The sequence below is a fragment of the Rutidosis leptorrhynchoides genome, chromosome 6 (assembly GCF_046630445.1).
Source record: "Rutidosis leptorrhynchoides isolate AG116_Rl617_1_P2 chromosome 6, CSIRO_AGI_Rlap_v1, whole genome shotgun sequence".
Classification (NCBI taxonomy): domain Eukaryota; kingdom Viridiplantae; phylum Streptophyta; class Magnoliopsida; order Asterales; family Asteraceae; genus Rutidosis; species Rutidosis leptorrhynchoides.
This window is the reverse complement of record NC_092338.1, coordinates 350,282,631-350,354,719: the sequence shown is the minus strand read 5'-3', so window position 1 is coordinate 350,354,719 and position 72,089 is coordinate 350,282,631. Positions and strand designations below refer to the sequence as shown.

The window sequence follows — 72,089 nt, the reverse complement described above, 5'->3', positions numbered from 1 at the left end:
AACGACAATTTTGGCATCTAATCCTCACATTTGCCACCCACGCACTTGTTAAAAAGAAACTTCTCGCATCTATCACGCAAAGCGTACCCGGAATACTTTTGGTTAACTTTGGCTCGCACAGAGTGAAGGATACCAGAGGCACAACCTTGGAGAAAACTCCTCCCAGGATTTGAACATGCACCTATTTTTTCAAGGATACAGGCCCACAATCAACTGAGGTTTTTTACTACTCAACCAATAGTTCGGTGGTTTTGTTACTACTTTATTACTTTGTAATCATCTCTTTTCATGCATCTGCTTTCCTTTCTACTTGAAAAAAACTCAAAAATGTTTTGTAATCCTTTTTATTCATTGGTTTCCTTTTATTAAAAAAAAAAAACAAAAAAAAAAAAAAAAAGAACTCGAGAATGTGCAGCTAGTTATTTATTGAATAACTTAGAAAATTTAATAAAGTAACTATTATAAAAGGGCGATATTCGTGTATCATTACTTTTCTTGTACATTAATGATATGTTACGATGTACAGGAGTATAAAATCATGCTTCGTACTAATTCTTTCAACTATAAAAGCATTGTTGATACAATAAACTTGTTTTCTTTTCTTTTTCTAAAGAAATATCATGTTGATCCAAAAGGCGTGATACAAGCTAGGACAGAGTCAAACAACTACAGAGAAAGATACGAATAGATCGTGTCTTGTTTGGTGTACAATGTTGCAAAGGGAATAAATGTCTAAAATCCCACATAAAACATAGTATTCCAAATATTATAATAAGTTGATCTCATTAATATATGTACTAATTATTAATTAAAATGACTAACACTTTGTATGTCCACATGAAAAATATTATTAATCATTAATCATGCCACATTACATTAGGAACGTAATATATTTATTACCATGTCACTATTTTTTTTAGCGGAAAAACAACAACCTATATAACTTATATAAAACAAAGAGGATTATCGGAAAAATGAATCATTCTTCAAATATACAACCATGGAATCCAAGCAAAACTAAACGAACCTACCCAAAGCTCGCACAACCAAAAATGAAGAAGAAACGACTAGAAATAAAAAACAAAGAGATGACATTCAATCTAACCGAAAATCAGAAGATTAAGATTCATTCATCTAACCATAAAAATAACAATAATAACGACAAAGAAACGCCAAAAATCTCAAAGCGTCTTTGATAAAATCTCCGAACACCACAAACTCTTCTTCATACGATATTCGCTTTTTAGCTTCCTTTCTCGGCTTTTAAACATGAACCGACTCAGAAGATAATAAACTAGAAAAACGATCGAAATCCCTTTTGTACATCTTCCATATTATTCATAACTTCACTAAAGGCTACAAGATAAACGATCGGAACTCTTTTAACATGTCACCATTGAAACTTTCAAGCATGTTACTACGTAATACAGTAACAAATTAATTAATCTCATGTACTCTATTTTCTTATTATTATTTTTTTTAATTGTATCACTTCCTCCATTTTATATTATGCATTATTAAGTGTTTCACTACTACAAAACCACCTCTCCCGGACGATTTTTTTCTCGAATTCCGGACGACAGGTCGTCCCGAATGGTATTCCCAGACGACAAGTCACAAGTTGTCCCCAAAGAGTCGTCCAGGAACCAAGAATGTTTTCCCAGACGACTGGTGCCTTTTTCCTGGACGATCATGGGCCCCACTTTGACTTTCAAACCTGACGTTCGTGGACGACATTTTCGGACGATACGTGGGGACGACTAGTCGTCCGGAAATAAATAATAACAAAATAATGCTTATTTTTGTTAATAAGTATATAATAAAGTGAAAAATATTCTTGGACGACCGGTCGTCCGGAAATGAATAATAATAAAATAATGCTTATTTTGTCGTCCGGAAAGAAAACCCCGCCAAAATTTTGGAGCCAGATTTTTGGAGCCAATTTTTTCTGACAGTCACCTTTCCGGACGACATGTGGTCCGTGGTCGTTCGGGAAAGTTGGTCAACAATTCTGGAAAAAGCGAGACATAAAAGCAGATTTTTTTTGTCGTGTAGCCGACTTTCATGGACGACACTGATTCGCCGTCGCCGGGGTCGAATCCCGCCGTCGATTATCAGCTTCGGGCCATGGACGATGCAAAAATTGGACCGCTTGACATTGGTAATCGTGTTATCCGTTTGAAATTTGAACGTTTCATTTTTTGTCCCTATAAATACCTCACATTATTCTTTCATCTTTTCACACCATTTTCTACAAATAATTCATTAATCTTCTCCAACTACACATTCTCAAACTACAAAAATCATGTCTTCCACCAAAGTTTCTCTCGACGTACACTACGGGGGCCGAGCGGCGTACGACTGGAATTCGTACGTTGACGGTGAAAAAAAATCGTTTGAAGATGTCGAACTTTCTGAGGTTGAAGATTGGACAAAGTTGACCAAGTTTCTTCAAAAAGAAACATCGTATGTGTTTACGCAAATCGTGTTTTTTTTTCGAAGAAGCGCAAAAGTTGAAGTTTCTGTTTACGGATGAGCAATGGGATGCGCAAAAAGAGAGAGCCCGGACAAGACCGTGTCGAATTGAGTTGTATCTTGTAAACATGGGCGTTTCTCCAGTTAATCCGGAGTACTCTGATTCGAGTAGCCATGAATCAGGTTACGTGAGTCAGGATTCGATTTATTAGGACCTTTTTATTTAAATGTAATCGTATCGTATCCGTTTTATCTATGTGTAATCGTACTATTTTAATAATAATCTTAGTGTGTTTAATTTTGTTTAATTTTAATTTTTTAATTTTAAAAAAAATAAAAAAATTAGACACTGAAAATGGACACTGTGGACATTCTCACCCAACATCCAGTCAGTCAATCTCAGTGTCCAAAATGGACACTGAAAATGAACACTGAAGAGGACCACGGGCACGTCGTGCTCTTAACTTCAATCGTTGATGGATGAACATAAAATATGTTTTACTCGAGAATTTTTTGATTAATATAAGAAAAAAGCTAGAAGAAATTATTATTTTAACCATCTTGAGCAAATATAATCTTGAATCTAATAATATCAATATTTCTATGTATGTCGAGAAAATCTATAATCTATAATCTATAATCTAATGTATACAGTCTCATAGAAAAAGAGGAGAGATGAGAGAGAGAGGTTTCTTTAGAAAGAGAGAGTTCCATAGATAGAGAGGGCGAGCAAGAAGTTATGGCAAACCGAGAAGCACGGCAGCGGCGTACGGAGGCGACAATGGGCAAGACTACAGGTACATCGACTCAAGGGTAAACGGAAAACTCACTACTTCGTTTTTGTTCTTCAACATTCCAGGGAATTGGTCTGTGGAGGATTTATGGAGATTTTTCAAAAGGCAGGGAGAGGTCAATGATATCTATATGGCAAGGAAAACCCTAGCTAGCGGACAAAGATTCGAGTTCGTTAGGTTCGTTGGAGTATCTGATCCAGAACTATTTGCTACAAGGTTAAGCCCAATACCTATTGGGGACACAAATTTGAGAGTTTACAAAGCCAGAGGTAAAGGAGAAAGAAGAATGGAAGAAAGGGAAATGCATCATCAACACAACTTCAGACCATATAACAACCCAGATAGAAGGTTTGTATTCCCATCAAACGAAGCTATGCGCGACGGAAGGAATTTCAATGATGTGGTCACCAACTCTGTAAAAACACCTCACCCAAATCCCAGACAATACACAAATATCCAACCAAAATCACCATACCCAACTAAACAATACCCAAACAATCAACCTAAAATGCACATGAACACACCTGTGAAATCGACAAATAAACCCTACCCCTACCATCAACATAACCCTAATAACCCACCTAACCCACCCAAAACACATAGACAATATGATACAGCTAACAAACCCCCATCCCACCCCAATACCACTCATACTTATCACAACACTAAACCACCCAACCACCACACAAATCCACAACCAAACCATCATGAACCAGGTACCTCATACCCTAACCCTAAAGCAAATCCACACCTCAACACCCCAAACCAAACAAATACAAACGCTCAACCTGACTCTAACTCAAGAACAGGGAGACTCATTCACCTTGAAGACGTCAAGAAATATGAAGAAACTTTCAGTAGATCACTAATTGGAGAAGTCGCTAATATTAATGTCCTGGGGCAAATACAGACTTTATGTGAAGAAGAAGGATTAAACAAGTTTGTAATAAAATATACGGGTGGCTTGGAACTTATGCTGATATTCGAATCACAGGCTACTGCAGATAATATCATGGCTAACGAAAACCACAACATCAAAAGATGGATCACAAACCTCAGGAGATGGGATGATAACCATCTAAATCCGGGAAGATTGGCTTGGGCAAGGTGCTAGTAAAAGTACGGTCTCCAAACCCAATCCAAGAATCGATCAGAGCTAAGGTAAATTCAACAATTATTTTTGTCAGAGGATCTGAAGAGCAAAGAGATGTATTTGAAATTGATTTGGAAGATGATGAGATCGGCAGCGAGTGGCACTCAGAAGATAACTCCGAGAACGAAAACAGCTCCGATGACGAATTGGTACCGGAAACAGAAAATCCGGCCAAAAATGTAGAAGACATACCAGAAGATCAAGGGTCAAAGTGCATGGATACAGGAGACAACTTTTACTGCCCTAATAAAGATGGTCCACTTCCAAAGGACAACTTTTACTGCCCTAATAATGACGGCTCAAGAAATCCAGGTCAGACAAATATTAATGCAGAGAATTCGATGGGGTGGGGGAATGGGACCCAAGACAATTCAAATTCAAACTTTTCACGTGCCAACACAAATCCAAACGGACAATATGATGGGGCCAACAATCTAAACTTAAGCCCACCCATTTGTACTGTCCAAGAAGACATGAGCCCAATAAATAAACCATCAATACAAACACAACAAATTCGTCCAAATGATAATCAGCCTGCAAGCCCAATTGGTACTTTCAAAATTTTTGACCTTGATCCACAGATAAACCCCCACCATAATCAAACACAACACACCTTATCCAACACATTCAATCGTACCAACAACCAAGAAGACTTAAGCCCAATTAGAGCAACACAACTCTTTGACCAATCCCCCACCTTTTCTCCACAACAATCGCAAAACCATGAGCCCAAATATGCAAATAATACCCCAACAATAAATATTACATCTCAACCTTCACCAACATGTAACCACAACCTTCCTTCACAGGCCTAATCTTCCAATACCAAACACCATATTCAGAATGATACTCCACATAAGCAGCCATCTTCTTCCCTTAACCTTCACAGTTCAGAAAAATCACGACCCAACAATTACCCATCCAGACCACATACTTCGAACAACCCCTGCCAAAAGAGCCAAAACTCAATACATAAACAACCCCCCAAACCAAAACCAAAACCCAAACCTAAACTCAACAAAGATCAGGTTTGGAGCACAATGGGTAAATGGAAAGCCTCATCCCGTATCATTCACTTCATGTAAGACCTGGATCCTAATTCGAACAAGCCACGCGCTGCGCCACCTGGTCTCACGTCGCGCCATATGTCGCTGGCAGACTCTCTTGTTATTTTAAGAGTTTTAAAAGGGCATTTTGGTATTTTCGCGTTTTGCGCCAGATTTGAGGACTTAACCTCATCCACCCATTTCATTTCCTTATTTATTTTTCCTTTTCTTTTCATTTTCTCTCTAAAACTCAAACACCCCATTTGATTCTAAGGGATTTTTGGAAAGGAAGAAGCGGGTTTTGATCTTTGGCGTAGTTGACAAGTTTGTTCCCCTCGTTCTTAGCTTCAAGGTGATACTAGTGGTAAGCTCTAACTCCGAATTTCATTTTATGTTCATCATTCAAATTTGGGGCTTTTGATTGTATGATTCATAGATGGAACCCATTTAGTTGTTAATTGAAGATTAACACCAAGGTTCGGGTTTATAAGTGTTAAAGGCGGGTTTTAGGTTGGTTAATGATTTAACCATGTTTAAAACTTGTAAATGGTGTATAATCACTAGTGTTAGTGATTATTGGTGTTTTGGAAACCATTAGGGTTCTTATGGTTGACCAATTTTGACTAGAATCAAAATTAGGGTTTGTTGATGATTATGACTCAATTGCCGATTTAATAAGGTTTATAAACTTAAAATGGATTAAGTTGAAGCATAGAACCGAGTTAAATATGTTTTGGTGTCAAAACTTGCTAATGGCGTGATATTGACTTCTTATGGTTCAAATTAGGGTTTAAGTGTCATTTTGGGCAAGATAGGTGTTTAACACCTATGATTGGGTTTGATTGGCATATTAGGACCATTCTCACTTGTGTTAGTGATTATTGGTTAGTTTGGACGCGGTTTGTGCTTGGAAGTGCATTTGGGTCGAAATTGCACTAGTTGTCAATTTTGGTTGATTTGTATATCCACCCTAATTGTGTTACTAGTTATGTGATAAATGGATTAGGTACATTCCATCTGCGATTTCGGATTATTCGGTAGCATTCTTCAAGGCGACAAGGTGAGTGTTAATATCCTCTATGCATATGTATATGTAGGATGGGTGCGGGTCGGGTGAAGGGGTTCTCGCTTATAGAGCTCGCTTCTCGTATAGGTGGAATTGTTGGACTTGTGTATAGGTCCAATTGGCACGGTTGTGCATTTTGGTTGACCACGTATACGAGGTGCACACTTTGTGTGTACGTTATCACATGGGCGTGTGATGTGGATTTATATAACCCCAATGACGAAGGGTTAATATAGTGAGTGGAATAATTATATGTGTAGGTATATAATGTATCTATTTGTTGTAGCGTGAAATGTGTAGTGTCGAGGTGCTAAGACACCACGTTTCACGTGATGAGTGAAGCATCGAGGTGTTAAGATGCCACTCGGGGTGAAGCATCGAGGTGTTAAGATGCCACCTAGGGGTGTAGTGTCGAGGTGTTAAGACACCACTCCGTAAAATAATGAGTGAAGCATCGAGGTGTTAAGATGCCACTCGGGGTGAAGTGCTGAGGTGTTAAGGTGCCATCCTAGGGGTTAGTGATACGAGGTGTTAAGTACCCTAACGGATGTTATGAACACCGATGGCGTTTTCGCGAGCGCCATTCCCTTGTGCGATTGGTTAACCATGGTTATTGTGTTGTAAGCGTAAGCAAATTATGTTATTCGAGATATATATATATATATATATATATATATATATATATATATATATATATATATATATATTGTATAAATATAATGTTGTATTGTCGTGATGTAGCTAACCCTCCGGGTGTAGCTTATTGGCATTGTTCACATCGTTGTTGGTGAACTTATATTTTGTTGATGTATCTTTAGCTCGTTGCTTAGAGATCGTACGGTATGCTTAGTGTAGTTGCCTTATACATGGATGCTTCGGTATGCGGTATTTGATATTTGTGTGGCGTGTCCATTTTATTCATATATATGTATGTAGTATGTTATCACTCACTAAGCGTTAGCTTACCCTCTCGTTGTTTACCTTTTTATAGATTTGCATGGATGCGGTGGCTCGGGTAAGCGTGGGACTAGTGGACTCGCGTAGTTGCTTTAGAAGGCTTGCTTTTGGATTGATTAGGATTGGGTAGCGTATCCCCAATCGCCATGCTCGGCTTTATTTGGTGTTAAAAATCATGTGGTTGAAAACTTGTATTTTGTACGAAAGTCGTAAAACGGCCGATGTAGGCCCGGTCTCATAAAACTTATTTTATTAATGGAACGTGTTAGTTTTTCATATATGAATATGTAGTGAAAAGCGTTTTGTCTAAATACGTCGGGAAGTGGTCAAACATTTTCGCATTTCATGACTTTTTGGACAGGCCAGTTTGGCGCGCCGCGCCATATGCTGTTCCAGCAAAAAAAAATTATTCCGCGTTATTGGTTGGTTAACGGGTTGGGTTGTTACAAGTGGTATCAGAGCATGGTCTAAGGGATTTATGTAACTTGAGATAGGTGCCTAGACTTAGACTTGTGTGTGTGCTTAATTTGTTGCGGGACTTGTAGGATTACGGGTCGGAATGGGTTATAGTTAGTGCCTTGTTTGTAAGTGGACTAACGTTTATATTAGTAATGCAAATATTATTAATATATTATTGTGTTGTGATAATAATTCTCGCGTGTGTTTTTATCACGTAGAATTTTGTTTGTGTTTGCTTATATCATCGAGCGAGGCGGTCGTTGTACTAACAAGTTGATACAGCGTGTATGCGTAATAAGGACTTGCAAACCTTATTACGGGTGCAAATCGTGTCTAATAAGTGATGTACGATGAGTGTTTAGCAAGATGGGGCGGTGTTGTGCGTGTGGTTTATACGTCCGTGATCTAATCGTTTGCATTCCTTATAATGAAAACGGAAGATGGATGCGGAATGAGTGAGCCTATTCATGAAGAGAAGGATGAGTTAACGTTAAAGATTGAGGCTGTGTTTGAACAATATGTCTCGGTTTTCACCGGCAAAGTTAGAGAGGTAACCAAGGAGTTGGTCGAAGGACAAATGACGAAAATGGTCCGAGACCAAGTGACTAAAGTTGTAAAGGAAGAGTTTGAAAAGAGGTTTCCCAAACCTCGAGGTAGCGATGATGAAGATGTACTTGCAAGGTTAGGATTACATGGTGCTCATGGCAAGAGGGCACGAAGTACGCCTGAAGGCGTCGGGAATGTGAAGAAGAAGAGTAAGAAGGGTTACAAGTTCACGTGCTTTAAGTGTGGGGAACGGGGTCATTTGGCACAAGATTGTACGGTGGTGCCTTTAGGCTCAATCAGGTGTTTCATTTGCCGGATGGAGGGACACCGGAAGTCAGAGTGTTCCGAATTGCATGACGATCGGGTTAGGAGGTTAGAGCGCGATTACATGATGGGTAGTGGAGCACGGAAGCCCAACAGCGCTACATCAGGTACTTTTAGTACGAAATTATATGTTGGTCGTTTGTAATAACATGCAGTATGTGCGTAAGTCTTAGCTAAACATTATTCTCCATTGGAGATAATTCGTAGCAAGCGGGCGGTTTACGTTTATGGTTCCGGTTTGCTCTCAGTAGAGTGTATAAGTGGTGTGTTGTGCTTTGATCCTATGGTGCGAATCCTTGGGTGCTTAAGCATTTTGGTTGGTATCGGGTCGTTAAGTTCGGTTGAGTGAGACCCTTAAAGTCTTAATGGTGTTGTGCATGTTATTGATATGGGTGACGTTCCTAATGGAAGTACCCTATGGTGACGTTTGATTGTCGGGCGAAGGGCGTAAGACTTGGTGCAACCAAGCATTCCTTAGTATTTAGGAAATGTTTCTACCAAACCATGGAAATGGGTTTTGGTGTTCGGTCGTTAAGCGCGTGTTCGCTTTCGTGTTGAAGTTGATGAACCATGAGGTTCGTCGGGTGGATTGAAACTCTTGAAATCGAGTGTTGATCTCGATGTATGTTGGTAAAGGAGTCTACGTGACGCGACATTAGGTGCCTTTTTATACCTACTAGCATGGTGTTCGACTCCGATTGTGTTGTGGTTACATTGTACTTAGGGTACCGAAGTGAAACCCTTAGGTACAAGAGTGATCGGGTGAAATTCGACAAACTAAAGCACTTGAATGATTGCGAGTGTATAGTTCGTGTAATTTGTGGTACACTTTTCGTTCGAAGTGTTTAAGGATAAGTTAGGATCCTTGGTATGCTCAAAGTTGAAGCAAGACATGGTGATGGGCCGTGTGAACCCAATTATTGGTAAAGTCTACCTTTGGTAGCATTGTGCGGGTGTACGAGATGCGGTTATGGAACGTAGTTCCAAGTGGGGGAGTTACACTCCCGCACACGGAGATTTTAGTGTGAGATTTCGGACAATGCTTTTGGTAGATCCAAAATTTGTGTCAGGACCTAGATTTGGTCGATTTGTGGTAGAGTACAATTTCGGTTAAATTGTACCTATGATTTTGAATTTGAATTATCACCAAGGTGGTAATGTGGTAAATCTCGTTGAGAGATAATGGACGGGTATGGCTAGCAAGGTGAAATCCCTCGGTTAAGGGATGTGCGTATCAGATCCTATTTTAGAGAATTAATGTTTTGTGCCTATGTTTGATATAGGTGGTTCTTGCTCGATTGTGTGAATGGTTAGTGGTATCCGTTAGGATTCACTATGACGTAGCAGATCGCGATGTTACGCTACTCGTCGTTCGAGGCCAAAAGGGCGTTGATTGATGAAGCATGACCTTCGGGGTCCGCTGACTTCATCATGGTATTGGTGATTGATGAAGCATGACCTTCAGGGTCCGCTGACTTCATCATGGGATCGTTGATTGGTGGAGCATGACCTTCGGGGTTCGCTGACTTCATCATGAGATCGTTGATTGGTGAAGCATGACCTTCGGGGTCCGCTGACTTCATCATGGCTGTAGTGTTATATCGGTGAAGCATGACCGTTGACAGGGTCCGCTGACTTCATCCGGTGTTGAGATTTGGGAAGTAGGTCGCATGTAGTTTTCTGCCAGCCTTCATGTTGTTGGATGTGTGATCTATTGGTTGTTTTATACGCCAATGGTGGGGTCGTAAGGACCACGTTGTGTGAACTAACGGCGGTTTTATACGCCGATGGTGGGGTCGTGAGGACCATGTCGTGGGATTAGTGAGGCGATAGCCGTGTTTCGCTCACATGTTGTTACGGGTGTAACAATAGTCGATTTTTGTGCACCTTGAGTTTAGCGTTGCGATAGTCGTTTTGGACGCTATCGGTCTTAGCCGTTACTTATGATGTTAGGTTAGTGGCGTATTGGTTGTATTGCGCGCTATAAAGGATGTTTAGTGGTAAGTGTAATCCGTAAGGATTTTTGTGGTTCGATCTTCAACGTTCGGATTGTTGAATTTAGGTTGAGACTTGGTCGCTTTTAGCGTTGTCCTGGTAAAGGTACGCTAAGGAATTGATATCTCGGTACCAGATTGGTTGAGTTTCTCCCGATATGGGGAAAAGAGCAGGTTTTTAGTGCTCGGATGGTGATTTTGTTAAATCGCGGGTGACGGTTTAGTTGTTAAAGGTGATTCATTGGGAAGAATTGTCTAGGAAAGTTCGGATTGAGACTTATGATTGAGGACCGTTGAGTGGGTCCGGAGTGGTTAAGTGGTGAAGATCACGAGGACGTGATCGATTTTAAGTGGGGGAGAGTTGTAAGACCTGGATCCTGATTCTGGCAAGCCGCGTGTAACATCCTGCCTTTTTTTCCATTTACTTTTACGTTATACTAATTTAAACTCCGTTATATGTTTATAACATCTCCCGTTGATACGCGTTTTAAATTATCTCGTTTAGGTAATTCACGCACCCGAACGAAAGTTGAGGGACTAAACTTGACAAGGGATCAAACCCTTGACTAGGTCAAATGGTCAAACCCCTTTCACCCATTCATTATCATCTCCATCTCTCTCTCTTTCTCTCTAGCAAGAACACACACCCAATTTCCAAATTCATTCAATCATCATCTAAATTCAATCTAGGAGGCTTACAACAAAATAAATTACATATTCGTGATCCTCTCTTCATCCTCTTCATGTTGGTACCAACTTCATCTCGTTTGGGTAACATTTCTAAAACTCTAGATTTCTCTAAATTCGTGTTTTTGACTTGAAATGGTGTTAGTTAGTGTCTATGGCTCATTGTGATATCGTGTATGTAATTTGTATGCTCGATCTCGTTGTTTTAGTATAACTAGCATGAACTTGAATTTTGGTGTGTTGTTCTTGAATTTTGGATGATCATATGTTGTTAGATGTTAAAAGTTCATGTTTTAATTGTGTTCCTAGTATCACTAGCTTCAATTTGATGTGTAGGTTGCTTGAGAAAACTCCATAAACTTGATTAGTAATTTTTGGTGGAATTGAGCTAGGGTTTAATGAACTTGAAATGATTATTTGATGCATTGGTTGCCATGATTTGTTGTTAGTAAGTTGTTAGTTGTATTGTATGCTCAATTACCTACAAAATGGCATGTCATATGTATGCATTGAATGCCTAAATCATTAAATGTGCATTGGTGAGTTTGAAGCATTAATGTGTGCATTGAATGATCACTTGGTTTGAAAACTCGGTTGTTACAAATGAGGTTTTTGATTGATGAATTGTGTTTAGTTGCATTCTATGTCAAAAGAGCTTTCCAACGATATAAGGTGCGAGTCCTAAGTGTTAGCGGTTTGTGTTTTATGCACAAAAAGGTTTGGGATTGGGACTTGAACATTTAGGACTGGCCAGGCACCAGCACCCGGCCTTTGTCGCGGCGCGACACCTCTGGCCGCGGCGCGGCATATGCCGTGGTCAGGTTCTGACCTCCATGTCCAAAATACGAAAAATGTTTGGCATACTACGGACCTCCGATTCACATGAAACTTGTTCTAACATGCTCATATATGATTAAAAACCTCAGAAAAATAGTTCGGGACCCGACTCGAACATGTTGACTTTTTCGTTGACTTTGACCCGACCAAGTTGACTTTTAATCAAACTTAACCAATTGTTTGTGCAATCGTTCTAACATGCTTTTATACTTGTACCTTGCATGAAACATGACAATTTGATTCACATGCTATTATGATCGAGTCTTAACGAGCCATAGGACTAATTGAACATCTTTGAACTATCGTGTTTACCGTTATTGATACAACCTATTGTTTAGGTCAAGACTAGCATTGTTCTTTGCACACGTTTACTTGTTGAAGTACTTTACCACTCGTGCACTCAAGGTGAGATCATAGTCCCACTTTTACTCTTTTTGAACTTACATTTGGGATGAGAAAACATAAACATTTCTTTACTAAGTGAACACAAGTACAGGAAAACAAACATTCTACATACGAGTTTAGAACAAAATCCTCAATTCGATTATCATTAGTTACACTTGCCGGGTGTAAGCGAGAACTTATGTTGTATGGATCCATATGGGTTTGACAAACCCTCATTCAAACGGTTCGCTACCGTTTACGAATGAAATATATTTTCGAGAAACAGTGTATGTTCTAGCACTAAGTGATGGGGTTCAATGGAAGGAAATGTTAAGCATTGATAATTGGGTGCTCGTGAAACAAACTTTTGGAATGTATTACTATTAATTCATTGATGCAAATCTTGTGGTTCACTTGTACTTACTTACTTAAACCTATGATTTCACCAACGTTTTCGTTGACAGATTTCTATGTTTTTCTCAGGTCCTTGAACGATACATGATACATGCTTCCGCTCATTTTTTTGATACTTGCATTGGATGTCGAGTATATATGCATACATGGAGCGTCTTTTGGCTACTTTTAAATTGTGTCGCATAAGTTTCATTTGTACTTATAACTTTGTAACATAACTTTTGGATGAACAATTCTTGTAAACTTGGAACAATCTTTACATTTGAAATGAATGCGACATGTCTTTTGGTCAAACGTTGTTTTAAAGACCTATGACCACGTAACGGGACCTAAGTAGACGGCGCCGTCAAACATGATTTGGTCGGGTCGCTACAGATGGTATCAGAGCGTTGGTTGTAGGGATTTAGAGTTCATTGGTGTCAACCTCGAGTCATAGGGTACATTGGTGAGTCTAGACTACAACCGGCATATAGACTTGAAGTAGGAATTACTTGACTACTTGTGCATTTATACTCGAACGCTTCTACTCATATCTACTCTTAGTTCATCTTAATCTCATGTTGTTTAATTTGATTGACACGCAACCTTGACTATATGAAATGATGTCGAATGCACATATGAATCAGGGTAATATAATTTCCGGGATTATATTACGGTGACTCATATGAACGTTCCGACATTATGACATAAAGAATTTAAGGCGAGTCGAGGAAAAACTTCTCTTTATCTTTATTCTATATCACGGTTAGTATTATTGAGAATACTAATCAATGATATTCTTGTGTCTTGAAGGAACAATGGCTCCTCGTCGTGTACGCCGCAATGAAACTCCCGAACAAGCTCTCGAACGGATGATAGCCACCGCCGTAGATGCGGCCATGGCCGGTCACTCATCCAACAACAATAATAATAACAACCACAACAACAACAACAACAACAACAACAACAACAACAACAACAATGGAGCCGGAAACTCAAACGAGGGATGCTCCTATAAAGCTTTCATGGGGTGCAAACCTCACACTTTTGATGGAACCGGGGGACCGGTCGTGCTCACCCGATGGTTTGAGCAAACGGAAGCCGTCTTTAGCATAAGCGGTTGTCGGGACCAAGACAAGGTCAAATACTCCACTCACACCTTCGCCGGTGTCGCTCTTACATGGTGGAATACTTATGTACAATCGGTGGGTACCGATGAAGCTCACGCCCTCTCTTGGGCCGACTTGAGGGAAAAGATGATTGTCGAATATTTCCCTCGTGAAGAAACCCGAAGGCTCGAACAAGAGCTAAGAACTTTAAAGGCGATCGGAAACGATCTCAAGGCTTATAATAAACGATTTTCCGAACTAGCCTTGATGTGCCCAAATCTTGTGAACCCCGAAGCTTTAAGGGTTGAACTTTACATGGATGGTCTTCCAAAGAGCATCAAACACGGAGTAATGTCATCCAAACCCCCTAATCATCAAGAAGCTTTGAACATGGCCCGCAAATTGATAGAGACAGTGGACGAAATCGTAGTACCGGCACCTAAAGCCGAGGACAAGTCGGGTAACAACAAAAGAAAATGGGAAGCTCCCCAATCAAGCAACAACAACTTTGCCAAGAAATCTTTCACCTCCGACGGCAAGAAGGGTTATGCCGGAATTCTACCTCTTTGCAACAAATGCAACAAACATCACTTTGGCGAATGTAGTAAGCTAATTTGCCATCGGTGCCAAGGAATTGGTCATAAGGCCAACGATTGTAAAAGTGCCACTCCCGTCGCTCGAAAGTGGCCCAATGCACCAAAGACGGGCACTTGTTACGAATGTGGCCAAATGGGTCATTATAGAAATGCATGCCCGAAGAGGAAAGATAACCCCAATACGCGCGGCCGAGATTTCAACATCAACACCGAGGAAGCCCGGGATGACACTGAACTAGTCACGGGTACGTTTCTTCTCAACAATTCTTATGTCTCTTGCTTATTCGATTCGGGTGCCGATAAATGCTTTGTATCCAAGACTTTGACTCATTCTTTTAGCACTCCACCTCTTACATTAGATACCATTTATACCATCGAAGTGGCTAACGGGAAACTATTAAGTGCCGACACATATTACCGGGGGTGTACGTTAAACATTTTGGGTAAGGAATTTGAAATTGACTTGATACCTATGGAACTAGGAAGCTTTGATGTAATAATCGGTATGAATTGGTTAGTCAAAATGAAATCTCACATCCTTTGTGATCTTAACGCAATCCGAATTCCTATCGAGAATGGTGAACCTTTGATTGTTTATGGCGATAAGAGTTGCACTAGACTCAACCTCGTTTCGTGTATTAAAGTTAGAAAACTACTCCGTAAGGGTTGTTTTGCGATCCCTGCCCACGTTAAGAAAGTCGAGTCCGATGAGAAGCATATCGATGATGTGCTAATTGTTGGTGACTTTTCCGATGTATTTCCCGACGAATTGCCGGGTCTTCCACCTCATCGACCGGTTGAATTCCAAATCGATCTTATTCCGGGAGCCGCACCCGTAGCACGTGCACCGTGTAGACTTGCTCCATCCGAAATGCAAGAATTGCAAAGTCAAATCCAAGAACTACTTGACCGTGGTTTTATCCAACCTAGCCATTCACCATGGGGCGCTCCGATTTTGTTTGTTTAAAAGAAAGACGGATCCCTACGAATGTGCATTGACTATCGTGAACTAAACAAATTGACGGTTAAGAACCAATATCCTCTTCCTCGTATCGATGACCTCTTTGATCAACTACAAGGGTCTTGTGTATATTCGAAAATCGATCTCCGCTCGGGTTATCATCAATTAAGGGTTAAGGGGGGAGATGTCTCCAAAACCGCTTTCCGGACTCGTTATGGTAGTTATGAATTCCTCGTCATGCCATTTGGTCTCACTAACGCACCGGCGGTGTTCATGGATCTTATGAACCGCGTGTGCAAACCGTATCTCGATAAATTCGTTATTGTGTTCATCGATGATATATTAATCTATTCTAAAAATGAAGAAGAGCACGAACAACACCTCCGACTTGTGCTTGAACTTTTAAGACAAGAAAGACTCTATGCCAAATTCTCCAAGTGTGAATTTTGGTTGAAGGAAGTTCAATTTCTTGGTCATGTTGTAAGTGACCAAGGTATTAAAGTCGATCCATCGAAAATCAAAGCCATTAGTAAATGGGAGACTCCTACTACTCCGACTCACATTCGTCAATTCTTGGGTCTCGCCGGGTACTATCGTAGATTCATCGAAAATTTCTCTTTGGTTGCACGTCCTCTAACCGCATTAACTCACAAGGGAAAGAAATTCATTTGGGCGACCGAGCAAGAATCCGCGTTTCAGATCTTGAAAACGAAGCTGACCACCGCTCCTATCTTGTCACTTCCCGAAGGCAATGATGACTTTGTTGTATATTGCGATGCCTCAAAACATGGTTTTGGGTGTGTATTGATGCAACGAACGAAAGTCATTGCTTATGCTTCTCGACAACTCAAAATTCATGAACAAAACTACACGACGCATGATCTCGAACTCGGAGCCGTTGTCTTCGCACTTAAAATGTGGAGACACTATCTTTATGGAACCAAGAGTACTATCTTCACCGATCACAAAAGCCTCCAACACATTTTCGATCAAAAGCAACTAAACATGAGACAACGACGGTGGATTGAAACTTTGAACGATTACGATTGCGAGCTTCGTTACCATCCCGGGAAGGCAAACGTTGTAGCCGATGCCTTAAGTCGAAAAGAAAGAGCGGTGCCTCTTCGTTTCCGAGCTTTAAACATCACCATTCACAGCAACCTCAATAGTCAAATTCGGGTAGCCCAAGATGAGGCTCTCAAGGATGAAAACCTTTCACACGAGCTCTTGAACATTCTCGTCTCTCGATTCGAAATTAGGGAGACCGGACTCCGATATTTCGCCAGAAGAATTTGGGTACCTAGTTATGGGGACTTGCGAAGCCTTATTTTAGACGAAGCCCATAAGTCAAGATATTCGATTCACCCCGGTGCCAATAAGATGTACCACGACCTTAAACAACTATATTGGTGGCCGAACATCAAAAGGGACGTAGCTACTTATGTTTCCAAGTGTTTGACTTGTTCCAAAGTCAAAGCTGAACACCAAAGACCGTCCGGACTACTTCAACAACCCGAGATCCTGCAATGGAAGTGGGAAAGAATAACGATGGATTTTATCACCAAACTACCAAAAACGACGAGCGGTTATGATACCATTTGGGTTATTGTTGACCGTCTCACCAAATCCGCACACTTCCTTGCCATGAAAGAAACGGACAAAATGGAGAAACTTGCACAACTTTACATTAAGGAGATCGTAGCCCGACACGGTGTACCTTTATCGATTATCTCCGACCGAGATGGCCGTTTCGTTTCAAGATTTTGGCGTACATTGCAAGAAGCATTGGGAACGCGTTTAGACATGAGCACCGCATATCATCCTCAAACCGATGGACAAAGCGAATGCACAATTCAAACCTTGGAAGACATGCTATGAGCTTGCGTTGTCGACTTTGGAAAAGCTTGGGATAAGCACTTGCCCCTCGCCGAATTCTCCCACAACAATAGTTATCACGCGAGTATTAACGCCGCACCATTCGAAGCATTATATGGCCGAAAATGTCGTTCACCTCTTTGTTGGGCCGAGGTAGGCGACGTGCAAATCACCGGACCCGAACTCATTCACGAAACTACCGAGAAGATCGTACAAATCCGAGATAGGCTCCGGACGGCCCGGAGTCGTCAAAAGTGCTACACCGACAAAAGACGCAACGACCTCGAATTTCAAGTCGGTGACCGAGTAATGTTAAAAGTCGCACCTTGGAAGGGTGTAATCCGTTTTGGGAAACGCGGGAAGCTAAATCCGCGGTATATTGGTCCTTTCGAAATCTTGGAACGTATTGGAAACGTTGCTTATCGTTTAGATCTTCCGCCTCAATTGAACTCCGTTCATCCTACCTTCCATGTATCTAACTTGAAAAAGTGTCTTGCCGAACCCGATATCGTCATCCCTCTCGAGGAACTTACTATTGATGACAAGCTTCATTTTGTGGAGGAACCGGTTGAAATTGTGGACACCTCCGTCAAGACATTGAAACAAAGCCGAATCCCGATTGTTAAAGTCCGTTGGAACGCCAAAAGAGGACCCGAGTTTACTTGGGAAAGGCAAGATCAAATGCAAAAGAAATACCCTCATTTATTCCCAATTCCGGAAACGCAGGATTCCGAGGAAGAAACAACGACTACTACGCCTACTTAAATTTCGGGACGAAATTTCTTTTAAGGAGTAGGTAATGTAACATCCCGCCTTTTTTTCCATTTACTTTTACGTTATACTAATTTAAACTCCGTTATATGTTTATAACATCTCCCGTTGATACGCGTTTTAAATTATCTCGTTTAGGTAATTCACGCACCCGAACGAAAGTTGAGGGACTAAACTTGACAAGGGATCAAACCCTTGACTAGGTCAAAGGGTCAAACCCCTTTCACCCATTCATTATCATCTCCATCTCTCTCTCTTTCTCTCTAGCAAGAACACACACCCAATTTCCAAATTCATTCAATCATCATCTAAATTCAATCTAGGAGGCTTACAACAAAATAAATTACATATTCGTGATCCTCTCTTCATCCTCTTCATGTTGGTACCAACTTCATCTCGTTTGGGTAACATTTCTAAAACTCTAGATTTCTCTAAATTCGTGTTTTTGACTTGAAATGGTGTTAGTTAGTGTCTATGGCTCATTGTGATATCGTGTATGTAATTTGTATGCTCGATCTCGTTGTTTTAGTATAACTAGCATGAACTTGAATTTTGGTGTGTTGTTCTTGAATTTTGGATGATCATATGTTGTTAGATGTTAAAAGTTCATGTTTTAATTGTGTTCCTAGTATCACTAGCTTCAATTTGATGTGTAGGTTGCTTGAGAAAACTCCATAAACTTGATTAGTAATTTTTGGTGGAATTGAGCTAGGGTTAAATGAACTTGAAATGATTATTTGATGCATTGGTTGCCATGATTTGTTGTTAGTAAGTTGTTAGTTGTATTGTATGCTCAATTACCTACAAAATGGCATGTCATATGTATGCATTGAATGCCTAAATCATTAAATGTGCATTGGTGAGTTTGAAGCATTAATGTGTGCATTGAATGATCACTTGGTTTGAAAACTCGGTTGTTACAAATGAGGTTTTTGATTGATGAATTGTGTTTAGTTGCATTCTACGTCAAAAGAGCTTTCCAACGATATAAGGTGCGAGTCCTAAGTGTTAGCGGTTTGTGTTTTATGCACAAAAAGGTTTGGGATTGGGACTTGAACATTTAGGACTGGCCAGGCACCAGCACCCGGCCTTTGTCGCGGCGCGACACCTCTGGCCGCGGCGCGGCATATGCCGTGGTCAGGTTCTGACCTCCATGTCCAAAATACGAAAAATGTTTGGCATACTACGGACCTCCGATTCACATGAAACTTGTTCTAACATGCTCATATATGATTAAAAACCTCAGAAAAATAGTTCGGGACCCGACTCGAACATGTTGACTTTTTCGTTGACTTTGACCCGACCAAGTTGACTTTTAATCAAACTTAACCAATTGTTTGTGCAATCGTTCTAACATGCTTTTATACTTGTACCTTGCATGAAACATGACAATTTGATTCACATGCTATTATGATCGAGTCTTAACGAGCCATAGGACTAATTGAACATCTTTGAACTATCGTGTTTACCGTTATTGATACAACCTATTGTTTAGGTCAAGACTAGCATTGTTCTTTGCACACGTTTACGTGTTGAAGTACTTTACCACTCGTGCACTCAAGGTGAGATCATAGTCCCACTTTTACTCTTTTTGAACTTACATTTGGGATGAGAAAACATAAACATTTCTTTACTAAGTGAACACAAGTACAGGAAAACAAACATTCTACATACGAGTTTAGAACAAAATCCTCAATTCGATTATCATTAGTTACACTTGCCGGGTGTAAGCGAGAACTTATGTTGTATGGATCCATATGGGTTTGACAAACCCTCATTCAAACGGTTCGCTACCGTTTACGAATGAAATATATTTTCGAGAAACAGTGTATGTTCTAGCACTAAGTGATGGGGTTCAATGGAAGGAAATGTTAAGCATTGATAATTGGGTGCTCGTGAAACAAACTTTTGGAATGTATTACTATTAATTCATTGATGCAAATCTTGTGGTTCACTTGTACTTACTTACTTAAACCTATGATTTCACCAACGTTTTCGTTGACAGATTTCTATGTTTTTCTCAGGTCCTTGAACGATACATGATACATGCTTCCGCTCATTTTTTTGATACTTGCATTGGATGTCGAGTATATATGCATACATGGAGCGTCTTTTGGCTACTTTTAAATTGTGTCGCATAAGTTTCATTTGTACTTATAACTTTGTAACGTAACTTTTGGATGAACAATTCTTGTAAACTTGGAACAATCTTTACATTTGAAATGAATGCGACATGTCTTTTGGTCAAACGTTGTTTTAAAGACTTATGACCACGTAACGGGACCTAAGTAGACGGCGCCGTCAAACATGATTTGGTCGGGTCGCTACACCGCGCGCCACGCCACCTGGTCGCGCGCCGCGCCATATGTCGCTGGCAGACTCTCTTGTTATTTTTAGAGTTTTAAAAGGGCATTTTGGTCTTTTCGCGTTTGAGCCAGATTTGAGGACTTAACCTCATCCACCCATTTCATTTCCTTATTTCTTTTTCCTTTTCTTTTCATTTTCTCTCTAAAACTCAAACACCCCATTTTATTCTAAGGGATTTTTAGAAAGGAAGAAGCGGGTTTTGATCTTTGGCGTAGTTGACAAGTTTGTTCTCCTCGTTCTTAGCTTCAAGGTGATACTAGTGGTAAGCTCTAACTCCGAATTTCGTTTTGTGTTCATCATTCAAATTTGGGGCTTTTGATTGTATGATTCATAGATGGAACCCATTTAGTTGTTAATTGAAGATTAACGCCAAGGTTCGGGTTTATAAGTGTTAAAGGCGGGTTTTGGGTTGGTTAATGATTTAACCATGTTTAAGACTTGTAAATGGTGTATAATCACTAGTGTTAGTGATTATTGGTGTTTTGGAAACCATTAGGGTTCTTATGGTTGACCAATTTTGACTAGAGTCAAAATTAGGGTTTGTTAATGATTATGACTCAATTGCCGATTTAATAAGGTTTATAAACTTAAAATGGATTAAGTTGAAGCATAGAACCGAGTTAAATATGTTTTGGTGTCAAAACTTCCTAATGGCGTGATATTGACTTCTTATGGGTCAAATTAGGGTTTAAGTGTCATTTTGGGCAAGATAGGTGTTTAACACCTATGATTGGGTTTGATTGGCATATTAGGACCATTCTCACTTGTGTTAGTGATTATTGGTTAGTTTGGGCGCGGTTTGTGCTTGGAAGTGCATTTGGGTCGAAATTGCACTAGTTGTCAATTTGGGTTGATTTGTATATCCACCCTAATTGTGTTACTTGTTATGTGATAAATGGATTAGGTACATTCCATCGGCGATTGCGGATTATTCGGTAGCATTCTTCAAGGCGACAAGGTGAGTGTTAATATCCTATATGCATATGTATGGGTAGGATGGGTGCGGGTCGGGTGAAGGGGTTCTCGCTTATAGAGCTCGCTTCTCGTATAGATGGAATTGTTGGACTTGTGTATAGGTCCAATTGGCACGGTTGTGCGTTTTGGTTGACCACGTATACGAGGTGCACACTTTGTGTGTACGTTATCACATGGGCGTGTGATGTGGACTTATATAACCCCAATGACGAAGGGTTAATATAGTGAGTGGAATAATTATATGTGTAGGTATATAATGTATCTATTTGTTGTAGCGTGAAATGTGTAGTGTCGAGGTGCTAAGACACCACGTTTCACGTGATGAGTGAAGCATCGAGGTGTTAAGATGCCACTCGGGGTGAAGCATCGAGGTGTTAAGATGCCACCTAGGGGTGTAGTGTCGAGGTGTTAAGACACCACTTCGTAAAATAATGAGTGAAGCATCGAGGTGTTAAGATGCCACTCGGGGTGAAGTGCCGAGGTGTTAAGGTGCCACCCTAGGGGTTAGTGATACGAGGTGTTAAGTACCCTAACGGATGTTATGAACACCGATGACGTTTTCGCGAGCGCCATTCCCTTGTGCGATTTGTTAACCATGGTTATTGTGTTGTAAGCGTAAGCAAATTATGTTATTCGATACATATATATATATATATATATATATATATATATATATATATATATATATATATATATATATATATATATATATTGTATACATATAATGTTGTATTGTCGTGATGTAGCTAACCCTCCGGGTGTAGCTTATTGGCATTGTTCACATCGTTGTTGGTGAACTTATATTTTATTGATGTATCTTTAGCTCGTTGCTTAGAGATCGCACGGTATGCTTAGTGTAGTTGCCTTATACATGGATGCTTCGGTATGCGGTATTTGATATTTATGTGGCGTGTCCATTTTATACATATATATGTATGTAGTATGTTATCACTCACTAAGCGTTAGCTTACCCTCTCGTTGTTTACCTTTTTATAGATTTGCATGGATGCGGTGGCTCGGGTAAGCGTGGGACTAGTGGACTCGCGTAGTTGCTTTAGAAGCCTTGCTTTTGGATTGATTAGGATTGGGTAGCGTATCCCCAATCGCCATGCTCGGCTTTATTTGGTGTTAAAAATCATGTGGTTGAAAACTTGTATTTTGTACGAAAGTCGTAAAACGGCCGATGTGGGCCCGGTCTCGTAAAACTTATTTTATTAATGGAACGTGTTAGTTTTTCATATATGAATATGTAGTGAAAAGCGTTTTGTCTAAATACGTCGGGAAGTGGTCAAACATTTTCGCATTTCATGACTTTTTGGACAGGCCAGTTTGGCGCGCCGCGCGGCCATATGGCGCGCCACGCCATATGCTGTTCCAGCAAAAAAAAATTATTCCGCGTTATTGGTTGGTTAACGGGTTGGGTTGTTACACTTCAAAAACCTAGCAAGGCAAAACCACAAAGTCCTTAAGCAACATTCTAAGTCAAAAAAGACCACAAGCAGCAAGGAAACACGAAAGAACTCGCGCCAATCCCTGGACAGTGTTGGTATTAATGAATATGGAGAAAAATTGGGATTACGTTGGGATACAAAATCCCAATAACTCCATACAAAATCTCGTTAGTCTTATAATCCCATGAAGATCATGTCAATTAATATTCGAGGTTTTGGCAAGGATGATGAATCGGAAAGCAAAGTCAGTTGGTTTAGAAAAATGAGATTGACAGAAAAACCTGATATTGTCGCGGTACAGGAAAGTAAATGCAATAAGGTAGAGGATAATTAGATCGAGTTAATGTGAGGTTCATCGAATTTCAAGTACATTCAAAAACCTAAAGTTGGTAAATCTGGTGGGATGTTCTTAATATGGGATCCTAATGTTTTCGTCGTTGAAGAAGCTGTAGAGAAGAAATACTTTCTTGCTATTAAAGGTAAATGGATAGGAAAAGATAAATCCTCGATTGTGGTGAACGTTTATGGACTACATAAAGATGGTGAAAAAAGGATGTTTTGGGATAGCTTGGATAACTTAATGAATTATACAGACGCAGAATGGGTGATCGGAGGGGATTTCAATGAAGTTCGTACACAAACCGAGAGACAAAATTGTGAGTTTATAAAAAGAAGAGCTGATCTATTTAATAACTTCATCGAGAACAGACATCTAATTGAAGTCCCGATTCTTGGCAAAAGATTCACAAGGATTAATGACGATGGTATGAAGTTCAGTAAGTTAGATCAATTCTTAGTTTCGGAAAATTTTCTCGAATCATGGGGTGATATTTCAGTTATTACTCTTGATCGAAGAACATCGGACCACTGCCCATTGATACTTAGAGACAAAAACAATGATTTCGGGCCCAAACCATTTCGAATGTTTGACATATGGTTAGAATGCGAGGAGGTGGAAAAAATCATAGTTGATTCTTGGAACAAACAGAACACATGTTCACGACCTGATTGCGTGTACCGAAATAAACTAAAAAACGTGAAGACAGCCCTCAGAGAATGGAGCAAACTCAGATATGGGGACATGGATGTCGAAATCGACACTTGGAAGCAGAAAGTGGAAGAGCTAGAATGCAAAGCAGATAGTGGATCTTTAACTGAAACAGAAAGAGCTGACTGGATTAATGCGAGAATCAAGTGGCTACAAAAAGATAAAGAAAAGGGTGCGATGCTAAAACAGAAAGCGCGATTAAAATGGATGGCAGAAGGAGATGATAATACCGCTTTCTTTCACTCGACCATCAAGAGAAAAAACAATCACAACAATATCAGGGGGTTGCACTTACAGGGAATATGGGAGGAAAACCCAAGTGAAATCAAGAAATAGGTATACAATCACTACAGTAAGATATTCGAGAAAAACCAAAACCACAAGCCGGATTTTCAAAGTTTAAACTTGCTAAATTTCAACAAGCTGTCTAATGAGGCTGTAGCCATGTTAGAGGCACCGATACATGAAGCAGAAGTATGGAAAGCTATAAATGATTGTGAGCCTTCTAAAGCACCGGTTCCCGATGGGTTCAACTTCAGTTTCTTCAAGAAATTTTTTTGGTTAATAAAGGACGATTTATTGAGGGCTATTGAATGGTTTTGGGGAAATGAAACCATTTCAAAAGGTTGTAATGCATCTTTCTTCACATTAATACCGAAGAAATCGGATCCAATGAATCTAGGTGATTATCGTCCAATAAGCCTAATCGGTAGCTACTACAAGATTATTGCAAAGATATTGACGAACCGGCTACAAAAGGTTATAGCGAAAGTAATCGGACCTGAGCAAAGTGCTTTCATTAAAGGAAGATATATCATGGACGGGATCCTAGTAGCAAATGAAATAGTGAGGGAAATGAAACAACAAAAAGCAAAATGCCTAATCTTTAAAGCCGATTTCGAAAAGGCATTTTATAGCATTAATTGGGATTTCTTATTTGCTATAATGGAACACATGGGTTTCGGGAAGAAGTGGATTGGGTGGATCAAAGCTTGTTTGAGTTCGGCCTCAATTTCGGTGCTTGTCAATGGATCGCCAACAAATGAATTTTTAATGCAAAAAGGTGTTTGTCAAGGAGACCCACTCTCACCTTATTTGTTCATAATGGTGGTAGAGGGACTTAATGCACTTGTAAAACACGCCACAGAATTGAATATTTTTAAAGGAATAAAAGTAGGTAATGATAGAGTGTTATTCTCACACCTACAATATGCCGATGATACTATCTTCTTTGGTGAGTGGGATAGAAGAAATGTTAGAAGTCTATTTAAGCTCCTTAAATGCTTTGAAATCTTTTCGGGATTAAAGGTCAATTTCTCAAAAAGTAATATCTATGGCATCGGGGTTCCTAAAGAACAAATAGACGACATGGCAAATTCATGTGGATGTAGTGTGGGATGCTTCCCATTCACGTATCTCGGACTTCCTATAGGTCAAAAGATGAAAAAGACTCGAGATTGGGAAAGGGTGATAGAAAATGTCAAGTCGAGATTATCGGAGTGGAAAGAAAAAACGTTGTCGTTTGGGGGCCGTCTTACCCTAATTAAATCGGTGCTTACTAGTCTTCCATTGTATGCCTTCTCCCTATTCCGTGCTCCATCGAATGTCATCAACTTGCTCGAAGGTTTGAGACGTAATTTTTTTTGGGGCGGATCGGGAGATAATACAAAACTTTCGTGGGTTAAATGGGATACCATTCTTTTATCATTTGAGCGGGGGGGTTTAAACATTGGGTCCCTCAAGGCCAAAAACACGGCTTTGTTGGGAAAATGGTGGTGGCGATTTCGAATTGAAAAAATGCTCTTTGGGTTAAAGTAATACAAAGTATTTATGGGCGGGACGGGGGATTGGGATCGCATGATATAAATCAAAATGTTGTTAGGAACACTCCATGGAATAATATTCGGGCTACTGGGTTGCATATTAACGACTTAAATATTCCGTTCTCTAATTCGTTTGTGAAAGTTATAAATGCGGGCGAATGCACACTTTTTTGGAAAGACATGTGGCTTGGGAATCATGTGCTCGAAGAATCATTCGGAAGGTTGTTTAGACTGGAATTAAATCAAGAGGTGCTGGTCCAAAACAGATTGATAAAAAATGGAAACAACTGGTCTGCATTTTGGGAATGGAGTAGAACTCCAACAGGGAGAACTCAAGCACAATTTGAGGAATTGCAAGCACTGTTGTCCAGTTTCAAATATGGAGAAAATGAATCAGACACTTGGAAGTGGATCTTACAACCTAATGAAAGATTTAGCACAAATGCACTTACAAAATTAATCAACGAAAAGTTAGTTCCAGACCCGTCGGTTAACATTAAGTACGTGCGAAATCCCTTTTTACCAGAGAAGATCGGTTTGCTTATATGGCGCGTCATTATGAGAAGGATACCAGTACGGGTTGAATTAGACAAAAGAGGAATCGACCTAGACTCTGTTAGATGCCCCGTTTGTGATAATGATGTAGAGACAGTCGACCATATCATGTTCCAATGCTCGTTCGCTAAGGATATTTGGAATAGGGTGTCCCGTTGGTGCAAGTTTGGGAATATTCAGTGCATGAACTCAAGTGAGATATTCCAAGGAAAAAAGGATCCATCAAGAGCGGATAGCTACTCGAGTCTATGGCAAGCGATAGTATGGGTTACCGGATATATGATTTGGCAAAATAGGAATCTTACCGTGTTCAAAAAGAAAAAGGGAAACGGTCCTATGGGTCTCAATGAAATTCAAATCAAGGCCTTTGAATGGATATCGAATCGATCAAGAAAGAAAATGTTTGAGTGGAATCAATGGTTAATGAATCCCATGTATTTTGATGATCATGGGTAGCAGTAGGATTAAACCATGTCCTTAGTAGAATAGCATGCTATAAAACTTTGTTCCCTGTAATTTTATTGTAGATGATGAAGCTTGGCATGCACTCACATGCCTGATGTATTATTAAGTCTTTAATAAAATTCTTTTGCCTTTTAAAAAAAAATAAAAAATTAATCTATAATCTATAATCTATCTATCTATCTATCTATATCTATATCTATATCTATAACATCTTATAAATCTTGAGTCAATCCCTAAGTACCTCCTTAATCAAATTAGCTGACGTGTCAAGTGCTTAATTACGTTGCTAATTACGTGTGTCTGTTTAATTAGGGTTTGGAAAGCAAGGCCGCTTCAGTTTTACTGTCTTCCACAAATAAAGAATGTGTATTACAAAAATCAGAGGACCACCCGCCGCTGCTACCACCACCTTCGCAGGCGTCGCTACCATCGCCGAAGCCGCTGATGCAACCACCAAAATTGCCGCTGCTGCGTCTTAGGGTTTTTGTGATTGTTTTTTTTTTTTTTTTTCTCAGGTCGCTTGAATCAACCGTTCGTGAGTTTTTTTTTATGATTCCAGCAATTTGGTTTCAAGCCAGATTTCAATTTGATTACTATATTTGATATTTATGTAGACTAGACTGGTTTTTTTCCTTCAAAGCCTTTCAGTTTCGACTTATATATGATAACTAGAAGCAGAATATCGGTGTTCATTTTCCATTAAATCAATTTTTAATAAATTGATTGTAGCAGAGTATCAACAACAATGATACTAATTTATCAATTCCTAGATTGCTGTGATCATAATTAGAAGGTCAATCGATGGTTCATCATACAGATTCAAGGTATTGTGTTTCATTATGACTTCGGTTTTAGTTTTAAGATATTTTCAATTCTTTTTGCGAGTTGAATAAGCTCCAAATAACTATTTCGTGATTTTAGGTTTTAGCTTTGTCTGTTTTCCTATTCTGTTTATTTTAGGGTTGAATAAGCCAGATATTTTTTTTTTCTGACCCTTTCATTTATATTACAATTTTTATCTATCATTTTCTCTCGGATTTGCAAGTAGTATTACGTTTTTACAATGCTTGAAGATATAAGTTTCATAATCGTACTATCAGGTATGTGCATTGTTGCTGATCTTCTATTCCGAAAAGAGTTACCTGCAAATTATATGATTATGATAGGATCATAGGAATAATGGATGAGGTTTCAAACCATATGCTCCTGGCTCAAAACAGAACATTTGCACTGGTAACACTTATATATATTTATTTAAATGTTTTAATAATGAGATTGCAGTGAGGGGGTTAAAGGATCTGGTGTTTGTGAGTCCTTCCTTACAACAATGAACAATATTTTTTAAGATGTCTGCAGCTTTTTTCATCGATTGATTCTATAAATCAAAATATGTAAGTAAACATCCGTTCTTAATTAAGTGGATCACAAATCTATTGTTGTATTCAATTTTGTTTTCATTAGATACTATCCCATCAGGATTACTCCATTTTAGGTTTGCATACAGAAAATGCATTCGGATCTTAATAATGTAAAGTTGAGACTAAGATTTATTTTTTCATTTTATGGTATCTTTTTGGATGTTATGATAGTAGTTTTATTGGCTATTATAAATATGATATTTTGTTCCCAACAACAATTATAGCACAAAATTAGATAAGTGTCATGGTCAAAGTAACCAAAGACCGAAATTTGGTAATTTGATAATAAACTGTTTATACTTTTCTGTAGGTGGTATAAAGTAATACAAAGTTCTCATGGTCCAGCTCCTTCACTTTTCCACTGCCACAGTGCCACTGAGGAGCTCAAAAACGGTAAATGTTAGATATACACTAAGAGTTATTATTGTATATCACTAAATAAAATTGATGAATCATGAATCTAAGTTAGAAATATAACTCTTCATGTTTCTTATAATCTTGGTTTTCAGTCTTAATTATATTATAGAACTTATCTAATTTGCTCAATTTGTTCTACAGTTTTCAGTATGTAATATAATTTTACCTCAGAATGGGTGCGAGTATGGCTAACTTTTTATGTTACATGGTACGTCTGAAAAACAGTATAAGTTGTAGTCATGGATGGATCGAATGGACCAACCTTTTATCTTACACATTTGAGGTACACTTAAGTAGTTGTCTATTTTCTTTACTTGAGTAGTTGAAACTAAAACAGTTGGCTTTGCTATGGATGTACATGCTCACCATTAACGTACCACGAACGAGTTAAGTTCAATTCCACTTGGTGAGAGTGATGACACTGATAGTAATACATTAGGGAAGTCAGAGACTTCATTCATGGATCAGCCATCAAGGAATAAGGTGGTAAATGTTCATATTAATTATTATCATACTTTCAGACTCCTTATATATCTTTGCAAATATGTGGCACAATGTTAAATATTAAGCCCAAAAGAAGGAAACTCAACCGTTTTTGTGTTAGTTAAAAAGAAAATATTTAAGTTGCTTAAAATTATGTCACATTTCATTACATTTGTCGGTTCATGTACAATTAACCAAAAGTCTTATGTTAGATAGTCCCAATTGTTACACTTTTTTAGCCCTTTTTGTTATACACTAATGCACAATCAAAATCTACTATGATTTTGCTACAAGTGATATTTACTTTGATGATTATAAATTTGCAGGTAAAGAAACATATAAAGCAAGGGCTATCCAGTTAAGGTGAGATTTTCATTAAATGTATATCTTTCAGATTCATCTTGCATAATTTTTTTCCTTCGTCAGGTACGTTCATTGTTAAACGGTTGCTCATTACTTCTTAAAGACGAAACCATGAAAACGAATTCACGTGATTGATATTTTAAATATGATTATGGTTTTTGTATGGAATCCAATTGATTCGCAACTTCTTGCAATCGGGTCTTTTGTGTTATCTGGGTTCCGCTTGCAGTCACCTAAATTGAGACAAAATGCAGCCACAATTCATAGTTGTCCTTAAACCTTTAGAGTGGGCCATATCAAATTTCAATATGTTTGTTTAATATGAACTCCAAAAGTTCTGGAGAAACATATATGGTATTATGAAACTTAGTATGAAAGCTGAGTTATCATAACATTTGGATTCATGCTTTTGTATTGTGTAGGTTGAGTTATTACTTGAGTTTTGTGTAACTGGTACTTGAGATCTTTGTGAGTGAACTTTTATTTTATATTTTGTTGTTTACATTACCAATATAACTAGTAGATAAAATTTGTCTTATTTGTTATGAATAGTACTATTTAGTTTTTCACTTTTCACAAATCAAACCCTCTAACTTCTATTAAAATATAAATCGAACCCCCCACTTTATATCTGTATTCTAAATTATTATTTATCCCATCACTAGCACCAAAAATACTTAATAATAACACCCACCACGCTTTACCGACTTGTACACTGTGCTCAAACAGTATGACCCACATAGGCCACTACTGTGCAATTTTTTTTTTCCAACGATAAAAGAAGCAACTTTCTTAAAAGGAAAAACCCTTCAATGCTACCAAAAGATGTCGAAAAACATTCTTTTTTACAAAATAGATCAACTAACATTAACGCTAAAAGAAGCAACTTTCACAAAAGGAACAACCCTTCAATGTTAGATGTCGAAATTTTTTATTTTTTTACAAAATAGATCAAGACCTTTTTTTTAACTCGCATTCAAAACGGAGCCCCTGGCGTGAAGCGAGTGCTCCACTACTAGTTATAACCAATAACCAACTTAATGTTATGATCTATGGCCTCCTGTTATGTATATACTACAATGAGGAATATTCATTTGAGTCCATAAATTAAGTTGAGATTCAAGGGACCAATGATAGAGCGACATGTGTCGCGAAAATCACATGTGATTGAAAAAAAAAATTCAAAATTTTTTTTTTGAAAAAAAAAATTTGATTTTTTTTTTTTCGAAATTAAAAAAAAAAATTTTAAATTTTTTTTTTTTACAATCACATGTGATTTACCTGCACAATCACATGTGATTTACCTGCACAATCACATGTGATTGGATTTGTCATGCATAATCACATGTGATTGGGTTTACAATCACATGTGATTGACATGCATAATCACATATGATTTTTAAAAAAAAATTTCGAAAAAAAAATTTCGAAAAAAAAAAAATTCCAAACAAAAATTTTCGAAAAAAAAATTTAAAAAAAAAAAATTTTTCGAATTTTTTTTTAATCACATGTGATTTTCGCGCCACATATCGCGTTCTCATTGGTTCCTTTGTTTTTAAGCAAATTTATGGATGCAAGTGATTACAACTCATACTACAATATACTAAGAAAAAAGAAAACAACTTATATGTAATATGTTTCAACTGTATAATTTAATAACAAATGTATTTAATGTGCAGCTCCAAAAACCTTAGCAGGTTGTGGATGGTCATTTGTTCGTGTTGCTCATAAATTTGGTTAACAAAAGGATGATAAAAACCTTCTACTTTGTAATTATTCATGTTAGAGAGTTTGACATTGTTTAGTTTTAAATTTTATAACAATTCTTTTGAAAGTCATGTTGATAATACAGATAACATAATCAACTTATGTATGTCGGAATGGATGTTCAATTGTAGCAGCATCATTCATTCATAGTGGTTAGAATTAGAAGACTAACGATTTCTGTAAATTTGGATGCAACAGATACACATACATTAAATGACATTATCTGGATTGTACATTTAAGAAAGAATCATTTCTATCAATTTAAATGAAAGCGATTACTAAGATTTAGAGTTGCCGTGCAACGCACGGGCTCATAAATCTAGTAAACATATAAACATACATAACTAAAGAAGGAGTCGAAAACAACCACAAAATTTTCGATTAAACTGTAATTTTTTTTTTGGGGCGAAAAAACGAATACTCATATAGAAACGAGGTCGTTTTCAAAAGAAAAACGCCCTCAACAAGGGGTACAAAATAGGACGGGATAAACGGGGAAGCTCGTACCTTGAAAGCAACTATATAAATGAAACTACCTATAAACGAGCCTCCCTAACAACCCGAAAAACCACAAAGACAAACTAAGGAAACAAACCGAATACAACACGTAAAAAGGAATAACACCAAATTAACAATCAAAACGAACCCAACCACTCAACCTCGAGGACCCGCCCTTTTCAATTTACCGTTAACCGTCTCTTTCAAGGAATTCTTTCCGGACCGATTCTCTATCTTGTACGATAACCGTCTCTTTCAATTTATCTGATGTGTTTTCGATTAAACTGTATACATCAGATAAATTCTTCTACATTTATTTACCCTTTTTGCTTTTACAATTCACAAGAACATATTAACATGATAAACATAAACAATACTACATGTATAATGACTTCATTTTATTTTATGAAATATAAAAGATGGCATAACTATAAGAATGAGAGATCTACAAATGTAAACTTGTTTGTACGTATGCCAAAGGTATAAGGCTGGTCCCAATGGTTAGTCCTGGAGTGCCGCCCAGCTCCGCCCAGCTCCGCCCAGCCTGGGCACTGATGGCACGAGCTAGTCCAGGCCTCCGCCCAGGGTCTCGCCCAGCTCCTCCGTCCCCCACTTCGTCCGTTCATAGCATATTTGTGGACGGACTGGGCTAAACTTTGTGGTACTTTTTGCTATAGTTGTTGTACAATTGATTAATTAATTAATATAGTGGGTGAGGAAGGAGTGTCACTGTTGGGAGTGTTTAGTCCAGGTTTAGTCCTGGGAAGAAAGTGGGATAGAGGTGCTGATGTGGCGCTGAATGGTTGGTTAGTCCTGAAAGAAACCCTGTCATGGTTGGGAGCGCTCTTAACAAGATCAATAGTGAAAGTGACATAAGGGAAAATATATGTGTTACCATTATTAACTACTAACTGACTTCATAAACTTCACAATTGCTTATAGTTTCAATTTCATATTTAATAACCAACATGGTAACAACCAATAGTATCTCTTTGAAATTATACAAATTTGGACACAGAATAGAACAAGTCAACATTGTTTATAACACCAAGATTTGACATTTCATTGTAATAGCCGGCACTCTTTAATACTTATACCAAATCCAACATTATTCTTCAACTCCAAAAACCACGTTTTTAAGTACTAGTTTTCACATACAAAACATCAATGGACCGGTTGATAAGTTTGGAGCCATTAAATGTAGTTGCAATACGGCTCGAACCAGGTGAAAAATGTTGCGGTCAAGTCACATTAAGAAACGTGATGTACACAATGCCTGTGGCCTTTTGGTTACAACCGATTAATAAGGTTAGGTACAGGGTTAGACCACAAACTGGTATCATATCTCCTTTAACAACTGTCACTATCGAAATCGTTTATGATTTGCCCCAAAATTCGAGCCTACCCGAATTATATCCTCATTGTGATGACTCATTTTTGTTGCGTAGTGTGGTGGCACCTGGAGCAGCGGGTAAGACCAGTTCTATGAACGATTCGGTCCCGAGTGATTGGTTTACTACAAAAAAGAAACAAGTGTTTGTTGATAGTGGTATAAAGGTTATGTTTGTTGGGTCAATGGTTATTACTAAACTTGTTAGTAATGGTTCATTAAATGAAGTTAGGGATGTGTTAGAAAAGAGTGATCATTCTTGGAAAGTGGTTGACTCGGTCAACGCGGAAGGTCAAAGTTTACTTCATTTAGCTATTGGTCAAGGTCGGCCCGACTTGGTACAAGTGCTACTAGAGTTTAAACCCGATGTAGAGGCCCGGTCATCACGGGCCAGATTCAGGTCTACCCCACTTGAGGCTGCAGTAGCCTCAGGTGAAAGCTTGATTGTGGAGCTCTTATTGGCTAACCAAGCCAATACAGACCGGGAAGACCCATCTGCGTGCGGCCCAATTCATCTTGCGGCCGCGGGTGGGCACGTTGATATTTTGAAGCTACTTTTAGTCAAAGGAGTCAACGTGGTGGACGTGGTTACAAAAGATGGGGACACGGCTTTACACTTAGCCGTGGAGCAACGAAGACGAGATTGTGCTCGAATGCTATTAAACAGCGGTGCACGAATCGATATTCGTAATTCGAGGGAAAACGAGACTCCATTACATATAGCTGCGGCTCTTGGGGATGAAAACATGGTCAAGCTTTTGATTCAAAAGGGTGCTAACAAAAACATCCAAAACCGCGCCCGAAAAACCCCATTTGATGTTGCAGCCGAGCACGGGCATACACGGCTGCTTGACTCGCTCGGGCTAGCCGACACGTTATGTGTAGCTGTAAGAAAAGGAGACATTAAAACCATTAATAAGCTTCTTGAAAGTGGAGTTACTCTTAATGGGTTGGACCAACATGGATGGACCGTTTTACATCGGGCCTCATTTAAGGGCCAGGCTGACATAGTCCAAAGTTTGATTAAAAAAGGGGTTGATATTGATGTAAGAGATGAAGATGGGTACACTGCTCTTCATTGTGCTGTAGAATCAGGACATGTTAATGTGGTTGAAATATTACTAAAAAAAGGTGTAGATGTTGATGCAAGAACTAATAAAGGTGTCACTGCAATGCAAATAGCAGAGTCATTTAACTATACTGGGATCACAAGGGTTCTGACCCATGAATCTACACATTCGAAAACGGGTAAATATGGCAATGAGACCGGCTCGATGAAGAAAATGACGACTCGGGCTCGAGCCATTCGTGGTAGTTTTGATCAGTCGGTTGCGCCATTGACTGTTAACTAATTGATCAAATTGACTATTTCTGATGAGCTTTTGTTACATGAACAAAGAACTATTGAGTAATTATGTGGTAGCAGTAATAACTTCATAAAATTGTTTATTCTTATATAATATCCCAAATCACATTTGTTGTTATATTGTTTAATAAATTATACGAGTACTTTTTTAACCCACCAAGCTAAAGCTATATCTTTTGACTGCGTATTTTCTTGTTTGACATATTTAAAATTACATGTTACATGTTACTTGAATAACTAGCTGAAAATTAGTAGAGATAAATGTCTATTTCCATAATTTAACTAAGGTCCATGTCTTTACAAAACATACAAAAAAAAGAAACAAAGATAACTCGAATTGGGCCAACAAAAATAATAACTAGAAGTGGGCCTTCACTACAATAGAGACATGGCTAAATGTAACCAGTCTGTAGACACACGAATGAGAACAGCGCGAACCGCCGCGAACAGTTGAACAGATTAGAGATTGCAGCCAATACTCGCTGATCCAGAATTATTAGAAGTAGCCAAACATGCCCATATAATTTGGAACAATTTATAAAGTCAAAAACACGTTGTCGGTAGATTATTTCCACTTCATCTAATGGAGTGTCACCATGATTGCACGACCATGCTCACCAACCCTCTGAAATGATTTTTTTGCCCCCTTTATTTTCTTTTAGTGGTGCTGATTATTTTTAAGATATTTTGGTCTCTCATCCCTACAAATAAGAAATGACACAAAAGAAGATATGACATAAAGTATGTACGTTGAACATTGAAAGCTTTAAATATGGAGTAGTATTATCACAAATTATTTTAATTTATTCTTTTTATCTTGATTTATAAAATTGTTAATGAATAATTTTTGAATAAAAAATAAAATTTTATAACTTAACTCATAAAGATAATACATTCACAAAATTTACAATTTTAAAACATTCTCAAAGAGTAGTATAATATTTAGTTAACGGCGGTTATGAGTCACTGACATGGTTCGAACGCAATGTTAGGACTCAGTCACCTGATCATTTTCTGGACGAAACATTACAGTCCCATTGCTATTCAAATAACCTATGAGGCCCATGAAATGGACGGATTATCACAAGGGAAGTATTTTTTGCAGCACATGAAGTCGAACTACTGACCTCCCTTACACCACCAATGCATCAACACCTTGCGGTTCCAAGAGTAGTACTCTAATGTTAAGAAATGTACTTGTACAATTTTAATACAAAAGAATCGTTTAACGTACATATATATAGATTTTAATGTACGCGTGATTTTACACAAAAATAGTTTGCGCAACTAATTATTATAACAAAAACACTTTAAACAACAATTTAATTTGATTGGTAATGGTAGATCTACGTCTATGTGGTTTGATAGTTGGTGCCAACAGGGCCCCATTATTTCTGTTGTTTCGAGACGTCTTATCGGCCAAGCAGGTTACATACATAGTGATTTAGTTTGTGACATTTTAGCGAGTGAATCCTGGAGTTGGCCGGCTGATTGGTGTGATAGGTTTCCTATCCTAAACTCGATTCATAACCCTACTTTATGTGACATGCCTGATTGTGTTATATGGAAAACACGCGAATGTAATGTTTCTGACTTCTCGGTTCATGCTTCATGGGATTCTATCCGTCCTCATCGTGATATTGTTCCTTGGTATCATGTGGTTTGGTTCTCACAGTGTATTCCCCGTCACTCGTTTATCCTTTGGCTCCTCATTGGTGAAAAGTTGAAGACCCAAGATATGCTCAAAAATTGGGAGATCAATCCATCGATTTCCCTTCTCTGTCCGCTCTGTAAGCTGGTCCCTGATTCCCATAACCATCTCTTTTTCGATTGTGTTTTTCCCCGGGCTGTGTTGTAATACCCCGTCAGAATCCACTAACGGTGTATTAACTCCGGTCTCACAAGTTTAGCGGTCACGCCCTCTATATGAGACATTTCCAAAAAAGTATTCGCATTAAATATCAAAGTAAAGTCATTTAATAAGGAAATAAATCTGAAAAACAGTTGACATGAATGACCAACGTAAGTAAACCCAAAACAATATTTGAAACGGTAGTTTTCAATGCGAATATATGTTCTGAAAATGAGTCATGACGAAAACATGTTGGGCAACATCCAGTACTAGCAGCAAACAAGCAATCATGACAACTCTGCAAAGCGGAAGCTATACCACATGGACCTGAGATAAAAACATGCAAAACGTCAACGAAACACGTTGAGTGAATCTACATGTTTAGTAAAGCATTTCGTAAGTTTAGGCCACAAGATTTCTGAAAAACATCATAAAAATTATACATAAGCATGAGCACTTGATTATAAAGCTTTAACCCTGCGGATAGCTAAAGCGCTACACGTCTTCCCTTTACCCTTTCTAAGCATACACCGATCAAGTGTACAATTTACAACATAATAAGCACCTCGTAGGTTGAGGCGAGGTTTGTCAAACCTAACGGTACCGTCCCTATAAGTCGAGCTTACGTAAAGTAATTAATATAATCAAGCTAAGGGATTTCTGATCTGAACTCATATGTATATAGTTTATTTACTCGTGCCTAATATGTAAAACATTTGAAATAGCATGTTATCTCATCCCATGTAAAAAGTAGTAGGGACTGTAAACTCACCTTAGCAAAAGCACTGAAATATCTCTTAGTAAAATCGTACAGTAGTCAAACAATCTCGACCGAACAACGCAACCTAGTCAAATAGGTCATCTTAAGTATACATATAGGTCATACTATGACAACTCATAGTGTACGCAAAGGCCTAGTGCTCAGACTGATTCAATATGCATGTAAAAGTCAACTAGTCCAAGCAAGTCAACCAAAGTCAACTCAAAAGTCAACTCGGTCAAAGTGGTCAACTAAAGTCAAACATCCCAGTAGGTCATGCAATCATGGTCAACATGTCAAACCTAAGTCAAACAACATGTTACAGTTCATAGTTTAGCAATTTGCACATTCGCAGTTCATCGCAAGTCCTTAAAATACGCGCATCATAGAAAGAAACGAGTATAACTCTTAGAACATAATTCATGAAAACATGAAAAACTCCATATCACAACTAGACTCAAAATAGATTCCAAAAAGTCCAGCCAGGGCCTCGTAAGATGTCTACAAGTGGGGTTTCAGAAAAGGTCTAGTTATGGTTTATTAAATCAGTTTCTGCTCTCGCGTCAGTTTTAAAACATTTCTCATAAAATATTGAAAATAGATTTTGATGAACGGACAATTGGAGCTTACTTCAAACATCTCAAAGTTTTAGTGATAAAATAATCAAAGGCATTCATTTTTCCAATTTGTACAGATTAGCCAATCTTTACAGACCCTTCAGTTTTAGTCAACAAACTGACATATCATTTGGTCAAGTTTATAACTCATGGCAAATAATATTTTCAGAAGTTAGAATTCAAATGAAATACATCAAGGAACATATAAACTAACATATTACAGAATATCAAAGCCTAAATCAATTTCTAGTTCACTCTAGGTCAATTCGTTTAACTTTGAAAACAGATTCAGCACACTATAAAGCACGAATCTTCGTTTTGACACATCGAGAGCCTTACAAAAGCTTTTGACGCAAATCTTAAGTCCATCATGCATGATTTTTCACAAGGAATACAATGGTACATATTTCAATAGCTAAATCACAAAGCACATTACTCAGAAAATTCGGATTACATGCATAACCTAGTCAAAACTTCGAATACACATAACTTAATCATCCGATAACGAAATCAAACGAAATCTAAGTCCAAACTTATTAATTTTTTGATGCCTATCCATCTAGATAACATAAAAGATTAGTATATAAACCATTGATCAGATCCATAGCATACAAATTCGTGATACATGCAAACAACAACAATCGAGCAATTTAACGATAAACTACAACTCAATACACCATCAATTAAGCACTAGACTTGATTACACTATATAATTGACATAAAAACTGATTTATAAAAATTAGGGTTTGCAAATATACCTTAGAATAACAAATTGCTAGTACGTACGCGTAGAGAACGATGCGAGGAACAACGTTCGTGCTTAAGCTTTCTTCAAATTTCAAGTTTTGGTGTGTGTATGGGTGTGTGTTGTGGTCAACGAAAGCAAGGAGGGAGAGGGGGAAACCGATCGGCCAAAAAAAGAAAAGAAATAAGGGTTTTAGTGATAAGCTTCTATTTATAGTTCAAAGTTAGGGCCTAATTAAACTAACAAGTGACCTTGTAGCCCAAGTTAAGTCCATTAAGGGGGTTCATAGGGGGTTCGGCCGATGGGGTCCACTTAGGGGTGTTCAGGGCTCGCTTGCTTATTTACTCGTACGCGTGTGGTCTGTTTCGAGTATCGTTAACTGTACCGGGTCTCCGGAACGTTAACTAGTCGTTGAAACGAAATCACCGGGTTTAATTTACTAAATAAATAATAAATTAAATAAGTTCTTCGTAAGGTCAATAATTATTGAAAATAATTATTTTATCGTTTTTCTACGTTCTGTAAACAGAAAAACTTGCTAGGCGATTAACTTAATCGTGTCGTTTTCTAGTTATTTCGTTATCCGAAACAAGTTCATAAATTAATATAACATATTAATTCAAGTAATCCAATAGAATCAAGTATGCATTTAAATCTATTAAACACATAAAGTCTAAGTAAACACCGTTAAATATTTGACGGACAAGTAACGATAGTAACGGAAAAAGTCGGGTTGTTACATGTGTGGTCGCGGGTTAAGTCCAAGATGAATATTCCATTTATTTGTGATGGGTGGAAGGATATGGTTGCTTTGATTAGTCCATTTGCCAAGAGAAACTTATCTAGGTTTATTGTGGTCAAGCTTCCATTCGCCTCCTCAGTTTATGTTATTTGGCAAGAGCGTAACAAGAGGTTCTTTAAAAAGGGTTCTCGTTCGGTTGATCAGGTTTATCATGTTGTTTATTCCACTATTCGTCTCAAATTGATGTCTCTGAAATGTAGGGATGGCATCGAGCCGGGTTTGGGTCGGGTTTAGGTAATCCCGGACCCGAACCCGATTAAGAAACCCGCACCAAACCCGGCCCGAAACCCGTCGGGTCCCCATTTACTTACATACTATCGGGTTTCGGGTTTCCCCACGGGTAAACGGGTATACCTGATTAGTCATTCTGTATCTATTTTTCAATAAGTTACCAAATCAATATATCAAAAAATAACTTAACTACTTCATGTTAAAGTATTATAAAATATCACATACAAAAAGTTGATTGAAAAGTTTCTAAAATACTCAGATACACAAAGTATATAATATCACATCTCGAAAACTTGTTGTATATGATTATATTGATAAATATATACTCGTTTTCAAAACAAATAAGAGAAATCTTTCATACATTAACAATATAATACTAATACTAAAATTTTACATAAAAATTATTATTAGAATTCAACGGGCCGAGTACACGGGTATGTGGGTCGGGTAAACGGGTCGGGTAAACGGGTTTGTATCCAAAACCATACCCGAACCCGAACCCGAACCCGGAATTTTTTTTGGAACCATCCCCATACCCGGCCCAATTATAACGGGTTTCGGGTTTCCCCATCGGGTACGGGTCATTTTGCCATCCCTACTGAAATGGAAGAATTCGGCTACGGTCCTTCGGACGAAAGAAGATTGGAAGATTCATTAATTTTCTTTTCTTATTTGTATGTTGGCTGGTATGCCTTTGGTTTGTCAAACTTTGGTAGTTTGTACGTTGGTTTTATTGTGGGGCTATAGGGTCTGTCCTATAGTCGTTGCTTTATATTGTTTTTTATATTTATAAAATCTTCGCCGAGTGATCCCTTTTACCAAAAAAAAGAAGTACATAACTCAAAAAATTAATTTAATAATAATACATATATCTTAAAAATTTTAAGAGTTAATTCGTCTACTATATTTTTTTAGATATAAGAAGCATATTTCAAAATCTACGAACTTGGAGACAAGCTAAAAAATCACTTTATCTTATTTCTTTAGATGAATAAATAGTTTGCAGTGATGCCGTCTATTCGCCCGTATACATAAGATTTAATAAGTTTTACAAAGTAAAATAATTTACACATAGAATTCTCTGATGGTTATATTATAAAAATGTGTAACTTTAAAATAATTACTAAATGAATACTGTGTTGAAGATATGGAGATATTTAAACAAAAAGAAGAGAAATCAGAGGCAAGATTTTGAAATGGGTAGCTTGGAGGTTAAGCAACTTGTGAAGCAAGTAATCGAGAAGAAAGTTCTAAGAAGGTATCAGGAAGATCTCGCGATCATGAATTTTGTAAGGGCTTGAAGCTCGCGATCGCGAAAAAGTGTCTGAACGGCCAGAATTTTCTAGAATATGTTAGTTTGCTCTTTAAGCTATTTCCTTGTTTGTTTTCCCTGATAAATAGACCCCTATGTAAGCCATAACAATGTGAACGAAAATTATAGGAAAAATCTCTGGTTTGCGCCTGTGGAGCTCCGCATTTTGGAGGTGGGGTATAACCGTGTTAAATCTCACGTCGTTTATATTTATTTATTGCTTTATGCGTTATTATTCGTTTATCTTTCGTTCGTGAGTGATTGGTTCAAATCACTTGTTTGTTGGGGCCTACTAAATTCCTACCAAGTGGTATCAGAGCTTCAAGGTTTGAAGATCGAGTATGATGGGGAATTGGAAGCAAGAAAAACAATATTGCTGAAATTGGTGGGCTCGCAACCGCAAGACCTATCACCACGATTGCGAGTGTGTTGCTCCTAGAACTGAAACGAAGAGATTAGGGTTTAGTTTGCAACATGTATCGAGACCAAGTGACTTGGTTGGTCGCGATGAACTCAAGGGTATGTCTATATATCCGAGAGAGTTGATCACACTAGGATTCAGGTGACGGTTCTATAAGGTTATGATTGAAACTGGTGCGCATGGTTGCATCATGATGGTGATTTATTTTTTTGAGAAGGGTTACAGAATCAGGGGTTAGGTTGATGGGTTCAGCGCGGAGAGATTTTTCGGGAGATTCGGGTAACAGATCTGAGTTCTCATTCTTCGTTATCCCGTGCGAAGGAATGAATGAGCAAAATTCGGATGTTCATGCGCAGCTGCAAAATAAAATTTGTAAGTAATTAGAGGGGGGGGGGGGTGAATAGTTACTTAATATGTTTTTAAAACGTTTTCGATTGATCACTAAACTTGATTAACTATGATCAACCAATTCAACTCAAACTTGATGTGTGTGGCGTTTATGTTCAAAATGATTAGTAAAGTAATGTAAAGAACATAGACACAAAGATTTATAGTGGTTTGGGTGGATGTTAACTAATCCACCTTAATCCACTCTCCGATTACAATAATCGGGATTTCTTGCTTCACTAAGCACTTTTCTCAAAACCCGGTGGAGATTCGATTTACAAATCTTCAACTTCTTTTGGTAGACAACAAACCTAATCTTTCTATCCCTTTGAAAGACCAACTCCAACCTAGCTCAACTTGTCTTCAACTTGGACAAGTATTAATCTTCAACTAAGATTAATCAACTTCCTAAGTCCCTTTAAGGAAGTAGATCACTAAGCTAGCCTATGCTTCTACTAATTGAAGTTACAAGACTCATACAATTAGTGATGATAATCCTAAGACAATTCTAGGACATACATCACACTAAGTAAACTTACAAGATAAACAAATTTGATTAGTAAGTTTACAAAAACCAAATTCTATATCCATAAGATCATAGAATCTTCTCTTGCTTGATCACATTTGAGTAGTAATTAAAGCCCTTGTGATCTCTAGAAATATGCCTTTGAAATGTGCAAGAAGGTCAGCTCCAAAGCTCTCCAATGCTTTCTATTTAAAGTGGAATTCAAAAACTAGCCATTGCCACACGGTCACTGTCACGGTCGACCGTGGTTCGACCGTGCGCACCTCTGCCCAAAATTTGTATCCGTTGTATAGCCGTTTGACTCAGATTTGAATATCATATTTTAAAATTCTTACTTCATTTAGCACCTGCAAAAGAAACCCAATATCCTATACAAGTACTACATGCATTAAGTGTGTGAGATTTGGTCTTATTGTGTGAAAATGACATGACACTCCAAATGTGGTAAACCAAACATTTTTGGAGGAGTGTCTTGATTGTCATTTGGGGTAATATCAGTTTGGTCAAGACTTAGTTAGGCTCATTAATGCATTTGGTTCAATCTTAAAGACTAGTCAACATGTCATTAACTTCCTAGTTTCAATTAATCACAAATCATGTTCATTTTAAGTAAAGATTAATTAAAAGATGTCTTTCTAAGTTAAGCATTAAATGTGTAAAGACATCAATGTTAAGTTGTACTTGGACATGTTACATAATGTGTTACTTAGACAAGACCAAATAGATTATTGAACATTATTACTTGTAAACCATGTTACACGTAATTCCTTGAAGTAAACTAGTTATTTGAATCCTAGTGTTCTAACATATAACACATAGCAAGTTTAAGAGCATGTTAACAAGTTGTCAAATTAATGAGTATCAAACATATTAGCAAGTAGCAAGTAATACTCACTGATATGGCCGAAACGGTGTCGGGCCGCAGCGCGCCAGGATCAGCCACCCAAGGGGGAGGTACTTTTTTAAATTTATATTTAGTGGGGACTAAATCGTACTACTCCTTAGTATGAGTTAGGGAAGTATGACCTAGAGTCGTAGTTTTGAGATATCAGTAGAATCGAACCTATATTTAAGCCTAAGATAGTTAGGAAGGAGTAGTGGTTACTTAATTTTGGGATTTTCTAATTTATAAGACAGATAAAGTAAATGCGATAAAATTCGTAATTCAGATAAGGTTAAAGTGAGTGCATACTATGACTTCATCAGTTATTCTGCCGAGATTATGGAATGCTGGCTCATGAATAGGCAGAGGCCTTGTATTCATTACACTGGTCCTAAACGCCCCTTTCATAAGAAATGTCACTGGGTACTGTGTTAGGCTTGAAGATTCTGAATAGACAGCAATTGAAATGTCCCGTTCTTATTGATTAAAAATGTTTCATATTAATTGATTTCGTTGCGAGGTTTTGACCTCTATATGAGACGTTTTTCAAAGACTGCATTCATTTTAAAGCAAACCATAACCTTTATTTCATCAATAAAGGTTTAAAAAGCTTTACGTAGATTATCAAATAATGATAATATAAAATATCCTGTTTACACACGACCATTACATAATGGTTTACAATACAAATATGTTACAACAAAATAAGTTTCTTGAATGCAGTTTTTACATAATATCATACAAGCATGGACTCCAAATCTAGTCCTTATTTAAGTATGCGACAGCGGAAGCTCTTAATAATCACCTGAGAATAAACATGCATAAAACGTCAACAAAAATGTTGGTGAGTTATAGGTTTAACCTATATATATCAAATCATAATAATAGACCACAAGATTTCATATTTCAATACACATCCCATACATAGAGATAAAAATCATTCATATGGTGAACACCTGGTAACCGACATTAACAAGATGCATATATAAGAATATCCCCATCATTCCGGGACACCCTTCGGATATGATATAAATTTTGAAGTACTAAAGCATCCGGTACTTTGGATGGGGTTTGTTAGGCCCAATAGATCTATCTTTAGGATTCGCGTCAATTAGGGTGTCTGTTCCCTAATTCTTAGATTACCAGACTTAATAAAAAGGGGCATATTCGATTTCGATAATTCAACCATAGAATGTAGTTTCACGTACTTGTGTCTATTTTGTAAATCATTTATAAAACCTGCATGTATTCTCATCCCAAAAATATTAGATTTTAAAAGTGGGACTATAACTCACTTTCACAGATTTTTACTTCGTCGGGAAGTAAGACTTGGCCACTGGTTGATTCACGAACCTATAACAATATATACATATATATCAAAGTATGTTCAAAATATATTTACAACACTTTTAATATATTTTGATGTTTTAAGTTTATTAAGTCAGCTGTCCTCGTTAGTAACCTACAACTAGTTGTCCATAGTTAGATGTACAGAAATAAATCGATAAATATTATCTTGAATCAATCCACGACCCAGTGTATACGTATCTCAGTATTGATCACAACTCAAACTATATATATTTTGGAATCAACCTCAACCCTGTATAGCTAATTCCAACATTCACATATAGAGTGTCTATGGTTGTTCCGAAATATATATAGATGTGTCGACATGATAGGTCGAAACATTGTATACGTGTCTATGGTATCTCAAGATTACATAATATACAATACAAGTTGATTAAGTTATGGTTGGAATAGATTTGTTACCAATTTTCACGTAGCTAAAATGAGAAAAATTATCCAATCTTGTTTTACCCATAACTTCTTCATTTTAAATCCGTTTTGAGTGAATCAAATTGCTATGGTTTCATATTGAACTCTATTTTATGAATCTAAACAGAAAAAGTATAGGTTTATAGTCAGAAAAATAAGTTACAAGTCGTTTTTGTAAAGGTAGTCATTTCAGTCGAAAGAACGACGTCTAGATGACCATTTTAGAAAACATACTTTCACTTTGAGTTTAACCATGATTTTTGGATATAGTTTCATGTTCATAATAAAAATCATTTTCCCAGAATAATAACTTTTAAATCAAAGTTTATCATAGTTTTTAATTAACTAACCCAAAACAGCCCGCGGTGTTACTACGACGGCGTAAATCTGGTTTTACGGTGTTTTTCGTGTTTCCAGGTTTTAAATCATTAAGTTAGCATATCATATAGATATAGAACATGTGTTTAGTTGATTTTAAAAGTCAAGTTAGAAGGATTAACTTTTATTTGTGAACAAGTTTAGAATTAACTAAACTATGTTCTAGTGATTACAAGTTTAAACCTTCGAATAAGATAGCTTTATATGTACGAATTGAATGATGTTATGAACATCATTACTATCTCAAGTTTTCTGGATAAAGCTACTGGAAATGAGGAAAATGGATCTAGCTTCAAAGGATCCTTGGATGGCTTGAAAGTTCTTGAAGCAGAATCATGACACGAAAACAGTTCAAGTAAGATTTTCACTCGAAATAAGATTGTTATAGTTATAGAAATTGAATCAAAGTTTGAATATGAGTATTACCTTGTATTAGAAAGATATCTTACTGTAAATAAGAAAGATTTCTTGAGGTTGGATGATCACTCTACAAGATTGGAAGTAAGCTAGCAAACTTGGAAGTATTCTTGATTTTATGAAACTAGAACTTGTAGAATTTATGAAGAACACTTAGAACTTGAAGATAGAACTTGAGAGAGATCAATTAGATGAAGAAAATTGAAGAATGAAAGTGTTTGTAGGTGTTTTTGGTCGTTGGTGTATGGATTAGATATAAAGGATATGTAATTTTGTTTTCATGTAAATAAGTCATGAATGATTACTCATATTTTTGTAATTTTATGAGATATTTCATGCTAGTTGCCAAATGATGGTTCCCACATGTGTTAGGTGACTCACATGGGCTGCTAAGAGCTGATCATTGGAGTGTATATACTAATAGTAAATACATCTAAAAGCTGTGTATTGTACGAGTACGAATACGGGTGCATACGAGTAGAATTGTTGATGAAACTGAACGAGGATGTAATTGTAAGCATTTTTGTTAAGTAGAAGTATTTTGATAAGTGTCTTGAAGTCTTTCAAAAGTGTATGAATACATATTAAAACACTACATGTATATACATTTTAACTGAGTCGTTAAGTCATCGTTAGTCGTTACATGTAAGTGTTGTTTTGAAACCTTTAGGTTAACGATCTTGTTAAATGCTGTTAACCCAATGTTTATAATATCAAATGAGATTTTAAATTATTATATTATCATGATATTATGATGTATGAATATCTTTTAATATGATATATATACATTAAATGTCGTTACAACGATAATCGTTACATATATGTCTCGTTTCAAAATCATTAAGTTAGTAGTCTTGTTTTTACATATGTAGTTCATTGTTAATATACTTAATGATATGTTTACTTATCATAATATTATGTTAACTATATATGTATCCATATATATGTCATCATATAGTTTTTATAAGTTTTAACGTTCGTGAATCACCGGTCAACTTGGGTGGTCAATTGTCTATATGAAACCTATTTCAATTAATCAAGTCTTAACAAGTTTAATTACTTAACATGTTGGAAACACTTAATCATGTAAATAACAATTTCATTTAATATATATATAAACATGGAAAAGTTCGGGTCACTACAGTACCTACCCGTTAAATAAATTTCGTCCCGAAATTTTAAGCAGTTGGAGGTGTTGACGTATCTTCTGGAAATAAATGCGGGTATTTCTTATTCATCTGATCTTCTCGTTCCCAGGTGAACTCGGGTCCTCTACGAGCATTCCATCGAACCTTAACAATTGGTATCTTGTTTTGCTTAAGTCTTTTAACCTCACGATCCATTATTTCGATGGGTTCTTCGATGAATTGAAGTTTTTCGTTGATTTGGATTTCATCTAACGGAATAGTGAGATCTTCTTTAGCAAAACATTTCTTCAAATTCGAGACGTGGAAAGTGTTATGTACAGCCACGAGTTGTTGAGGTAACTCAAGTCGGTAAGCTACTGGTCTGACACGATCAATAATCTTGAATGGTCCAATATACCTTGGATTTAATTTCCCTCGTTTATCAAATCGAACAACGCCTTTCCAAGGTGCAACTTTAAGCATGAACATCTCTCCAATTTCAAATTCTATATCTTTTCTTTTAATGTCAGCGTAGCTCTTTTGTCGACTTTGGGCGGTTTTCAACCGTTGTTGAATTTGGATGATCTTCTCGGTAGTTTCTTGTATAATCTCCGAACCCGTAATCTGTCTATCCCCCACTTCACTCCAACAAATCGGAGACCTGCACTTTCTACCATAAAGTGCTTCAAACGGCGCCATCTCAATGCTTGAATGGTAGCTGTTGTTGTAGGAAAATTCTGCTAACGGTAGATGTCGATCCCAACTGTTTCCGAAATCAATAACACATGCTCGTAGCATGTCTTCAAGCGTTTGTATCATCCTTTCGCTCTGCCCATCAGTTTGTGGATGATAGGCAGTACTCATGTCTAGACGAGTTCCTAATGCTTGCTGTAATGTCTGCCAGAATCTTGAAATAAATCTGCCATCCCTATCAGAGATAATAGAGATTGGTATTCCATGTCTGGAGACGACTTCCTTCAAATACAGTCGTGCTAACTTCTCCATCTTGTCATCTTCTCTTATTGACAGGAAGTATGCTGATTTGGTGAGACGATCAACTATTACCCAAATAGTATCAAAACCACTTGCAGTCCTTGGCAATTTAGTGATGAAATCCATGGTAATGTTTTCCCATTTCCATTCCGGGATTTCGGGTTGTTGAAGTAGACCTGATGGTTTCTGATGCTCAGCTTTGACCTTAGAACACGTCAAACATTCTCCTACGTATTTAGCAACATCGGCTTTCATACCCGGCCACCAAAAATGTTTCTTGAGATCCTTGTACATCTTCCCCGTTCCAGGATGTATTGAGTATCTAGTTTTATGAGCTTCTCTAAGTACCATTTCTCTCATATCTCCAAATTTTGGTACCCAAATCCTTTCAGCCCTATACCGGGTTCCGTCTTCCTGAATATTAAGATGCTTCTCCTATCCTTTGGGTATTTCATCCTTTAAATTTCCCTCTTTTAAAACTCCATGTTGCGCCTCCTTTATTTGAGTAGTAAGGTTATTATGAATCAATATATTCATAGATTTTACTCGAATGGGTTCTCTGTCCTTCCTGCTCAAGGCATCGGCTACCACATTTGCCTTCCCCGGGTGGTAACGAATCTCAAAGTCGTAATCATTCAATAATTCAATCCACCTACGCTGCCTCATATTCAGTTGTTTCTGATTAAATATGTGTTGAAGACTTTTGTGGTCGGTATATATAATACTTTTGACCCCATATAAGTAGTGCCTCCAAGTCTTTAATGCAAAAACAACCGCGCCTAATTCCAAATCATGCGTCGTATAATTTTGTTCGTGAATCTTCAATTGTCTAGACGCATAAGCAATCACCTTCGTTCATTGCATTAATACACAACTGAGACCTTGCTTTGATGCGTCACAATAAATCACAAAATCATCATTCCCTTCAGGCAATGACAATATAGGTGCCGTAGTTAGCTTTTTCTTCAATAACTGAAACGCTTTCTCTTGTTCATCATTCCATTCAAATTTCTTCCCTTTATGCGTTAATGCAGTCAAGGGTTTTGCTATTCTGGAAAAGTCTTGGATGAACCTTCTGTAGTAACCAGCTAGTCCTAAAAACTGGCGTATGTGTTTCGGAGTTTTCGGGGTTTCCCACTTTTCAACAGTTTCTATCTTTGCCAGATCCACCTTAATACCTTCTTTGTTCACTATGTGACCGAGGAATTGAACTTCTTCCAACCAAAATGCACACTTTGAAAACTTAGCGTACAATTCTTCCTTCCTCAATACTTCTAACACCTTTCTCAAATGTTCACCGTGTTCTTGGTCATTCTTTGAGTAAATAAGTATGTCATCAATGAAAACAATGACAAACTTGTCAAGGTATGGTCACACACTCGGTTCATAAGGTCCATGAACACAGCTGGTGCATTAGTTAAACCAAACGGCATGACCATAAACTTGTAATGACCGTAACGTGTTCTGAAAGCAGTCTTTGGAATATCATCTTCTTTCACCCGCATTTGATGATACCCGGAACGTAAGTCAATCTTTGAATAAACAGACGAGCCTTGTAGTTGATCAAATAAGTCATCGATTCTCGGTAGTGGGTAGCGGTTCTTGATGGTAAGTTTGTTCAACTCTCGGTAGTCGATACACAACCTGAATGTACCATCTTTCTTCTTGACAAACAAAACAGGAGCTCCCCACGGTGATGTGCTTGGTCGAATGAAATCACGCTCTAAAAGTTCTTGTAATTGGCTTTGCAGTTCTTTCATCTCGCTGGGTGCGAGTCTGTAAGGAGCACGAGCTATTGGTGCAGCTCCTGGTACAAGATCTATTTGAAATTCAATGGATCGATGTGGGGGTAATCCCGGTAATTCTTTCGGAAATACATCGGGAAATTCTTTTGCAATGGGAACATCATTGATGCTCTTTTCTTCAGTTTGTACTTTCTCGACGTGTGCTAGAACAGCATAGCAACCTTTTCTTATTAGTTTTTGTGCCTTCAAATTACTAATAAGATGTAGCTTCGTGTTGCCCTTTTCTCCGTACACCATTAAGGGTTTTTCTTTTTCTCGTATAATACGAATTGCATTTTTGTAACAAACGATCTCTGCTTTCACTTCTTTCAACCAGTCCATACCGATTATCACATCAAAACTCCCTAACTCTACTGGTATCAAATCAATCTTAAATGTTTCGCTAACCAGTTTAATTTCTCGATTCCGACATATATTATCTGCTGAAATTAATTTACCATTTGCTAATTCGAGTAAAAATTTACTATCCAAAGGCGTCAATGGACAACTTACTTTAGCACAAAAATCTCTACTCATATAGTTTCTATCCGCACCCGAATTAAATAAAACGTAAGCAGATTTATTGTCAATAAGAAACGTACCCGTAACAAGCTCCGGGTCTTCCTATGCCTCTGCCGCATTAATATTGAAAACTCTTCCGCGGCCTTGTCCATTCTTGTTCTCCTGGTTCGGGCAATTTCTAATAATGTGGCCCGGTTTTCCACATTTATAACAAACTACATTGGCATAACTTGCTCCAACACTACTTGCTCCGCCATTAGTTGTTCCGACACCATTTGTTCCTTTCGTTCTATTAACCCCTGGTCCGTAGACCTCACACTTCGCCGCGCTATGACCATTTCTTTTACACTTGTTGCAAAATTTGGTGCAGAACCCCGAGTGATACTTTTCACACCTTTGGCATAGCTGCTTCTGATTGTTGTTGTTGTTGTTGCGGTTATTATTGTTGTTGGGATGATTGTTGTAGTTGCTGTTGTTGTTGTTGTTGTTGGGCCGTTTGTTGTAGTTGCGATTGATGTTGCGATTGTTGGGATAATTGTTGCGATTATTGTTGTAATTGCTGTTGTTGTTGTATTGGTGATTCTTATCACCGTTTTCCTCCCACTTTCTTTTGACTTGCTTCACATTAGCCTCTTCAGCAGTCTGTTCTTTAATTCTTTCTTCAATCTGGTTCACTAGTTTGTGAGCCATTCTACATGCCTGTTGTATGGAGGCGGGCTCGTGTGAACTTATATCTTCTTGGATTTTTTCCGGTAATCCTTTCACAAATGCGTCGATCTTCTCTTCCTCATCTTCGAATGCTCCCGGACACAATAGGCACAATTCTGTAAATCGTCTTTCGTACGTGGTAATATCAAATCCTTGGGTTCGTAACCCTCTAAGTTCTGTCTTGAGCTTATTGACCTCGGTTCTGGGACGGTACTTCTCGTTCATCAAGTGCTTGAATGCTGACCACGGTAGTGCGTACGCATCGTCTTGTCCCACTTGCTCTAGATAGGTATTCCACCATGTTAACGCAGAACCTGTGAAGGTATGCGTAGCGTACTTCACTTTGTCCTCTTCAGTACACTTACTTATGGCAAACACCGATTCGACCTTCTCGGTCCACCGTTTCAATCCGATCGGTCCTTCGGTTCCATCAAATTCCAAAGGTTTGCAGGCAGTGAATTCTTTGTAGGTGCATCCTACACGATTTCCTGTACTGCTAGATCGAAGGTTATTATTGGTATGTAGCGTAGCCTATACTGCGGCTATATTTGAAGCTAGAAAAGTACGGAATTCCTCTTCATTCATATTCACGGTGTGTCGAGTAGTCGGTGCCATTTCCTTCAAAATAGTCAAATGGAACAAGTTAATCATATAGAATATTAAGAGTAGTTAATAGTATTTCGTAGCATAATATGAACTCATTTATAAAAGCTTTTTCTTCATATTAGCGTTTTATAAGTTTAAATTCGGGTAGTACCTACCCGTTAAGTTCATACTTAGTAGCTAATATACAATTCAACTACTACAATTCTATATGAAAAACTGATTATAATAATATTTCGCGTTCAAACTTTTACACAATATTTTATAAACTTACAATACCGCTTATTTTACATATAGCATGAAATATAGCACACAATAAATTTGATACAAGATGGTTTTGAAGATAATTCTAGCTAGTACACAAGTTGTTCAGCAAAGGCAATAAAGACACGTAATTCATACGTCCAGAAACAAGTCATGCATTCTGGTTTTACTAGGATTACTTCCCATCCTTGGTCTTGTGGAACATAACCGTTATGGCCGTTGATAAGACAGCGTGTTGTAACGTCTTCAAAGGGACGAGGGTTACGTTGTAGTGACCCGAACTTTTCCATGTTTATATATATTAATTGAGATTGATATTTACATGATTAAATGTTTCCAATATGTTAAGCAATCAAACTTGTTAAGACTTGATTAATTGAAATATGTTTCATATAGACAATTGACCACCCAAGTTGACCGGTGATTCACGAACGTTAAAACTTGTAAAAACTATATGATGACATATATATGGATATATATATAGTTAACATGATACTATGATAAGTAAACATATCATTAAGTATATTAACAATGAACTACACATGTAAAAACAAGACTACTAACTTAATGATTTTTAAACGAGACATATATGTAACGATTATCGTTGTAAAGACATTTAATGTATATATATCATATTAAGAGATATTCATACATGATAATATCATGATAATATAATAATTTAAAATCTCATTTGATATTATAAACATTGGGTTAACAATATTTAACAAGATCGTTAACCTAAAGGTTTCAAAACAACACTTACATGTAATGACTAACGATGACTTAACGACTCAGTTAAAATGTATATACATGTAGTGTTTTAATATGTATTTATACACTTTTGAAAGACTTCAATACACTTATCAAAATACTTCTACTTAACAAAAATGCTTACAATTACATCCTCATTCAGTTTCATCAACAATTCTACTCGTATGCACCCGTATTCGTACTCGTACAATACACAGCTTTTAGATGTATGTACTATTGGTATATACACTCCAATGATCAGCTCTTAGCAGACCATGTGAGTCACCTAACACATGTGAGAACCATCATTTGGCAACTAGCATGAAATATCTCATAAAATTACAAAAATATGAGTAATCATTCATGACTTATTTACATGAAAACAAAATTACATATCCTTTATATCTAATCCATACACCAACGACCAAAAACACCTACAAACACTTTCATTCTTCAATTTTCTTCATCTAATTGATCTCTCTCAAGTTCTATCTTCAAGTTCTAAGTGTTCTTCATATATTCTACAAGTTCTAGTTACATAAAATCAAGAATACTTTCAAGTTTGCTAGCTCACTTCCAATCTTGTAAGGTGATCATCCAACCTCAAGAAATCTTTGTTTCTTACAGTAGGTTATCATTCTAATACAAGGTAATAATCATATTCAAACTTTGGTTCAATTTCTATAACTATAACAATCTTATTTCAAGTGATGATCTTACTTGAACTTGTTTTCGTGTCATGATTCTGCTTCAAGAACTTCGAGCCATCCAAGGATCCGTTGAAGCTAGATCCATTTTTCTCTTTTCCAGTAGGTTTATCCAAGGAACTTAAGGTATTAATGATGTTCATAACATCATTCGTTTCATACATATAAAGCTATCTTATTCGAAGGTTTAAACTTGTAATCACTAGAACATAGTTTAGTTAATTCTAAACTTGTTCACAAACAAAAGTTAATCCTTCTAACTTGACTTTTAAAATCAACTAAACACATGTTCTATATCTATATGATATGCTAACTTAATGATTTAAAACCTGGAAACACGAAAAACACCGTAAAACCGGATTTACGCCGTCGTAGTAACACCGCGGGCTGTTTTGGGTTAGTTAATTAAAAACTATGATAAACTTTGATTTAAAAGTTGTTATTCTGAGAAAATGATTTTTATTATGAACATGAAACTATATCCAAAAATTATGGTTAAACTCAAAGTGGAAGTATGTTTTCTAAAATGGTCATCTAGACGTCGTTCTTTCGACTGAAATGACTACCTTTACAAAAACGACTTGTAACTTATTTTTCTGACTATAAACCTATACTTTTTCTGTTTAGATTCATAAAATAGAGTTCAATATGAAACCATAGCAATTTAATTCACTCAAAACGGATTTAAAATGAAGAAGTTATGGGTAAAACAAGATTGGATAATTTTTCTCATTTTAGCTACGTGAAAATTGGTAACAAATCTATTCCAACCATAACTTAATCAACTTGTATTGTATATTATGTAATCTTGAGATACCATAGACACGTATACAATGTTTCGACCTATCATGTCGACACATCTATATATATTTCGGAACAACCATAGACACTCTATATGTGAATGTTGGAGTTAGCTATACAGGGTTGAGGTTGATTCCAAAATATATATAGTTTGACTTGTGATCAATACTGAGATACGTATACACTGGGTCGTGGATTGATTCAAGATAATATTTATCGATTTATTTCTGTACATCTAACTGTGGACAACTAGTTGTAGGTTACTAACGAGGACAGCTGACTTAATAAACTTAAAACATCAAAATATATTAAAAGTGTTGTAAATATATTTTGAACATACTTTGATATATATGTATATATTGTTATAGGTTCGTGAATCAACCAGTGGCCAAGTCTTACTTCCCGACGAAGTAAAAATCTGTGAAAGTGAGTTATAGTCCCACTTTTAAAATCTAATATTTTTGGGATGAGAATACATGCAGGTTTTATAAATGATTTACAAAATAGACACAAGTACGTGAAACTACATTCTATGGTTGAATTATCGAAATCGAATATGCCCCTTTTTATTAAGTCTGGTAATCTATGAATTTGGGAACAGACACCCTAATTGACGCGAATCCTAAAGATAGATCTATTGGGCCTAACAAACCCCATCCAAAGTACCGGATGCTTTAGTACTTCGAAATTTATATCATATCCGAAGGGTGTCCCGGAATGATGGGGATATTCTTATATATGCATCTTGTTAATGTCGGTTACCAGGTGTTCACCATATGAATGATTTTTATCTCTATGTATGGGATGTGTATTGAAATATGAAATCTTGTGGTCTATTGTTACGATTTGATATATATAGGTTAAACCTATAACTCACCAACATTTTTGTTGACGTTTAAAGCATGTTTATTCTCAGGTGAATACTAAGAGCTTCCGCTGTTGCATAATAAAATAAGGACAAGATTTGGAGTCCATGTTTGTATGATATTGTGTAAAAACTGCATTCAAGAAACTGATTTCTATGTAACATATTTGTATTGTAAACCATTATGTAATGGTCGTGTGTAAACAGGATATTTTAGATTATCATTATTTGATAATCTACGTAAAGCTTTATAAACCTTTATTTATGAAATAAAGGTTATGGTTTGTTTTAAAAATGAATGCAGTCTTTGAAAAACGTCTCATATAGAGGTCAAAACCTCGTAACGAAATCAATTAATATGGAACGTTTTTAATCAATAAGAACGGGACATTTCAGTTGGTATCCGAGCGTTGGTCTTAGAGAACCAGAATTTTGCATTAGTGTGTCTTATCTAGTTTGTTAGGATGAATTAGTGAGTCTGGACTTCGACCGTGTTTACTTGAAAAATGATTGCTTAACAAATTTTGTTGGAAACTATATATTTTTAACATGTGAATATTATATGATATATTAATCTCTTAACGCGTTTGATATTATGTGATAGATGTCTACCTATAGAACAAGTCCTATTGACTCACCTAATAATAATGAAGAGTCAAATGTAAATTGGAATGATTCGTGGACTGATTCACAAGTTCCCGAAGAGGAACCGGAAGAAGAGTCGGAACCGGAAGAAGAATCGGAACCGGAAGAAGAATCGGAACCGGATGAAGAAATAGAACCGGTGGGGGAAATAATAAAACGGTTAAGTAAAATAAAATCCTCAACCAACCGACCAAGGTTAATTATGGTCAATGGTGTTTCCGCCAAGGAAGCAAAATATTGGGAGGATTACCAATTCTCCGATGAATCAGATTCCGACGAGAATTCCGATGATGTTATAGAAATTACCCCAACTGAATTTAAAAAGGCAAAAGAAAATAATAAGGGAAAGGGCATAAAAATAAAGAAATCTAATTCCAACCCCGATGAACTGTATATGTATCGTCAACCCCCGAAGTCCTTAAGTTGTAACAATGACCCGGGAACCTCTAAACCACCAGGTTTTTCTAAACCAATGTGGATAACGACAGATCGTATTAGGGGAACATCATATATCCCTAGAAACTTGGCAAAACGAACCAAAACCGAAAAAGAAGAAACAAGCGAGTCGGAATAAGATAGTTGTATTCGTGTGGTGTAATATAAGTAATATAGTGTGCTTATGCTTTATGATATATGTAAAAATTGCTTGTATTAATAAGTATTTTTTTATGAATCTAACTCTTGTCTATTTTACAGTATAAAAACACAAAATGGATAGACAACCCAATATTTTAAGAGACCTACCCGGAGACATGATTGATGAAATCTTGTCTAGAGTCGGTCAGAATTCTTTGGCACAACTATTTAAGGCGAGATCAGTTTGTAAGACATTCGAAGAACGTTCCAAGAATGCCTTGGTTTATAAAAGGCTTTCGTTCAAAAGATGGGGGATATCACATTGGGAAATCCATAAGTTAAGATGTGTTTACTTTGACGCATATATTGCGGGGAACCCAAATGCTATTTTACGCAATGGGTTAAGAAATTATTTTGACTCAATATATCCGAATATTGGACTTCATGATTTAGAAAAAGCGGCTAACATGCAACATAAAGAAGCATGTTATGCTTACGGATTAGTAATGTTCGCTTCTCACCAAAGTGAGAACAAGAACATCGGGCTACAACTATTAAACAAAATGTTCCCACAAGTGACGGAGTCGGTAATTGGGGTAAGAAATGAGGTTTTTAGATTGTTACGGGACTGTTGGACATTACGTAACCCTCATCCCTTTGACGACGTTACAACACGCTGTCTTATCAACGGCCATAACGGTTATGTTCCACAAGACCAAGGATGGGAAGTAATCCTAGTAAAACCAGAATGCATGACTTGTTTCTGGACGTATGAATTACGTGTCTTTATTGCCTTTGCTGAACGACTTGTTTACTAGCTAGAATTATCTTCACAACCATCTTGTATCAAATTTATTGTGTGCTATATTTCATGCTATATGTAAAATAAGCGGTATTGTAAGTTTGTAAAATATTGTGTAAAAGTTTGAACGCGAAATATTATTATAATCAGTTTTTTCATATAGAATTGTAGTAGTTGAATTGTATATTAGCTACTAAGTATGAACTTAACGGGTAGGTACTACCCGAATTTAAACTTATAAAACGCTAATATGAAGAAAAAGCTTTTATAAATGAGTTCATATTATGCTACGAAATACTATTAACTACTCTTAATATTCTGTATGATTAACTTGTTCCAGTTGACTATTTTGAAGGAAATGGCACCGACTACTCGACACACAGTGAATATGAATGAAGAGGAATTCCGTACTTTTCTAGCTTCAAACATAGCCGCAGTACAGGCTGCGCAACATACCAACAATAACCTTGGATCTAGCAGTACAGGAAATCGTGTAGGATGCACCTACAAAGAATTCACTGCCTGCAAACCTTTGGAATTTGATGGAACCGAAGGACCGATCGGATTGAAACGGTGGACCGAGAAGGTCGAATCGGTGTTTGCCATAAGTAAGTGTACTGAAGAGGACAAAGTGAAGTACGCTACGCATACCTTCACAGGTTCTGCGTTAACATGGTGGAATACCTATCTAGAGCAAGTGGGACAAGACGATGCGTACGCACTACCGTGGTCAGCATTCAAGCACTTGATGAATGAGAAGTACCGTCCCAGAACCGAGGTCAATAAGCTCAAGACAGAACTTAGAGGGTTACGAACCCAAGGATTTGATATTACCACGTACGAAAGACGATTCACAGAATTGTGCCTATTGTGTCCGGGAGCATTCGAAGATGAGGAAGAGAAGATCGACGAGTTCGTGAAAGGATTACCGGAAAGAATCCAAGAAGATATAAGTTCACACGAGCCCGCCTCCATACAACAGGCATGTAGAATGGCTCACAAACTAGTGAACCAGATTGAAGAAAGAATTAAAGAACAGACTGCTGAAGAGGCCAATGTGAAGCAAGTTAAAAGAAAGTGGGAGGAAAATGGTGATAAGAATCACCAATACAACAACAACAGCAATCGCAACAATTATCCCAACAATCGCAACATCAATCGCAACTACAACAAACGGCCCAACAACAACAATAACAATAACAACAACAACAACAACAACAACAACAACAACTACAACAATCATCCCAACAACAATAATAACCGCAACAACAACAACAATCAGAAACAGCTATGCCAAAGGTGTGAAAAGTATCACTCGGGGTTCTGCACCAAATTTTGCAACAAGTGTAAAAGAAATGGTCATAGCGCGGCGAAGTGTGAGGTCTACGGACCAGGGGTTAATAGAACGAAAGGAACAAATGGTGTCGGAACGAGTAATGGCGGAGCAAGTAGTGTCGGAGCAAGCTATGCCAATGTAGTTTGTTATAAATGTGGAAAACCGGGCCACATTATTAGAAATTGCCCGAACCAGGAGAACACGAATGGACAAGGCCGCGGAAGAGTTTTCAATATTAATGCGGCAGAGGCACAGGAAGACCCGGAGCTTGTTACGGGTACGTTTCTTATTGACAATAAATCTGCTTACGTTTTATTTGATTCGGGTGCGGATAGAAGCTATATGAGTAGAGATTTTTGTGCTAAATTAAGTTGCCCATTGACGCCTTTAGATAGTAAATTTTTACTCGAATTAGCAAATGGTAAATTAATTTCAGCAGATAATATATGTCGGAATCGAGAAATTAAACTGGTTAGCGAAACATTTAAGATTGATTTGATACCAGTAGAGTTAGGGAGTTTTGATGTGATAATCGGTATGGACTGGTTGAAAGAAGTGAAAGCAGAGATCGTTTGTTATAAAAATGCAATTCGCATTATACGAGAAAAAGGAAAACCCTTAATGGTGTACGGAGAAAAGGGCAACACGAAGCTACATCTTATTAGTAATTTTAAGGCACAAAAACTAATAAGAAAAGGTTGCTATGCTGTCCTAGCACACGTCGAGAAAGTACAAACTGAAGAAAAGAGTATCAATGATGTTCCCATTGCAAAAGAATTTCCCGATGTATTTCCGAAAGAATTACCGGGATTACCCCCACATCGATCCGTTGAATTTCAAATAGATCTTGTACCAGGAGCTGCACCAATAGCTCGTGCTCCTTACAGACTCGCACCCAGCGAGATGAAAGAATTGCAAAGCCAATTACAAGAACTTTTAGAGCGTGGTTTCATTCGACCAAGCACATCACCGTGGGGAGCTCCTGTTTTGTTTGTCAAGAAGAAAGATGGTACATTCAGGTTGTGTATCGACTACCGAGAGTTGAACAAACTTACCATCAAGAACCGCTACCCACTACCGAGAATCGACGACTTATTTGATCAACTACAAGGCTCGTCTGTTTATTCAAAGATTGACTTACGTTCCGGATATCATCAAATGCGGGTGAAAGAAGATGATATTCCAAAGACTGCTTTCAGAACACGTTACGGTCATTACGAGTTTATGGTCATGCCGTTTGGTTTAACTAATGCACCAGCTGTGTTCATGGACCTTATGAACCGAGTGTGTGGACCATACCTTGACAAGTTTGTCATTGTTTTCATTGATGACATACTTATTTACTCAAAGAATGACCAAGAACACGGTGAACATTTGAGAAAGGTGTTAGAAGTATTGAGGAAGGAAGAATTGTACGCTAAGTTTTCAAAGTGTGCATTTTGGTTGGAAGAAGTTCAATTCCTCGGTCACATAGTGAACAAAGAAGGTATTAAGGTGGATCCGGCAAAGATAGAAACTGTTGAAAAGTGGGAAACCCCGAAAACTCCGAAACACATACGCCAGTTTTTAGGACTGGCTGGTTACTACAGAAGGTTCATCCAAGACTTTTCCAGAATAGCAAAACCCTTGACTGCATTAACGCATAAAGGGAAGAAATTTGAATGGAATGATGAACAAGAGAAAGCGTTTCAGTTATTGAAGAAAAAGCTAACTACGGCACCTATATTGTCATTGCCTGAAGGGAATGATGATTTTGTGATTTATTGTGATGCATCAAAGCAAGGTCTCGGTTGTGTATTAATGCAAACGAAGGTGATTGCTTATGCGTCTAGACAATTGAAGATTCACGAACAAAATTATACGACACATGATTTGGAATTAGGCGCGGTTGTTTTTGCATTAAAGACTTGGAGGCACTACTTATATGGGGTCAAAAGTATTATATATACCGACCACAAAAGTCTTCAACACATATTTTATCAGAAACAACTGAATATGAGGCAGCGTAGGTGGATTGAATTATTGAATGATTACGACTTTGAGATTCGTTACCACCCGGGGAAGGCAAATGTGGTAGCCGATGCCTTGAGCAGGAAGGACAGAGAACCCATTCGAGTAAAATCTATGAATATAATGATTCATAATAACATTACTACTCAAATAAAGGAGGCACAACAAGGAGTTTTAAAAGAGGGAAATTTAAAGGATGAAATACCCAAAGGATCGGAGAAGCATCTTAATATTCGGGAAGACGGAACCCGGTATAGGGCTGAAAGGATTTGGGTACCAAAATTTGGAGATATGAGAGAAATGGTACTTAGAGAAGCTCATAAAACCAGATACTCAATACATCCTGGAACGGGGAAGATGTACAAGGATCTCAAGAAACATTTTTGGTGGCCGGGTATGAAAGCCGATGTTGCTAAATACGTAGGAGAATGTTTGACGTGTTCTAAGGTCAAAGCTGAGCATCAGAAACCATCAGGTCTACTTCAACAACCCGAAATCCCGGAATGGAAATGGGAAAACATTACCATGGATTTCATCACTAAATTGCCAAGGACTGCAAGTGGTTTTGATACTATTTGGGTAATAGTTGATCGTCTCACCAAATCCGCATACTTCCTACCAATAAGAGAAGATGACAGGATGGAGAAGTTAGCACGACTGTATTTGAAGGAAGTCGTCTCCAGACATGGAATACCAATCCCTATTATCTCTGATAGGGATGGCAGATTTATTTCAAGATTCTGGTAGACATTACAGCAAGCATTAGGAACTCGTCTAGACATGAGTACTGCCTATCATCCACAAAATGATGGGCAGAGCGAAAGGACGATACAAACGCTTGAAGACATGCTACGTGCATGTGTTATTGATTTCGGAAACAGTTGGGATCGACATCTACCGTTAGCAAAATTTTCCTACAACAACAGCTACCATTCAAGCATTGAGATGGCACTGTTTGAAGCACTTTATGGTAGAAAGTGCAGGTCTCCGATTTGTTGGAGTGAAGTGGGGGATAGACAGATTACGGGTCCGGAGATTATACAAGAAACTACCGAGAAGATCATCCAAATTCAACAACGGTTGAAAACCGCCCAAAGTCGACAAAAGAGCTACGCTGACATTAAAAGAAAAGATATAGAATTTGAAATTGGAGAGATGGTCATGCTTAAAGTTGCACCTTGGAAAGGCGTTGTTCGATTTGGTAAACGAGGGAAATTAAATCCAAGGTATATTGGACCATTCAAGATTATTGATCGTGTCGGACCAGTAGCTTACCGACTTGAGTTACCTCAACAACTCGCGGCTGTACATAACACTTTCCACGTCTCGAATTTGAAGAAATTTTTTGCTAAAGAAGATCTCACTATTCCGTTAGATGAAATCCAAATCAACGAAAAACTTCAATTCATCGAAGAACCCGTCGAAATAATGGATCGTGAGGTTAAAAGACTTAAGCAAAACAAGATACCAATTGTTAAGGTTCGATGGAATGCTCGCAGAGGACCCGAGTTCACCTGGGAGCGTGAAGATCAGATGAAGAAGAAATACCCGCATCTATTTCCAGAAGATTCGTCAACACCTTCAACAGCTTAAAATTTCGGGACGAAATTTATTTAACGGGTAGGTACTGTAGTGACCCGAACTTTTCCATGTTTATATATATTAATTGAGATTGATATTTACATGATTAAATGTTTCCAATATGTTAAGCAATCAAACTTGTTAAGACTTGATTAATTGAAATATGTTTCATATAGACAATTGACCACCCAAGTTGACCGGTGATTCACGAACGTTAAAACTTATAAAAACTATATGATGACATATATATGGATATATATATAGTTAACATGATACTATGATAAGTAAACATATCATTAAGTATATTAACAATGAACTACATATGTAAAAACAAGACTACTAACTTAATGATTTTTAAACGAGACATATATGTAACGATTATCGTTGTAAAGACATTTAATGTATATATATCATATTAAGAGATATTCATACATGATAATATCATGATAATATAATAATTTAAAATCTCATTTGATATTATAAACATTGGGTTAACAATATTTAACAAGATCGTTAACCTAAAGGTTTCAAAACAACACTTACATGTAATGACTAACGATGACTTAACGACTCAGTTAAAATGTATATACATGTAGTGTTTTAATATGTATTTATACACTTTTGAAAGACTTCAATACACTTATCAAAATACTTCTACTTAACAAAAATGCTTACAATTACATCCTCGTTCAGTTTCATCAACAATTCTACTCGTATGCACCCGTATTCGTACTCGTACAATACACAGCTTTTAGATGTATGTACTATTGGTATATACACTCCAATGATCAGCTATTAGCAGCCCATGTGAGTCACCTAACACATGTGGGAACCATCATTTGGCAACTAGCATGAAATATCTCATAAAATTACAAAAATATGAGTAATCATTCATGACTTATTTACATGAAAACAAAATTACATATCCTTTATATCTAATCCATACACCACCGACCAAAAACACCTACAAACACTTTCATTCTTCAATTTTCTTCATCTAATTGATCTCTCTCAAGTTCTATCTTCAAGTTCTAAGTGTTCTTCATATATTCTACAAGTTCTAGTTACATAAAATCAAGAATACTTTCAAGTTTGCTAGCTCACTTCCAATCTTGTAAGGTGATCATCCAACCTCAAGAAATCTTTGTTTCTTACAGTAGGTTATCATTCTAATACAAGGTAATAATCATATTCAAACTTTGGTTCAATTTCTATAACTATAACAATCTTATTTCAAGTGATGATCTTACTTGAACTTGTTTTCGTGTCATGATTCTGCTTCAAGAACTTCGAGCCATCCAAGGATCCGTTGAAGCTAGATCCATTTTTCTATTTTCCAGTAGGTTTATCCAAGGAACTTAAGGTAGTAATGATGTTCATAACATCATTCGATTCATACATATAAAGCTATCTTATTCGAAGGTTTAAACTTGTAATCACTAGAACATAGTTTAGTTAATTCTAAACTTGTTCGCAAACAAAAGTTAATCCTTCTAACTTGACTTTTAAAATCAACTAAACACATGTTCTATATCTATATGATATGCTAACTTAATGATTTAAAACCTGGAAACACAAAAAACACCGCAAAACCGGATTTACGCCGTCGTAGTAACACCGCGGGCTGTTTTGGGTTAGTTAATTAAAAACTATGATAAACTTTGATTTAAAAGTTGTTATTCTGAGAAAATGATTTTTATTATGAACATGAAACTATATCCAAAAATTATGGTTAAACTCAAAGTGGAAGTATGTTTTCTAAAATGGTCATCTAGACGTCGTTCTTTCGACTGAAATGACTACCTTTACAAAAACGACTTGTAACTTATTTTTCTGACTATAAACCTATAATTTTTCTGTTTAGATTCATAAAATAAAGTTCAATATGAAACCATAGCAATTTGATTCACTCAAAACGGATGTAAAATGAAGAAGTTATGGGTAAAACAAGATTGGATAATTTTTCTCATTTTAGCTACGTGAAAATTGGTAACAAATCTATTCCAACCATAACTTAATCAACTTGTATTGTATATTATGTAATCTTGAGATACCATAGACACATATACAATGTTTCGACCTATCATGTCGACACATCTATATATATTTCGGAACAACCATAGACACTCTATATGTGAATGTTGGAGTTAGCTATACAGGGTTGAGGTTGATTCCAAAATATATATAGTTTGAGTTGTGATCAATACTGAGATACGTATACACTGGGTCGTGGATTGATTCAAGATAATATTTATCGATTTATTTCTGTACATCTAACTGTGGACAACTAGTTGTAGGTTACTAACGAGGACAGCTGACTTAATAAACTTAAAACATCAAAATATATTAAAAGTGTTGTAAATATATTTTGAACATACTTTGATATATATGTATATATTGTTATAGGTTCGTGAATCAACCAGTGGCCAAGTCTTACTTCCCGACGAAGTAAAAATCTGTGAAAGTGAGTTATAGTCCCACTTTTAAAATCTAATATTTTTGGGATGAGAATACATGCAGGTTTTATAAATGATTTACAAAATAGACACAAGTACGTGAAACTACATTCTATGGTTGAATTATCGAAATCGAATATGCCCCTTTTTATTAAGTCTGGTAATCTATGAATTTGGGAACAGACACCCTAATTGACGCGAATCCTAAAGATAGATCTATTGGGCCTAACAAACCCCATCCAAAGTACCGGATGCTTTAGTACTTCGAAATTTATATCATATCCGAAGGGTGTCCCGGAATGATGGGGATATTCTTATATATGCATCTTGTTAATGTCGGTTACCAGGTGTTCACCATATGAATGATTTTTATCTCTATGTATGGGATGTGTATTGAAATATGAAATCTTGTGGTCTATTGTTACGATTTGATATATATAGGTTAAACCTATAACTCACCAACATTTTTGTTGACGTTTAAAGCATGTTTATTCTCAGGTGAATACTAAGAGCTTCCGCTGTTGCATAATAAAATAAGGACAAGATTTGGAGTCCATGTTTGTATGATATTGTGTAAAAACTGCATTCAAGAAACTGATTTCGATGTAACATATTTGTATTGTAAACCATTATGTAATGGTCGTGTGTAAACAGGATATTTTAGATTATCATTATTTGATAATCTACGTAAAGCTTTATAAACCTTTATTTATGAAATAAAGGTTATGGTTTGTTTTAAAAATGAATGCAGTCTTTGAAAAACATCTCATATAGAGGTCAAAACCTCGCAACGAAATCAATTAATATGGAACGTTTTTAATCAATAAGAACGGGACATTTCATACGTAATGTCCAACAGCCCGTAACAATCTAAAAACCTCATTTCTTACCCCAATTACCGACTCCGTCACTTGTGGGAACGTTTTGTTTAAAAGTTGTAGCCCGATGTTCTTGTTCTCACTTTGGTGAGAAGCGAACATTACTAATCCGTAAGCATAACATGCTTCTTTATGTTGCATGTTAGCCGCTTTTTCTAAATCACGAAGTCCAATATTCGGATATATTGAGTCAAAATAATTTCTTAACCCATTGCGTAAAATAGCATTTGGGTTCCCCGCAATATATGCGTCAAAGTAAACACATCGTAACTTATGGATTTCCCAATGTGATATCCCCCATCTTTCGAACGAAAGCCTTTTATAAACCAAGGCATTCTTGGAACGTTCTTCGAATGTCTTACAAACTGATCTCGCCTTAAATAGTTGTGCCGAAGAATTCTGACCGACTCTAGACAAGATTTCATCAATCATGTCTCCGGGTAGGTCTCTTAAAATATTGGGTTGTCTATCCATTTTGTGTTTTTATACTGTAAAATAGACAAGAGTTAGATTCATAAAAAAAATACTTATTAATACAAGCAATTTTTACATATATCATAAAGCATAAGCACACTATATTACATATATTACACCACACGAATACAACTATCTTATTTCGACTCGCTTGTTTCTTCTTCTTCGGTTTTGGTTCGTTTTTCCAAGTTTCTAGGGATATATGATGTTCCCCTAATACGAGCCGTCGTTTTCCACATTGGTTTAGAAAAACCTGGGGGTTTAGAGGTTCCCGGGTCATTGTTACAACTTAAGGACTTCGGGGGTTGACGATACATATAAAGTTCATCGGGGTTGGAATTAGATTTCTCTATTTTTATGCCCTTTCCCTTATTATTTTCTTTTGCCTTTTTAAATTCAGTTGTGGTAATTTCTATAACATCATCGGAATTCTCGTCGGAATCCGATTCATCGGAGAATTGGTAATCCTCCCAATATTTTGCTTCCTTGGCGGAAACACCATTGACCATAATTAACCTTGGTCGGTTGGTTGAGGATTTTCTTTTACTTAACCGTTTTATTATTTCCCCCACTGGTTCAATTTCTTCATCCGGTTCCGATTCTTCTTCCGGTTCCGATTCTTCTTCCGGTTCCGACTCTTCTTCCGGTTCCTCTTCGAGAACTTGTGAATCAGTCCACGAATCATTCCAATTTACATTTGACTCTTCATTATTATTAGGTGAGTCAATGGGACTTGTTCTAGAGGTAGACATCTATCACATAATATCAAACGCGTTAAGAGATTAATATATCACATAATATTCACATGTTAAAAATATATAGTTTCCAACAAAATTTGTTAAGCAATCATTTTTCAAGTAAACACGGTCGAAGTCCAGACTCACTAATGCATCCTAACAAACTCGATAAGACACACTAATGCAAAATTCTGGTTCTCTAAGACCAACGCTCGGATACCAACTGAAATGTCCCGTTCTTATTGATTAAAAACGTTCCATATTAATTGATTTCGTTGCGAGGTTTTGACCTCTATATGAGACGTTTTTCAAAGACTGCATTCATTTTAAAACAAACCATAACCTTTATTTCATCAATAAAGGTTTAAAAAGCTTTACGTAGATTATCAAATAATGATAATCTAAAATATCCTGTTTACACACGACCATTACATAATGGTTTACAATACAAATATGTTACAACAAAATAAGTTTCTTGAATGCAGTTTGTACACAATATCATACAAGCATGGACTCCAAATCTAGTCCCTATTTAAGTATGCGACAGCGGAAGCTCTTAATAATCACTTGAGAATAAACATGCATAAAACGTCAACAAAAATGTTGGTGAGTTATAGGTTTAACCTATATATATCAAATCATAATAATAGACCACAAGATTTCATATTTCAATACACATCCCATACATAGAGATAAAAATCATTCATATGGTGAACACCTGGTAACCGACATTAACAAGATGCATATATAAGAATATCCCCATCATTCCGGGACACCCTTCGGATATGATATAAATTTCGAAGTACTAAAGCATCCGGTACTTTGGATGGGGTTTTTTAGGTCCAATAGATCTATCTTTAGGATTCGCGTCAATTAGGGTGTCTGTTCCCTAATTCTTAGATTACCAGACTTAATAAAAAGGGGCATATTCGATTTTGATAATTCAACCATAGAATGTAGTTTCACGTACTTGTGTCTATTTTGTAAATCATTTATAAAACCTGCATGTATTCTCATCCCAAAAATATTAGATTTTAAAAGTGGGACTATAACTCACTTTCATAGATTTTTACTTCGTCGGGAAGTAAGACTTGGCCACTGGTTGATTCACGAACCTATAACAATATATACATATATATCAAAGTATGTTTAAAATATATTTACAACACTTTTAATATATTTTGATGTTTTAAGTTTATTAAGTCAGCTGTCCTCGTTAGTAACCTACAACTAGTTGTCTACAGTTAGATGTACAGAAATAAATCGATAAATATTATCTTGAATCAATCCACGACCCAGTGTATATGTATCTCAGTATTGATCACAACTCAAACTATATATATTTTGGAATCAACCTCAACCCTGTATAGCTAACTCCAACATTCACATATAGAGTGTCTATGGTTGTTCCGAAATATATATAGATGTGTCGACATGATAGGCCGAAACATTGTATACGTGTCTATGATATCTCAAGATTACATAATATACAATACAAGTTGATTAAGTTATGGTTGGAATAGATTTGTTACCAATTTTCACGTAGCTAAAATGAGAAAAATTATCCAATCTTGTTTTACCCATAACTTCTTCATTTTAAATCCGTTTTGAGTGAATCAAATTGCTATGGTTTCATATTGAAATATATTTTATGAATCTAAACAGAAAAATTATAGGTTTTTAGACGGAAAAATAAGTTACAAGTTGTTTTTGTAAAGGTAGTCATTTCAGTCGAAAGAACGGCGTCTAGATGACCATTTTAGAAAACATACTTTCACTTTGAGTTTAACCATGATTTTTGGATATAGTTTCATGTTAATAATAAAAATCATTTTCCCAGAATAACAACTTTTAAATCAAAGTTTATCATAGTTTTTAATTAACTAACCCAAAACAGCCCTCGGTGTTACTACGACGGCGTAAATCTGGTTTTACGGTGTTTTTCGTGTTTCCAGGTTTTAAATCATTAAGTTAGCATATCATATAGATATAGAACATGTGTTTAGTTGATTTTAAAAGTCAAGTTAGAAGGATTAACTTTTATTTGCGAACAAGTTTAGAATTAACTAAACTATGTTCTAGTGATTACAAGTTTAAACCTTCGAATAAGATAGCTTTATATGTACGAATTGAATGATGTTATGAACATCATTACTACCTCAAGTTTTCTGGATAAAGCTACTGGAAATGAGAAAAATGGATCTAGCTTTAAAGGATCCTTGGATGGCTTGAAAGTTCTTGAAGCAGAATCATGACACGAAAACAGTTCAAGTAAGATTTTCACTCGAAATAAGATTGTTATAGTTATAGAAATTGAATCAAAGTTTGAATATGAGTATTACCTTGTATTATAAAGATATATTACTGTAAATAAGAAAGATTTCTTGAGGTTGGATGATCACTCTACAAGATTGGAAGTAAGCTAGCAAACTTGGAAGTATTCTTGATTTTATGAAACTAGAACTTGTAGAATTTATGAAGAACACTTAGAACTTGAAGATATAACTTGAGAGAGATCAATTAGATGAAGAAAATTGAAGAATGAAAGTGTTTGTAGGTGTTTTTGGTCGTTGGTGTATGGATTAGATATAAAGGATATGTAATTTTGTTTTCATGTAAATAAGTCATGAATGATTACTCATATTTTTGTAATTTTATGAGATATTTCATGCTAGTTGCCAAATGATGGTTCCCACATGTGTTAGGTGACTCACATGGGCTTCTAAGAGCTGATCATTGGAGTGTATATACCAATAGTACATACATCTAAAAGCTGTGTATTGTACGAGTACGAATACGGGTGCATACGAGTAGAATTGTTGATGAAACTGAACGAGAATGTAATTGTAAGCATTTTTGTTAAGTAGAAGTATTTTGATAAGTGTCTTGAAGTCTTTCAAAAGTGTATGAATACATATTAAAACACTACATGTATATACATTTTAACTGAGTCGTTAAGTCATCGTTAGTCGTTACATGTAAGTGTTGTTTTGAAACCTTTAGGTTAACGATCTTGTTAAATGCTGTTAACCCAATGTTTATAATATCAAATGAGATTTTAAATTATTATATTATCATGATATTATGATGTATGAATATCTCTTAATATGATATATATACATTAAATGTCGTTACAACGATAATCGTTACATATATGTCTCGTTTCAAAATCATTAAGTTAGTAGTCTTGTTTTTACATATGTAGTTCATTGTTAATATACTTAATGATATGTTTACTTATCATAATATCATGTTAACTATATATGTATCCATATATATGTCATCATATAGTTTTTATAAGTTTTAACGTTCGTGAATCACCGGTCAACTTGGGTGGTCAATTGTCTATATGAAACCTATTTCAATTAATCAAGTCTTAACAAGTTTGATTGCTTAACATGTTGGAAACACTTAACCATGTAAATAACAATTTCATTTAATATATATATAAACATGTAAAAGTTCGGGTCACTACAGCAACGTCCCTTACCCCCGATGCCCGTGCAGTCTGACTATAGGCATACACGTTCAGACGGCTCATCCAATTGAGCGACTCGGTTGGGTGACATATAAACATTCCACAATGGTCTAAACTTTCTTAAGTATAATAGAATACATGGTTTACCATATCCGAGAGACGTGATGTGTTTCAATGCTTTCGTTAATGATTGGGTTTAAAAGATAGTTAGGCCCTTAAAAAGAGTTCAACCATGAAGAACACCATGGCCAAGTCAAGTTTGGTTATCCTAACGGTCCAATCCTTTATGTGTCTAAACAAACAGTTCCTTAATTAACTAAGAATCCCTCAAGCAGGGTACAATGCTTGAGACCGCGTTATGGTGCAGTGTACTAATCAACACTGACTGAGTTCCATGACCTTACTTAGCAGAGGTACAGCTTACAACAACCGTTGTGCTTCAACATGCACGTACGAAGTTTATATGCTTGGTGACTACACTTGCATGGTCTGGGACCGACAATGTACTAAGGTTCTAGTCAGATGTTTCACTATGAAAGAGTCATCAGTCGGAATCCAAGGCTTGATAGACTTACTACAACCGGTGTGCCTCAGTCGATCTTACGTTGTATCCGATAGACTTCTCTTACCAAGCAGTGACACAGATAGTGTAATCCGAATCGGGGTTCGCGACTTCCCAATAACAGAGCCAATAACTACGTTCTATTAGTTGGAAAGGCGATTGAGTTTAAAGCATAATCGGAAAGCATTTCAACAGCATACACAGACCATAATATTATTTCGACATTATAACTGCTTACATCATAGCATACACTAAAGATAACTACTCGCTAACCATGGCAACAATATCACATAATATAATGATAGAAGACATAAAGATAAGGGATAGAAGTACCAGTAGATTCAACGAGTTTCGAATACAAAAGTGACAACTTCAAGACTCCAGACCGCTCCTAATACAATCCTCGGCGTTCTTCTCCGGGTACTAGGTTTCCCGCACGGAGTCGAAGGCCTTGAGAGTATGACTAATATTGTACAAGAGAGAGAAAGAAGTGAATTGAAGTGTGTGTTGAAATGAATGACAAAGACCCTTTAAATAAACAAGATTTTTGCCTGCAAACGGCTGGCAGGCCATTTGGCAGGTCGTTTTTGGAGGCCGTTTGCTAAGGCAAGCCGTTTACCAAGCCCGTTTGATCTGACCATTTGGCAGGCCGTTTACCATACTGGCAGGCCATTTGGCAAACCGTATGGCAGGCCGTTTGCTGGCCTGGTCAGCCTGATTTTCCTGGATCGTAACTTGATTTCTTGTCTTTCACCGTTTTTGCTCTAGAATCTTCGTTTTAGCTCCGATTCTCTTGATTCTTTTTGCACCGTCTTCGTAATTACTTGTTCTTCAATTCTAACCGACGAAGTGGGTATTTTGCTGACAAATTTCGAATCTTTCTTGTTTTTGGGCCTTAATACCGGGGTGAAAATGTGACTTTTTAGCCGATATCAAATATCCCATGCATAGACTTTGCTTGTCCTCAAGCAAACTCTCATTTCCTTAAGAATCTTTTCGGTGTTTCTTTTCTAATAGCCTAAGTGGTTTGCTTTTATTATAAGAGATAAAAATAAGGTGAGTCATCTATGTTATGATTGAAATTATCTCTGCAAGCATGTGAGGATGTTACATGACATAAGCTAGCTTTCACGGGTCACTCAAATCACTCAAGTGTTTAGGGTTCCCTATAGATATAAGAAATGAATACACTCATAGCCAGTCATGCTGCACCTATCGTCATAGGCTTGATAAAGACTCAAATCCTTGCTGCTAATGTGAGAACGGTAGTAATCTCAGCTTGTAGGTCATTTGTCAATAATGGAGAAGGAATTTTGGAGTGGTAGTGAAGTTGCTTTTGAGGGGTGAGATAAAAGGGTAATGTAGTCTTTATACAGAATTTTATTCGAATAAATAGGAGTGCTGAAGTATTTTGAGAAGCACTTTTGAACTTTTCTTTATTTGATAATCATTTTCGGTCAAGTTCTCTTCGGCATTTCTCTTATTGAGTTCTGCTCCTTTTTAGAACTTT

At 36.9% G+C, this 72,089-nt stretch overlaps 4 protein-coding genes across 4 annotated transcripts; all 4 read left to right on the top strand.

Moving 5' to 3' along the window:
* The first annotated feature begins 23,404 nt into the window (after positions 1–23,404).
* On the top strand, positions 23,405–24,604 carry LOC139854790 (uncharacterized). The gene is made up of 2 exons (XM_071844073.1): positions 23,405–23,539; positions 23,588–24,604. Exons 1-2 carry the CDS (start codon positions 23,405–23,407, stop codon positions 24,602–24,604), a joined length of 1,152 nt encoding a protein of 383 aa, XP_071700174.1.
* Positions 24,605–26,271: 1,667 nt separating this feature from the next.
* Positions 26,272–27,102, top strand: LOC139854789 (uncharacterized). Its single transcript, XM_071844072.1, has one exon. The coding sequence runs from the start codon at positions 26,272–26,274 to the stop codon at positions 27,100–27,102; it is 831 nt and encodes a 276-aa protein (XP_071700173.1).
* Positions 27,103–33,224: 6,122 nt separating this feature from the next.
* On the top strand, positions 33,225–34,799 carry LOC139854788 (protein VAPYRIN-like). The gene has a single exon (XM_071844071.1). It carries the CDS (start codon positions 33,225–33,227, stop codon positions 34,797–34,799), a length of 1,575 nt encoding a protein of 524 aa, XP_071700172.1.
* Positions 34,800–36,167: 1,368 nt separating this feature from the next.
* Positions 36,168–36,671, top strand: LOC139854787 (uncharacterized). The gene has a single exon (XM_071844070.1). The coding sequence runs from the start codon at positions 36,168–36,170 to the stop codon at positions 36,669–36,671; it is 504 nt and encodes a 167-aa protein (XP_071700171.1).
* Positions 36,672–72,089: the final 35,418 nt, after the last annotated feature.

Excerpts from the sequence above, each read along its gene's own strand:
- LOC139854790 (XM_071844073.1), top strand. The coding sequence starts at position 23,405 with ATGAAGATCATGTCAATTAATATTCGAGGTTTTGGCAAGGATGATGAA. Across the intron at positions 23,540-23,587 it reads AGGAAAGTAAATGCAATAAG|TACATTCAAAAACCTAAAGT; the intron begins GTAGAGGATAAT and ends TCGAATTTCAAG.
- LOC139854788 (XM_071844071.1), top strand. The coding sequence starts at position 33,225 with ATGGACCGGTTGATAAGTTTGGAGCCATTAAATGTAGTTGCAATACGG.
- LOC139854789 (XM_071844072.1), top strand. The coding sequence starts at position 26,272 with ATGTGGCTTGGGAATCATGTGCTCGAAGAATCATTCGGAAGGTTGTTT.
- LOC139854787 (XM_071844070.1), top strand. The coding sequence starts at position 36,168 with ATGTGGTTTGATAGTTGGTGCCAACAGGGCCCCATTATTTCTGTTGTT.